This window comes from Oncorhynchus kisutch, linkage group LG24, assembly GCF_002021735.2.
Source record: "Oncorhynchus kisutch isolate 150728-3 linkage group LG24, Okis_V2, whole genome shotgun sequence".
Classification (NCBI taxonomy): Eukaryota; Metazoa; Chordata; class Actinopteri; order Salmoniformes; family Salmonidae; genus Oncorhynchus; species Oncorhynchus kisutch.
The window spans coordinates 7,559,421-7,631,509 of NC_034197.2; the positions used below are offsets into that span (position 1 = coordinate 7,559,421).

The 72,089-nt window shown below is 43.3% G+C and overlaps 1 protein-coding gene across 1 annotated transcript; it reads right to left on the bottom strand.

Moving 5' to 3' along the window:
• Positions 1-2,569: 2,569 nt before the first annotated feature.
• On the bottom strand, positions 2,570-34,340 carry LOC109869687 (putative fidgetin-like protein 2). Its single transcript, XM_020459956.2, has 3 exons — positions 34,223-34,340; positions 29,523-29,682; positions 2,570-8,493 (listed from the first exon to the last, which is right to left on the bottom strand). Exons 2-3 carry the CDS (start codon positions 29,545-29,547, stop codon positions 6,353-6,355), a joined length of 2,166 nt encoding a protein of 721 aa, XP_020315545.1. The 5' UTR covers positions 29,548-29,682; positions 34,223-34,340; the 3' UTR covers positions 2,570-6,352.
• Between the last annotated feature and the right edge of the window lie 37,749 nt (positions 34,341-72,089).

Consider the following 72,089-nt stretch of genomic DNA (forward strand, 5'->3'; position numbering starts at 1 on the left):
CACAGGTGCATGCACACACATACCACCACCACCACCATGACCACCACCGCCGCCACACGCTACTCTACAGGGACTCACACTGACTTTATAGCTCAGTTAAGATGTTGACATTTATGCTATCCCTAACCCTAGCCCTAGCCTTAACCACAACCCGAACCCTAGCTTTAACCACAACCACAACCCTAGCCTCAACCACAACCCTAACCCTGAACCACAGCCCTAAACCTAACCCTCAACCACAACTCTAACCCTCAAACACAACCCTTTACCATCAACCACATCTAGTAACTGACTAATTTCAGAGTTAGCGCTTGATTCAATCCGTTCAGTGCTATAGCGCGATTGAAATTTAAAGGCAATGTTCCCAGGTTCTCACACTATAGCTCTGAACTTCAACAAAACGGATTGAATCGAGCCCTTATACTATTATTGTTACTGATTGTTCCTCTATGGAAATTCTTACCATTTAATTTGGATTGCAGGTTCTTGAGAGAAGGCTACCAGTTGCTTTAATTCACTTTTTCAGAGTTAACTGTAGTTGTCACTGACCGTCCCTATACATAATTTGTCATATATTCACATTCAGTCTGTGTTTTCTGAAAGATGTCAAGGAAGCCCAGAAATAGCAAAGTTGAGACAGTATGGGGCACGGTGTTGTTTACATGGTATGACAGGGATGGAGGAGCTCAGTGCTCTGGTGCTGCTGCTCTGGGTCCTCTTGGGTACTGTGTAATTATTCAGCTGTCTCTGGCCTGGGTCAGCTACTGCCACTGCTGCTGCTGGATCTTTGCACTAGAGGAGGTGAAAAATATCCACCAGCTCTTTGGAGAACAGTGGAGGAAACTAAGGTTTATTTGAACAATAAATCATTATTTTTTAAACAAACTTCCATTGACAGTTGCTGGATAGTTTTTTAAAATGTTTATGCAGCTTGGTTTGAAAGCAGTATTCTTTTTTTCCTTCTTTGCTGCCTCTGAACCCCGAGAGCACTGAGGATGACCACATTCCCAAAACACAAGCACCAATACAAAAAACAACCACCAAGACAATATACTTTATTTGAATCTACACTTGGTTCTGTGTACATCATTCATGTGTAGGCTAATCTATTTCACCAGAGATGCCTGTGTGTGTCAGTTAAGGCTGCTGAGGGGAGGACGGCTCATAGTAATGGCTGGAACCAAGCTAATGGAATGGCATCAAACACATGTGTTTGGTACCATTCCACCTATTCCCCTCCAGCCATTACCATAATAACGTTCTCCCCTCAGCAGCCTGTGGTGTGAATATATAGCACAGCGGCAATATAGCCTAACTATGCTGAACAAAAATATAAACGCAACATACAACAATTTCAAAGATTTTACGGAGTTACAGTTCATACGAGGAAATCAGTCAACTGGAATAAATTAATTAAGCCCTAGTCTATGGATTCGCATGACTGGGAATACAGATATGCATCTGTTGGTCACAGATACCTTGAAAAAAAATGGGCCTCGCCATGGGCCTCAGGATTTCATCACGGTATTTCTGTGCATTCACATGGCCATCGATAAAATGAAATTGTGTTCGTTGTCCATAGCTTATGCCTGCCAATACCATAACCCCAATGCCACCATGGGGCACTCTGTTCACAATGCTGACATCAGCAAACTGCTCGCCCACACAACGCCATGGTCTGCGGTTGTGAGACTGGTTGGACCTCCTGCCAAATTCTCTGAAACAGCATTGGAGGCAGCTTATGGTAGAGAAATTAACTAATTAAATTAAATTAATTTAACAGCTCTGGTGGACATTCCTGCAGTCAGATTGCCAATTGCATGTTCCCTCAAAACTAGAGACACTTGCGGCATTGTGTTGTGTGACAAAACTGCACATTTTAGAGTGACCTTTTATTGTCCCCAGCACAAGGTGCAGCTGTGTAATGATCATGCTATTTAATCAGCTTCTTGATATGCCACACCTGTCAGGTAGATGGATTATCTTGGCAAAGGGGAAATGCTCACTAATAGGGATGTAAACAAATTTTTCACAAAATTTTAGCAAAGTTATATTTTTGTGCGTATGGAAAATTCTGGGGATCATTTATTTCAGCTCATAAAACATGGTACCAACACTTTTATATTTTTGTTCAGTATATAAAGCCACGTTACTGCTAGCGCAAAAAAATCATTAGCATTTTGATTAATTAAATGATTTGTTAATCAATTGAAGTGACTTAACTGACCTTAACATTGGGGTCAGTCCAGGATATGGATGTAGAGTGAGGTAAGATGAAACCATGTTGTCATTCCAGCACTCTCTGGAATTGGATTTTTTTAACAACCCAATTGGAATCCGAAATCAGAACTCCTCAACCAAAACCTTGAGGTTGATCAAAAGCTGTGGTTGAGTGGCAAGACTTCTGGCACATACATCAAGCTCCCCACCGTAAACTGGGGTTCAATCCCCACATCCATTCTTCCCACCTATCTATATCCTCTTCTCATTGTAGACCTGGCAAAATACTCACACAAAAAAATCATACACTCTGATATCATTAAAAAAAAGAATGACAGGGCCAACAGTCCAATATTGACATATTTCTGTTTAATATTGTGTAATAATCTTCTCTTAAAATACAGTCTTTTCTGAGGTAGACCATGATTACAGTTCAAGAACATTATTATCAGTTTGAAAACAGACATAAAAAAAGACATGAAATGAATACTTTCATGTACAACATGTTGCCAAATGAGGTAGAAACGGTTACAGAAGATATACAAGAAGCAAGAACAAAGTTACTGTAATATTAGATTCAAAACAGCTAACAAAAGCCTATTTTGTTGAACAAACTGTTGTATTTTTTTTGTTTCCTCATTGGCTTCAAGAAGACACAACACTGGTTAAACAAAGGTGTATTGTCGACATGATATCAAGGACATGCGTGAGTCAAACATTGTGAGGTTATTTGACTTTCCTTTAGGAAGTACTACCTCACCCAATCATCAATGCCTCTAATGATAAGACCTATTCCCACTCATTATCTCTGATTAATACATGAAGCAGTAACATATGTAGAGTGAGGTAATGCATTAATGAAAAACAAAAACAACTGACAGAAGAATGAACAAAATGATTGTTTTTCTGAAATCTACGTTTGACAAAACACGGACGATTTTGTGAATCTGAGCTCTGGGAAATAGCGAAAAGATTTTTAATTCAGCAAATTAACTAATGATAGTATTGATATCGGCTGCCTTTCATGAACTAAACTCCCATGACTTCTGTTATAAACTACGACAATTTGCCTCAAGCCCCAGCCCCTGCCTGATATGTAACACCACTATCTGAAAACAAAATATAACTGCCTCTAATGATCCTTATAAATTATGTATCTTAACGTTATTACACATACCTTATTACATATGTAAACCCATCTCTCAGAGGCTCCCTAAGGCTTATTTCTCCTGCTAAGTTTGAAGATGTATTTTCAGTTTCTTAGACCTACGATGTGTCCCAAATGGCACCCTATTCCCTTTATAGTGCACTACTTTTACAAAATGTGTATCAACCCTGGGGTCAGTGTGTTTGACCCGGCTCTATGGCATGACTGAAGCCACCAGCTGTACAGGGGAGACTGGAGAGAGGCCAGGGTTGTGATATTAGGTTCCCGGACATCAATCAGAGCAATGCCACTCCAAAAGGAGGAGGGAAAGAGGGGGTAGGAGGAGGGGAGGGATGGATGGAGGAGGGAGAGGGCAGAGGGGGGCCAGCCACATGGTCACTGGGGCCAGCAGCTAGGGCTATAGGGACGACCCTACCTCTATAATAACTGCATTGGGTACAGAGAAAGGGAGATAACGAGAAGAGAGAGAGATGGGGAGAGATAAAGAGAGACAGGAGAAGGAGAAGAAGCAGAAGACGATTACATCATCCTCCAGTGTATCTCCGGTCTGCATACCATGGTAACGGTCCAATAATCATGACCTCACCTCGGTACCTGCAGCTCAACTGAATGACAAGATATTTCCAGGCTGTTGTTAAACAGAGTAGTAGCGATAGCACAACCCTGTGTGTATGCTTTTCTCTGGATTGGTCATGTTATATCTAGGATTGTATTGTACATAATGCATAATACTGATTAACAATATATGGTTATTGTTAGACATGATTAGCTGCCGACTGCATATAGCTGATTCATCTTTAGGTCCTTGCTCATTTTCTATTTTCTTTCTGCTGTATATGACACTTAAATGTATATGAGAATTAAATGTATATGACACTTAAATGTATATGAGAATTAAATGTATATGACACTGGTTTTACTGCTTCTTGTCTGTGTCCAGGCTTGGGAAATAAATGTGCACCTTTTATTCATAGATTTCGATAAAGAGTTGCATCTATTACAATAAAACATGTATTTAACAGTAATGCATGAATATGACATGTTAACCCACAATGCCTTGGGTTGATTTGTAAAACAGTTTGTCCAGCAAAAAAGGGATATTTTCTGTGTTCTACATAACACTTCATAAAGACAAACATTATTCCACCAAAAACATCTACATTAAAAATAAAAGGATACGATTTTTTTTGTATTTATATATTCATATATAATAATAAAAACATGGATTTTATGGGATCAAATATCCTTTGAAATACCTGAATTACATTCAATGTTACTCTTTGTATCATTTTCAAGTTTCTCCCTCGAGGCATATGCACAGACAGCTGCAGTGTGTATACAACAGGACTGTGTGAGGTCTTTTCTCCTTTTGCTCGTCAGCTCTTCCTCCCCTCTTTTACTCTCTTCACTAAGACTGAAGACTACATACATTCTTTATTTCTTTTTTGAGGTAAAGAAATTCTTCCTGAGCATTTCAAACAAGACTACATACATACATACTAAGAAAACAAGCAGATAGGTGAAAGAGACAAACAGACATCAAAGATACCGCCCATCTTGCCTTTGCTGTGCTTGTCTGTGTTATAGGGCTGTATTAAAGCAGCATTCTCAGGGAAAACTGCACTGAATGAGGAATGTGTGATAAACCACAGTTCAAATATACTGTATGTGTGGATGTTATACTCATGGCTTTGAATGATAGTGTTGTATATTCAACCACAACCTAGTCTCATGACCTTTATGTTCTATTTCAACGTTTTTGTAAAGTTGCATATTAACGTTTTTATTTTTTGTACGTAGAGTACCATTCAGGATGTACACAATTGATGAGTTATTGTAGTGGTTTCGTCTCCAAAACAGCTGTGAATGATGTGATACTGTACTATAGGGGAAAGAGGGACTATTGATCCAAAGTGTCCACGATAAGACCAGATCAAATGATGATGATGCTTTTTGTTGAATTATTTCAGCACAATGACATGACTTTGGTGAGAAGCTAAAAGCTGTGTTTTAAGTTAATAACCCATAATGCTAAGAGACAATGAGGTATTGTTGATCATTTTTTGGTGGAAAAAAAACCCCACTATAGTTGTTCAAATGGATTCTAAGCTGTTTTCACACACCAAATGACCAATGAAAACTAAAACACCACAGGAGTGGACTGGTAATAGATAGGGTCCTGAGAGTAGCAGTCAGACAACAGAGAGATCTCTCAAAAAATCCCTGGGGCATGTTCATTAGGAAACAAATGTTTTTAAATGTTTTGCAACGAAAATTGCTTTTATTGAACGAGTCCAGGTAGTCCTGCCCCTTTTCAATCTGTTTTGCAACGGAAAGCAAGAAAAAAAGTGTTTCTTATTGGACAAGTCCAGGTTGTTCCTAAAGACCCTGGTGATCCATCACCTTGGACTACGTCACCTTGACAACACATCACTGACTTATGTCCTGTAGTACAAAAAAAGATGGATCTTTGGGTGGAATCCTAACTGTCTAGAGATGCACGTTGCACTCAACTCGGCTTTTGCGTGATTCATGCACTGATGTCGAGATTTGAGAGACAAGTTATGCACATAGATCTCAAGTTAGGATTTGAACCTTTGAGAAGTAATCTCCAATGATGCAGTTATCCCACCATATAGGTTCAACTACTACTGTAATACACTGCCCTGTCCACAAAGGCATCATCTATCTTTTTCTTTGGGAAAAATAAAGTATATGTATATTTAATAGAAACATCAGCATGCTAACCAGAGAAACCTATGTTAAATCTGCTTCTCATCTCTCCCAAACCTTCGATCTTGACAATCTAACACCTTTGGTTGCATAATAATAAGTAATTGCAAAAAAACTAAACAGTAAAACATTCCCAAGACTTGTCATCATGTCAAAAGTGAAGACAGGGTTTACATTCAGTCTCCTACATTATATTACATACAGTGGCTGTCTCCCTGCCTTCCTGCCTTCTCAGTGGCTGTACACCTTGCTCCACTCCATACAAGTGTCCAGTTCTTTCGGGGTGGCGTTCGACTGCGGACGCACCTTGCAGAAGGCGTTCTCAAAGTCTTTGAGGGCTGGGGGCCCCGTAGCCTGTCCTGAAAGGCTGTGTAAGGGCCCCTGAGGGCCCGAGGTGGATGCTGAGGATAGGGCCTGCTGGCAGAGCTGCAGCAGCTCCCACACAGAGAACCCCTCTGACCGCTGCAGTACAGCCCCCAGCTCCCTGTCACTGAGAGAACATCCCTGGGGCACTAGCGCCTGCAGCAGCACCTGTCTCCGCATCCCCGCATCTGGCAGACCCACGTGGTAGTGCTTGGCGAAGCTCCGATGCACCGTATCCTGGAGCAGGTCTGGCCTGCCAGTGGTACACACTACGATCACCAGCCCAGGGGCTCCCCCCGCCGACCCTAACCCCATCTGGGCCTTCTCCAGGGCGGATAGCAGCACCTGCCTCAGCCCCTCCTCATCCTCCAGAGCCTCCACTTCACTGAGCAGCACAACAGAAGGCTGTCTCGCCCCCGCCACCTGCAGCGTGGCCCCCAGGATCCCCTCGGCATCCACCTTGCCTTTAGAAGCTAACATGGCCCCGCTGAGCCTATAGAAGGAGGCCCCCAACTGGGCGGCCATGGAGCGGGCCAGAGTGGTCTTCCCGCTTCCCCGGGGGCCGAACAGCAGCACGGTGGCTGGGGGTAGGATGGCAGGGCTGGGCCTTAGACAGGGCCACAACAGCTCCTCCTCCAGGGCAGCCTTGACGTGGGTCAGCCCAGCCAGCTCCCCCCATAGCAGGGCCGGGCTGCAATCCAGCACTTCCCCGTTGACTAGATCCAGAACCATGGGGTCTGGACTCTTCATGCTGGCTGTCTCCCCTGGTCCAGACCCAGGATGGCCCTGGCCGTGGAGGGAGGGGCGTTTCTGGTTGTGAGCCTGGGAGGAGCGGTGCTGCTGTTGCTGCTGGGAGTGGGAGAAGACCTGGTTTTCTGACCCCCCTCCTCCTCCGTTCTCTCCAGTCATCCCTGCTGCCGGGCTGTTCTCACCTGCCACAGCCACCATATAGGGAGGGGACACCAGGGGCTGGGAGGAGGGCTTACTGGGCTTAAATGCCAGGGGATCTGTGCTGCCTGTGGTGAATCTGATGTTTCCTTTATCCCCCATGCTGTAGGGAGAGAGAGAGTCCCCTCCTCCGGACTTCATTGGGTCGTAGCCTGAATACCTCCTGTATCGAGAACCTTCTCCCTCCTCTTCCAATGACATGTCAAATGCCTTCCTCTTCACCCCACTTCCAGACTCCTGGTAGCTGTAGCTACCCCCGACTACGGTGGGCCGGGAGGGGAGAGGAGTAGGGGCGGCCAGCCCGGAGTGTAAGTACCCTGCAGAGGGGTGGCTGTAAGCGGGGGCCAGGCTGGGCTGGTGGGGGTAGCTGGTTGGCGGGTAGTTGTAAACTTGGGTGGAGGGTGAGTAGCTGGGCACCAGGGTGGGCGTGGGCTGGAGGGGGTGGTGGAGGGAGGCGGGGGGAAGTGCTGAGCCAGGCAGGGGCCCGGGGCAGTACCCAGACGAGAGGTAGGTACCGTTGTAGCTGGGGGGGTTGTAGTCACCGGAGTGAGACCCAGAGCAGGAGCTGCTACCACTATATCCAGAGTCTGAGAGGTTACTGTTGACCACTGACACACTGCTGGCACCTGGGGGCCCTGCTGATGTGGCCCCAGCCTTGGGGCCTGACAGACCATCCAGGGACACGGGGTAGGGCCCCTCCGCACTGTGGCTCAGGGGCCAGGGCTCCAGCTCAGTCTTGAGGCCATTGAGGCCCCCAAAGGCCCCTGGCTCTGGGTAGGCCCCTACAGCGGGCCCCGGTGGACGGTTGTAGGGCGAGTCTAGAACACCAGAGTACTTCTCTGCATAGCTCTTCAGCAGATTGGAGGCGGTTAGGGCACCAATGTCGTCATTGGCCCAGGCGTAGCCGTGGGTGGAGCCTCCTCGGCCGTGGGTGCGGCCAGCGGCGTACAGCTCGGACTTGTGGGCCGGCGAGGAGGTGGTGGAGGACACATCCAGGTGCTGCTCAGGCCACTGGCTGAGAGACTGGGCATGCTCCGGGTTCCAGTGCATCTTATACAGGCCTGGAGGAGAAGAAACAGAGAGAGAGAGACACCAGGTTGTCAGGTGCTGTTTAGGACAGTGGTTCCAGTGCATTTTTTACAAGCCTGGAGGAGACAGAGGCATAACTCAGGAAATATATACGAGACATCACAGAACAATAAATGTGTTGAAACCAGTGGAGGTCGGTGCCGTTTAAGATGAAGGGAGGACAATATAATTTTTTCATGAGCATGGCCTATTAAAGCATATTGGACGACTGTCAATCATATTCCATTCACCCATTTTAATGTAGCAGAGATGCTATGTTAGCTCGCTATGTTAGGCTACTACATGATACTCAAATTTTTCCTTTACCCATCATGAGGTTGCTACAACCTCAACTATGAAAAGTTTGTGAACAGAAGCTTCGGAATGAATATACCCCTAATCACACATGAACACAGTTCACTTTCATAGCAGCCACGATGTATTCCTTCTCGCATCTTTGCAATCTCCTCCGCTTACCTTTTCCCGTCGCTTGTGGACTTCAATGCACAACACATCAGCTGTATGTGACCAGGCGAAAAAACCTTTCCAAGCCAAACCTCATAATAACAGCTACACACATTCTACATCGGTGTCACCATATTAGCTAAAGTAACGTTGTAGTCAACATATTTAATAGAACTAACACATTATTAAACCCCCTGCAATCATGCAGTAATGTTACGGTGTACAGTCAGTAAGCAGTTTAGCACTTACACCAGCGGGCCCTGGTGGAAATAAATTAGTAAAACCCAAAGCTTACCTTGACCTGGAAGAGTTCCAGTGTTTTTAAACTTTGTTTCCATTGAACATGCCATACAAATAAAGGCATTTTAATTAATTATATGAAGAGTGCCTTCTTTTTGATGACCAATTTAACCCTTTTACCAAAGAGCACCTTCCGTCTACCAAAATCTGCTATTGTGTACCTTAGTAGTGTTTCCCTTCCTTCTTTTGTTCCAGTGTTGTGTTGAATAGTCATAGCCAGCGAGCTAACATAGCATCCCTCTGTTTGAGCAGGGTGTTTGAGTAGGCTAGACTACCTATCTGCATTTGCTAGTTAAGTAAATATGTCTCTAACTCCCTCTTGCTTCTCCTTCCTTTTGAAAAAAATGTATTTTCTCTCTCTTTGAGTCTTACACATTTTATGCACTGCAGCGCTAGCTAGCTGTAGTTTATGCTTTCAGTACTAGATTCCTTATCTGATCCTTTGATTGGGTGGACAACATGTCAGTTCATGCTGCAAGAGCTCTGATAGGTTGGAAGACATTCTCTGGAAGTTGCCATAATTACTGTGTAAGTCTATGGAAGGGGGTGAGAACCATGAGCCTCCCAGGTTTTTTATGGAAGTCAGTGTCCCCAGAGGAGGATGGAAGCTAGCTGTCCCCCGGCTACACCATGGTGCTGACCTACAGAGTGCTGGTGAGGCTACTATAGACCTTCATTGCAAACAATGTGTTTCAATCAAACATTTGGTGACGTGAGTATATTGAGTATAGTTTTGTCTAAAAAGGATCTCCCCCCCTTCCTCCTCTGAGGAGCCTCCACTAGTTGAAACACTATAAAAGCCTATTGTTTTTGTGTGCAACCTATTATCTTCATCTCACATATATTATTATTGGAAAACGTCCCTCAACCTCACTTGTCTTTTAACATTGTTTTTAACACAGGCCTTTCAACGCTCCTTTAATCAACACTCTCTTTTTCCTCAGCCTGTTTTCCTCTTTGCCACTACTGTGTCCACAGTGACACATGGCCAGAACACCTCTTATCAGAGAGGCTGTTCGTGGGAATGACTTTCTCCTGTTTCTCCTGCTGGTAGTGGATTGTGTTTTAGTGTTACCCTCATGCATGGCAACAGAAGGAGCTCATATTACCCAGAGAGAGAGGGGGGGGGGGGGGGTGGAGAGAGGGAAAGGGAGAGAGAGAGAGACTGGGGAGAGGAGGAGAAAAAAGACAGAGGGAGGGAGAAAGAAAGTGAGAGAGAGATAAAGAGAGAGCGCGAGAGAGCGGGGAGAGAGAGAGAGAGAGGTAAGGGGCCAGGAGGAATTGGATGGAGCTGTTTCCCAGGTTGTGTTAGTAGTGTGGTGGTGATAGTATTGATAAGGTTATCCTACTTCTCCCTGCACCAGCAGCACTCCCAGATGACCTATTGTTATCTCCCTGCTGCATGCTGTCACCCCCTTCCCCTCCCCCCTCCCACCCCGAACCAACCCCTTTGCGCACACCATCGCTTCAAAACAGACCACTGGCCGTCTCGACAGAGAGAGGGGGAGGTGAATGCTGGACAGTGGTTTGGAGAGAGGGGGAAGAGGGATGGAGGGAAGGGGAGAATGGACACTGGACAGTGTTGTGGAGAGAGGAGAAAGGAGGAGGGGGTTGGGTGGGTTTGGAATAACAGAATAGTGTGCTATTCATCTGCAGCCTCCCATGGAACATTGGGAGAGTGGAATGCCTGTTCCTGTCTGTTACTCTGTACTTTGGCTGACTAGCTGGCGCTGTTCCTCTATATGTGTGTGTGTGTGCTTTTGTTGGTGCACGTTTGTGTGTAGTACAACGCAGGGAGCCTCTGATTGATCATGCCTGTTCAATACACTGAGAAGACCAGCAGAAAAGGGAGAAGGGGAGCATATGGAAGAATGCAAACGGGAAAAAACAACTGATGTTAGTAGGATCAGCCGCTTCATATAGACTCACACAGTCAGGCTGCTTCTTGCTGAGGCCTTAGCTTGACATTCCAGGAATAGTTTGGCATTATTGAACTGTCACGATTTGGCCTGGGGAGTGGAGGACTAGAACTATTGCCAGGCAGAACAGGCAGAGGAGAGGAGGAGTGGAGGACTTGAACTATAGCCAGGCAGAACAGGCAGAGGAGAGGAGGAGTGGAGGACTTGAACTATAGCCATGCAGAACAGGCAGAGGAGAGGAGGAGTGGAGGACTTGAACTATAGCCAGGCAGAACAGGCAGAGGAGAGGAGGAGTGGAGGACTAGAACTATTGCCAGGCAGAACAGGCAGAGGAGAGGAGGAGTGGAGGACTTGAACTATAGCCAGGCAGAGAGAGTGAAGAGGAGAGGAGGGGTAAAGTAAAGGAATAAAGAACAAGAAGCTGTCATTATTACTTGCCTGGCCTCTTCTAGTCTGCGCCCCAGATGGCACCCTCCCCATTCCCTTTCAAGCACACTACTTCTGGACCCATAGGACCCATAAGAGTAGTGCACTTCGTAAGCTGCCATTTGGGATGCACCCTAAGTATTCCCTTCAGCAATAGAGAGAGGCCTAGCTGCTTGATGATCCATGAGTCATTCCTCTGTCTGTATGACTGTGAGGCTGGAGCCTGGACTCTTATTGCCATTTAAATCAAACCGCTAATATCCACCAACCGGCAACTGCCAATCTCTCTCTCTCTCTCTCTCTCTCTCTCTCAAACCTCAACATCATCCACCAACCGCTGTGCCTTTCCTCACTCTTTCCTTTGCTTGTCTCACTCTGACTGTGCTGCTTTCCTCGACTACTAAACTTTGGCCTCCATCGCTTTCTCTCCGCCCAGTGGGAACCTCCAACCTCCAGCCCTCTCCATGTTTTTGTCTTCAAACGGCATCTTTTAAATCAAATCAACCTCAATATCCACCAACCGCGGTGGCTTTTTCACTCGGACTTGTGCTGCTTTCCTCAACCTAAACGTTGACCTTTTTCTCTCTCTCTTCCCTCCTGGAAACCTCCAACCTCTCTTCAGCTTCTCCGTGTGTTTTCTTCAGATTACAGCCTCCCTATTAATTCAGTCCCATCAGATCAGAGCAGCAGAGCAGATGGCTGTTGGATTATGAAGTCCTTCATATTCAAATCCGCAGACTGCCTTAACTTCCCAACGTCCAAACCAGTTAAATTAATCAGTCCCCTAAGCCTGCCACACACTGCGGTCCTTCCAGAAACATTGACAACCTGTACTAGGACACCACAGTCTTTTTTAGGAAACATGCTTAAAGACATTTGGACATTCTCCACTCCACACATATATTTCTGTGGTCTGACTTAGAAGTCGTTGTCCGGCAGATTGGAGAGAGAAACGGAGAGAGAGAGCGAGAGAGAGAAAGAGAGAGAGAGAGAGAGAGAGAGAGAGAGAGAGAGAGAGAGAAAGAGAGGGTAGAGTAACTCCATGTCCAAGAGACAAAGAGAGAGAGAAACAGAGAGACAGAGCGAGAGAGAGAGAGAGTGTGTTGCTACACAGAGACTTAGCTCCATGTCCTGCAGGCCAGTCCGTTCCCATCTGCGGCAGCAGGCAGTTTGTGAGCAGCGTAAAGCCCAATAACGGAGCCAGTGTGGGACAGAGACAGATGGAAGCCCAGGGGATCTCATAAAACCTGCAGCGGACAGAGGGAGGAAGGGGAAGGTGGAGAGGAGTGGGGGAGGGAGGGAGGGACTGGACAGCAGGCGTGTGGACTCAAAGAGGATGGAGGAGGGCGAACGTTAGGACATTAGGATGTTAGAGGACTCATTGAGAAATCCAGGGGGGTCTAACTGCTGGCCACTCCATCATCAGAGCAGCATGCCAAGAGCTATACAGACGGATCCTGTTCCAGGGAGACCTGGGGCATATGGTACAGGTTGGGTGAAAAAAAATTGGTACAGGTTGGGTGAATTCTTTTTTCTCATATTAGAAAAAACCTCACTCCCTCTTTTCTTAATGATGCGATCACTGGCGTAACGCAGTTTCTCTGGACCCCCAATAAGGTCGGAGTCCCCTGACATTTAAAAAATAAATACATTGAATGCGTCACCCAGACAGCCACTCACAAAGTATAGACTACCGATCGCTGTCCATGGTGCTGAAATTGAGACGTCTATTGGGGGTGCTTATCTAATCGATGATAGGCATTCTATGGTGCCTGTGCATGTAGCCAATATCTTTGCTTTCGCTAATGGATAAATGTTTATTGGTAGGCCTATTTCGTCGTAATTTTCTCATGTTAAGCCTAACAATTCAGAAAGCTATACATGGTGTTGCAAGACTGCTATTAATGCAATTACTTGTTCAGTAATTAAAGTTGGAAATTCAAATTTTTTCAGCAGCATACTAATCAGCAGATTTTTACAAAAAGATACAACTGTCCTGTATAGTCCTATCTGAACCTGCATGACCTGAGCCGTCCTCACACTCTCTCCCAGCTGGGATAGAAAGTTGTTGTAGGCAAAACCAGTCTATTTATGTCAAATAATACAGTCAGCACCCTCAAAACATTTAGAATTCAAGACACACTTAACCAGCATTGCTACCACAGCATTCTGCAGCAATACACCATCCCATCTGGTTTGTGCTTAGTGGGGCTATTATTTGTTTTTCAACAGGACAATGACCCAACACACCTCCAGGCTGTGTGAGGGCTATTTGAGACCAAGAAGGACAGTGATGGAGTGCTGCATCAGATGACCTGGCCTCCACAATCACCCGACCTCAATCCAATTGAGATGGTTTGGGATGAGTTGGACCGCAGAATGAAGGAAAAGCAGCCAACAATTTCTCAGCATATGTGGGAACTCCTTCAAGACTGTTGGAAAAACATTCCAGGTGAAGCTGGTTAAGAGAATGCCAAGAGTGTGCAAAGCTGTCATCAAGGCAAAGGGTGGCCACTTTGAAGAATCTAAAATCTAAAATATATTTTGATTTGTTTAACACTTTTTTGTTTCCTACATGATTCCATATGTGTTATTTCATAGTTTCGATATCTTCTCTGTTATTCTACAATGTCAAATAATACATTGGTACTGTAGAATAATACATTGATACTGTATTTGTTTCTTAGAATTCAAGAATGTGACTGATCAAACTGCCTCAAAGTACCTCAGGCCTTGAGAAATAAATGATTGAACTGATGAAAGTAAGGGGATATCGGTGAACAAATGCTGTGGTCAAGGCTACAACGACGCCACTGTAATGAGTGGAGCTTCCTCGGGTGTTCAAAAGGGCATATGAGAACGAGAGCCTTGTGCTTCGTTCTTAGGTAGTTCTTCATTCGTTTTATTTTAGAAAATGATCTCTCCGCAGAAACGACAGTTACAGGGATGGTTAAAAACAGCGTGATTGCCGTAGCAACATCACGGAAACTGTGCAGAATGATGAGGTGCTTTAAATACTGCAACATCTTTATTTGAGCATCTCACATTCTCCTTAATTGCAACTCAATGTTAGGAAGGTGTCTTTAATGTTTTGTACACTCAGTGTGTAATGCACAATGTCTCAGGAAAGACTGTCTGGGTTGTCAATACTCTGTATAGAGAGCAGTCAAGCCCTGAAACTGGAACTAGAGGCCACGGTGAAAACATGTGTACACGAAAGTGCAAGGTGACGCAGTCGCATACTGTAGCTACTATAGGCCTCTGCATGAAAAAAAGAGAGACAAGCACAGACATAGAGGTAGGTTTTTCTAAGAAAAATAAAGAATAAAAGAGACACAGAGAGAGAATCAACAAGGAAGACATCAGGAGACAAGTTGGACATACTTTAATCTACCTTGATTGCAGCCCATTTGCGTAGGCTATTAGCCAGACAAAACCTGCTGAGTTCAGCAATAAATAGTTGCAAAATGTATCCTCATGCCGACGACTTTTTCCCTCATTGTTTGGCTACTTTATGTATAATTTCTTTAAAGTGTATAAATAGCTGCTGAATAGCAACTATATAGTGTGTACAGCTATACTGTAGTGATCGCCAACCTTTTCAGTCCAAAAGCAAGCCGAGATCTATCGCTCAGATCTTTTTTATTAAAAGCATGACTTAAAAAACACAAGCCTATGCAACATTAAAAACAGTTTTGTAGCATGGAGGTTTGTACAGTAGGCTAATGGCTCATTACATTATCACTGCATATTGGCTATGCTTGAAATGCCTTACTTCAAAATTGTAGGTATATGAGCCCACTGGTAATAGATCATTTGTTGTATTACTTGTTTTGGCACAGCTGAGTGAACATAGTGATCCGTTTTTTTATTTTATTGGACTAATGGCCTGCATCTGATTGTCAGTCAGTCTGTTGGGAGAGAGGGAGGGATGGAGGGAGGTAGTAGAGGTGAGGCTGGGTCTCACCAAACTCACCATCCCTCCGCTGAGAAAAGGTGAAACAGTCTTCTCTCCAGCTTAGAGCTCTTCTACCCAACCCAAGCCCGACGGGCCCCGACGTTATACATAGGGTTAGGACCAGGTTGGGCCTGTTTTTTCATCAATAACTAGGGTACTGGTAGGGCTCGGGTATCACTAATTTGATCACAAAAATGTTGAAGCTGAGTCGTATGCTCGTGGTCTGCTGATTATCATAACAATGTCGGATGTGCTTCAACCTCATCAAATATAAGAGGAGAGATGATTAAAAATATATATAATGTTCCATGAGTTTTGTTAAAGTTTAGAGTGATGAAACTAACTACTAACTACTCTCTTATATCTCTTCATTACTTGAGCAGAGGGAGCCAGAGATACTTTTGAGGAGATGGGAGACTCCATCGGAGTTGTGTTAACGCCCTTTTTGTACGTTGCCAATGCTACGTCAATGGGCCGTGCGGTGCATTCTGGGCGATTCTGGGACAAGTAGAGCTCTCCTTGAGAGTCAGTTGAGAGTCAGTTGGGCTCAAAAACCCAACATTAGCATGAATTTCATCAACAAGAAGTACAACATTAGAAAACTTTTCTGAGACGTGAGATAATTAACTTGCTAACGATTAACTGTAATATTGTATAGCTTTGGAATCGTGACATTACGTACTTTGAGTGATGATTAGCTTAGCAACCGCGTGACACAGCATGGCAATGTGAACGTGATTGGTCGACATTCTGCTTGGTGGGGCATTATGCGTTCCACCATTGATTTCCCAATGGGATTCCTATCTCCTCCTTTCTCGAATATATCTGTCAGACCAACCCAACTGAAGCCATTGGTATGGATACACAGTGCCGCCATGAGCAGAGCGCATGCAGAGGGAGCTGCGTGCAGAGAGAGATCAAGTGACAGAGAGGACAGAGACACCAGCAAAACACCCCCACACCATTACACCTCCTCCTCCATGCTTCACGGTGGAAACCACACATGCGGAGATCATCCGTACACCTACTCTGCGTCTCACAAAGAAATGGCGGTTGGAAATTTTGACACATCCGACAGATTTCCACCGGTCTAATGGCCATTGCTTGTGTATCTTGCCCAAGCAAGTCTCTTCTTCTTATCGGTGTCCTTTAGTAGTGGTTTCTTTGCAGCAATTCGACCATGAAGGCCTGATTCATGCAGTCTCCTCTGAACAGTTGATGTTGAGCTGTGTCTGTTACATTTATTTGCGCTGCAATTTCTGAGGCTGGTAACTCTAATGAACTTATCCTCTGCAGCAGAGGTAACTCTGGGTCTTCCTTTCCTGTGGCGGTCCTCATGAGAGCCAGTTTCATCATAGCACTTGATGGTTTTTGCGACTGCACTTGAAGAAACTTTCAAAGTTCTTGAAATGTTCCGCATTGACTGACCTTCATGTCTTAAAGTAATGATGGACTGTCGTTTCTCTTTGCTTATTTGAGCTGTTCTTGCCATAATATGGACTTGGTCGTTTACCAAATAGGGCTATCTTCTGTATACCAACCCTACCTTGTCACAACACAACTGATTGGCTCAAACGCTTTAAGAAGGAAAGAAATTACACAAATTTACTTTTTACAAAGCACACCTGTTAATTGAAGTGCATCACCTCATGAAGATCGTTGAGAGAATGCCAAGAGTGTTCAAAGCTGTCATCAAGGCAAAGGGTGGCTACTTGGAAGAATCTCAAATATAAAATATATTTTGATTTGTTTAACACTTTTCTGGTTACTACATGATTCCATATGTGTTATTTCATAGTATTGATGTCTTCACTATTATTCTACAATGTAGAAAACAGTAAAAATAAAGTAAAACCCTTGAATAAGTAGGTGTCCAAACTTTAGACTGGTACTGTACTTAGCTTCCTAGTACATATGGACATTAAAAAGGTTTATGAATGACTTTTCGGGAAGGTTACTGTCAAAATAATTTTTTTATCCAAATTTAATTACATAAATGACAGGTGCATGGACCCCAGAGCTTGTGGACCCCCCTGCCCTGTGGGTGCTGTAGGGGTGTCCGGTGCGCCAGTGGAGGGAATGTGTTCTCAAAAGCTTGATAACACATGATAATAATTTGCTATGTGCACCATAGAGTTCACACGTAGTGCACATAGCGGTGTTGTTCATCCACAGTTGAAAACTATGGCAACGTTGCTCTCTAGTTGCTCTTTCAGATCCTGTAATTCTATCTAGTTCTGTGGGATTATGTGGTTTATAAAGCCACATCTCTATGGGGAATTTTGTACTGTAGGCACAGAGTCATATGTTCAGTCAAATGTTCATGATCACAAAGGATTATATGGGTAAAAACCCACATTTAGAAAGGTCATTGGCAGTATTTAATATGATGAAACTCTCTTAGTTTCACTTGTTTTTCACTTACTCAATGAAAAGATCTGCTTTACTCTGTAAATGGGAGAGTATTTAAAGACTTCATATGGCCAACTCCGTGCTCTGTAATGTCCAGTTTAACTCTCCAGAACTGCACATCAAATATGCATTGATTGTCGACTTGTAAAGCTAATATAACATATGCACAAAGAAATTCAGGGACTTTATTCAGTATCTCTTCCACATGCACACCCGATAAGCAACTTATTTGTATTTGCGCTTTTGCCTATGTCCACGTGTGTGAATACGCATGTGTGTCCTCTCAGCCCCTGAGAAAAAGAGAGAGTGACAGATGTTCCCTACTGACCGTTCTAGTCCTACTGTCTCAGAGTCTCTTCCGTCATTGTGAGAGCTACTCGTCCACCGAACATCCTCTCTGGCCCCTCAGCCAGCTTGTGTGTTTGTGTGTTATCGGACCATTCCGTTGGCTCTGAGACAAAGCCTAGAGGATCCTATTGTCAGCCGCCTGCCTGAGGCCTAATTATGGAAATCGTATTAATCTATGCAGCAGCAGCTAGCCCTCTGACAGCCTTTGTCCCTACCAGGGATTTATTGAGGGACCTGTGTGTGTGTGTGTGTGTGTGTGTGTGTGTTTGTGTGTGTTTGTGTGTGTGTGTGTGTTTGTGTGTGTGTGTGTTGGCTCCTGCATCCTTTTGTAGAGGAAAAGAGAGCGTGATGGTGGCAGAGCGCTCTTTAATATGACTTTTGGTAGGCCACTGAGGAGGAGAGGGTTTAGGAGCAGTGCTAGGGTAGTTTGGAAGCTTTGAGCCGCTCAGTGGTATTACTCACTTGGCTATGGCACTTGAGGAGAGAAGAGGAGAGGGGGAGGGTTTTAACTTAAGAGCTGAGGAACAGTGTTTGCTAGACATTTGGTTTTGGCTTCGAATCGTTCCCTCACTTCCTCAGTTTCCAATGGCACAATTGCTTTTCGGGTTGACTGAGTGAATCTGGGAATTTAGATCCGTTATGGTGGACTGGAGCTGAACTGTCAGTCAGTGTGTTGTGGTTTTCTATGAGGCAGAGGTTGAAACATGAGCCTGGCAGGCAGCCTAGTACTGGATGGGCCAAGGCCCCGGTGCTGTTTCACTGCTCCCCTGGGGGTCTCCCCCCTCTTCTCCCTCCTCACCAGCTCCGCCTATCATCTCCCCTGGCCGCACTCATGTTTTTCTGCCCTGAGGAACAAAACTGACATGGATGCAACAAGCCTTCTGGGATGGAGTACCTATTAAAGCAGACAGATAAATGAGAAAGGATGGAGAGAAGGGGAGGGGAGAGGAGGAGACAGATTCTCCCTCTCTGGATAAATCCAATCAGCCTGTATTCAGGGAGAGCGAGCCACACAGTCCACCTCCAACCCCACCTAACCCAGCAAAACCTGTAAACTAGCTACATACTCCACCCCCTGTACCCAGGGCCGGAGAAACAAGACCCAACATAAAACGTCAGCAGCATCTATAAAAGCCATTCATTGCTGCTCCTAATCAAATGTTTGCAGACTGCATGAAGCCTCTCTCCCTACAAACTCAGTTGTGGGTTGAAGTGCTGTTTATTAAATGGACAGCATCTTTCTTTGATGTACTAGCTACTTCCTCAGTATGCCGTAGTGGAATTGATTCCTAAACATGCTTATGTATGTTCTCACAAATGATGTACACGTGTATTCATGTTTACCTAACAATCTCAACGTATTATATTGGCTGCCTAAACATGATTACTCTCCTTGACAACCCTAAGCCTCAAAACACACAAACATGGTTGATAGATCCCTTCTCAGACGTGAATTGAAAACGCAGTGCATGTTTGCAGTAATAAAGCACATTCTAGGTTAACTAAATGCCTCCACCTTCTATCATTGACCTCAAACCTCTGTCTGTCTGTCTGTCTGTCTGTCTGTCTGTCTGTCTGTCTGTCTGTCTGTCTGTCTGTCTGTCTGTCTGTCTGTCTGTCTGTCTGTCTGTCTGTCTGTCCTGTCTGTCTGTCTGTCTGTCTGTCTGTCTGTCTGTCTGTCTGTCTGTCTGTCTGTCTGTCTGTCTGTCTGTCTGTCTGTCTGTCTGTCTGTCTGTCTGTCTGTCTGTCTGTCTGTCTGTCTGTCTGTCAAGCAGAAGACACAGACATCCCCTGAGAGTGTTCACAGCTCATACAGGTTTTGAGACGGTCTGAAGGATCCTAAAAGGTTTCAGTGCTATAGCCTGTCCCCCACAGCCCAACACAGACAACTGCAGAGGGAGAAGAGTCCAGAAACAGTTCATTGAGATTCTAACGCACGGAGGAAGTATGTGTGGAATTCTGTTTCAGAAACAGTCACGTTAAAAACCTTTGAAGCCCGGTGCTCTGAGCTCAAACTGAGTGCTGGAAATATAAATCACTTGGACAGAGATGAGATGAGACGAGACGAGATGAGAGCGAGAGGGTAGAGTAGTAGCTCCACGTCCGAGAGAAAGAGAGATAGAAACAAAGAGAGAGAGAGAGACAGTGTGGGACAGAGGCTGTATTTGCACTGATAAATCACAAACGTGCGGCTGAGATAAAGCAGGTTAGCCATCCAGTCTGTTGCTCTACTGTTATGTATTCAGTCAACAACAGGTAATCAATGCCCAGCAGGATGCAGCTCCAGCATGCTATAGCCTCAGCTAATTGTTTATAGAGTGGTTATCTGCAGGGCTAGTCTCTCTACTGGAATGTTAAACAATGTTCCTCTCATTAACACCGTTCTGGTTCACCTGTATTATAAAAGACTCGTACTAATTCACATACAAGGAACAACCAAATAAGGATGTAAACAAGAAAATAAGAATCGAGCTCTCAGAGAATTGAGAATCTGAGACTAGTCCTAGACAACAACAAAAATGTGTTCGATGGAGATTCAGCTTCTTAGTCCAGGAAACCACCCTGTGAATGTGTTAATCAGACATACCCCTCAATACCCGTGGTACCTTTCATCTCCTCCCTCTCCTGTGTTTGATTTATGATGCTAATATCCAGCATGCTTATCGGGTTGAGGTGGTTCTTCTCCTGTATACTGGGGCTCTACCCTAAAAACACCAATCTACCCACAGCCATGTTTCACCGGACGACAGTGTCACGGAGAGAGTCAGTCGGACCGCATGAAATCACTGATCTACCAATAACTTTGCATCCCTATTAACCACTCTCTTGCTCCTCTGTAGTTTGTCAGACAGTAACAGAAAACCTTCAACCTATTGGTAAGAGCTACTCTCTCTCTCTCTCTCTCTCTCTCTCTTCTCTCTCTCTCTCTCTCTCCTTTATTCCCCAAACATCCATCAGAGGAAGATATATATGTGTTACCATTCAAGACGAAGTGAATAAACATCATAAAAAGGAAAGTTGACATGATGAGATCAGATCTTAATGTATGTTCAGTAATGGTCCATCTGATGATATTGTGTGTGCAGCAGCAGCAGCAGCAGCAGCAGCAGCAGCAGCAGCAGCAGCAGCAGCAGCAGCAGCAGCAGCAGCAGCAGCAGCAGCAGCAGCAGCAGCAGCAGCAGCAGCAAAAGCAGCAAAAGCAAATCCCATTTAAAGTCTACAGTCTTTATTATACAGCCTCATGTACTGCACTCTCAAAAAATCGGGAACCCCTCTGAAATACTCTATATGGACAGGGAGATTGTAGGAGCGGACACACAGAGGTTTTAGATAGCCACCATGTCGATTCTCTCTCAGGCAACTGACACACCAACACACCCACCTTCTATCTCTCTCTCTCTCTCTCTCTCCCTCTCGCTTGTCATTTTAGAAAACAACCCTTCCCATCCCCCGTGCTTGCTACCCTGCTACCCTGCCTCACACATGTCCACAAATGGTAGAGCCCACAGCCGCTTCTCCCCAACCCCATTTAAGAAAAACAGGGTCCGTATACAGTGCCTATACAGTGCCTTCAAACCTCTTGACTTTTTCCACATTTTGTTGTGTTACAGCCTGATTGTAATTTAGATTTTAATAGTCACTGGCCTACACATAATTTTAAAGTGGAATTGTGTTTTTCGATTTAAAAAAATGAATGAATTAATACTGAATAGTTGAAATGTTTTGAGTTAATAAGTGTTATACCCCTTTTTATGGCAAGTTTAAATAAGTTTAGTCCAAAAAATGTGCTTAACAAGTCACATGATAAGTTGCGTGGACTCACTCTGCGTGCAATAATAGTGTTTAACATGATTATTTTTTTTTTGACTACCTCATCTCTGTACCCCACACATACAATTATCTGTAAGGTCCCTCAGTCAAGCAGTGAAATTCAAACACAGATTGAACCACAAAGACCAGGGAGGTTTTCCAATGCCTTGCAAAGAAGGGCACCTATTGGTAGATGGGTAAAAAAAATGGCAGACATTGAATATACTTTGTGCCTGGTGTAGTTATTAATTACACTTTGGATGTGTATCAACACACCCAGTCACTACAAAGATAGTTGACAGAGAGGAAATGAGCAAAGAATTCACTTTTTGTCCTGAATACAAAATGTTATGTTTGAGGAAAATCCAATACAACTCATTGCTCAGTATCAGTCTCCATATTTTCAAGCACAATAGAGGCTGCATCATGTTATGGGTATGCTAGTATTCATTACGGACTGGGGAGTTTTTCAGGATAAAAAAATGAACAGAATGGAGCTAAGCCCAGGCAAAATCCTAGTGGAAAACTGCTTTCTCCCAGATACTGGGAGAGGAATTCACCTTTCAGCAGGACAATAACCTAAAACACAACGCCAAATATGATAATGGTTGTCTAGCAATGCTCAACAACCAATTTGAAAGAGCTTGAAGAATTCTGAAAAGAATAATGGGTAAACGTTCAACAATGCAGGTGTGAAAAGTTCTTAGAGACTTACCCAGAAAGACTCACAGCTGTAATCGTTGCCAAAAGGGCTTCTATAAATACTTATGTAAATGAGATATTTCTGTATTTCATTTTCAAGAAAATGGCTAAAATGTCTGTATTGTGTGTAGATGGGTGAGATATATATATATTTTTAATCAATGTTGAATTCAGTCGGTAACACAACAAGATGTAGAATAGGTCAAGGAGTATGAATACTCTCTGAAGGCACTGTATGTGCAGGGCCGAACCTTGCCTTTTGGGACCCCTAAGCTACATTTTCATGCAATTCTACTCATTTTGCCATGGAGCGAAGAGAAAAACGTACAATTTTACAGCTAATTTCCTACAATTATACACATTTTGATATATAGTTAAGAGACATTTTTGCCGTTTTAAAGCTCATTTCCTGCAATTCTATGATAGTGGGGGGCTCCTGGAGGTCAGGGCAGTAATTTGACCATGATTACATCTAGTTTAGATAGCTGGCTAGACTAATTTACAATGTAAAAAATATTTGCTGACATGGGCTTGTTGAGTGACTGTCAGGCTCTGACATAGCAAGAGAAAAACTGATGTTGCACAACCAAATTTCACCTTGTTTATTCTAATTCTTAACAGACTGAGTTCCTTTTTTTGGGGGGGGGGCCCTAATGGCTGGGGGCCCTAACCGACCGCTTCTGTCACTTGTGGCCAGAGCCGGCCGTGTGTGTGTGTGGCTGCAGGCAGGAGGAGGCTTCAGGGTGTGTGTTCTCCACTAATAAATCAAAGAACAGCAGGTCCAAAGGCTCTGTGATGACCAATCACCACCTCCATCTGTCTCCCTCCTTGGCCTCCTCCCTCCTCCTCCTCCTCCTCCTCCTCCTTTATATCTCCTTTCTCCCGCTATTCATTCTATCTCTCTCACTCACTCTCCCACTCTCTCTCTCTCTCTCTCTCTCTCTCTCTCTCTCTCTCTCTCTCTCTCCCCTCTCCCTCTCCCTCTCCCTCTCCCTCTCTCTCTCTCCCTCTCTCCATCTCTCTCCCTCTCTCTCTCCCTCCCTCTCTCTCTCTCTCTCTGTCCTCTCTTCTCTCTCTCCCTCTCTCTCTCCTCTCTCTCTCCTCTTCCTCTCTCCTCCTCTCTCTCCTCTCTCTCTCTCTCTCTCTCCTCTCTCTCTCTCTCTCTTCTCTCCTCTCTCTCTCTCTCTCTCCTCTCTCTCTCTCTCTCCTCTCTCTCTCTCTCTCTCTCCTCTCTCTCCTCCTCTCTCCCTCTCCCTCTCCCTCTTCTCTCTCTCCTCTCCTCTCCCCTCTCCCTCTCTCCATCTCTCTCTCTCCCTCTCCCCTCTCCCTCTCCCTCTCCTCTCCCTCTCCCCTCTCCCTCTCCCTCTCCCTCTCCCTCTCCTCTCCCTCTCTCCCTTCCCTCTCTCCCCTCTCTCCTCTCTCCCTCTCTTCCCTCTCCCCTCTCCCCTCTTACCCTCTCTCCCTCTTCCTCTCCCTCTCCCCTCTCTCCTCTCCCTCTCCCTCTCTCTCTCCTCTCTCTCCTCTCTCGCTCTCTCTCCGCTCCTCTCTCTCTCTCTCTCCTCTCTCCTCTCTCTCTCTCTCTCTCTCTCTCTCTCTCCCACTCTCTCTCCATCTCTCTCCCTCTCTCCCTCCCTCTCTCCCCTTTCCCTCTCCCTGTCTCCCTCTCCCTCTCTCCCTCTCTCTCTTTCTCTCTCCCTGCCCTCTGCTTTGACCACATGGACAACAGCTATGAGATTTGTTAGCACACACACTCACAACACTAAATATGTAAAAGCTCACAATGAAATACTGTTATGTAAACTGAAAAAAAATGTTAATACAATGCTACTTACACAGTTGTTGGAGCAACTCAATGATGTCGTGGTGTGTTTTACGATACGTATGCTGTATATTACTAATGGATTGCTAACGATGAAGGTAGTTTGTGTTATTTCTCACGTAAGGTCATTTGCTAATTCGCCACCATGGTGTGAACTGTGAAAGACGGTGAGTGTCATTGTTCAGGTTGAATTCTGCTGCCTCAGAACCCTTGTGAAGTGTGTGTGTGTGTGTGTGTGTGTGGGTGTGAGTGCATGAGTGTGTGTGTGGGTGCCTCTTAATTGGGCACTTAATGGTAGCGAAGGTCTCCATAATGAGCTGGTGAACCCAGGGAGAGATTGACGCCTGGTTGTGCTAAACTGGGCTAGGGACCCCAACCCTCTACCCCATCTCTGGACATACACACACTTGTATGCATGCAAGAACACAATGTAAACACATATGCACGTAAGCACTCATGTAAGACTGAGCGCACACACACACACACACACACACACACACACACACACACACACACACACACACACACACACACACACACACACACACACACACACACACACACTGTGCTGGGGGCTAATTAGAGCCCATTCACACCCCTCACTAATGATCCCAGCCTCTCATTCACACAGAAACTTCAGCGGGCTCTGTGTTTATTCAAGGGTGTCCTGGGGCCCTTCACTGCACCATCCAATACACCACCCATAACACTACTCTCTATGCTGGTCCAACCTGGACTAGAACAGATATATGCTGGAGCCATGCTCCATTCTTGGTCCTCTCACTATACTGGATGCCAGTAGAAACGTGTGCTTTTCCTGTGCATTCCATTTTCAAAACATGTGCTTTTCTTTCAAACTTATAATGTCGCTTAGACCAGATTGACTCGCTTTAAAGAGTGACCGACCTGGGGAGCAATGAGTAAGAGGGGTGGTAGGCAGATACACGTGGGAGCCATGCTCCAAACTGGTCCTTCGGGGGGGGGGGGGGGCATGCCTCTCCTTATTTCAAACAGCTCCATGACTCAAGTCAGTCCGGCTTTCATGGGTCAAGTTGTTCTTAGAGAGGGAGAGAAAACAAGAGAGGAGTGTATGCGAGGGAGAGAGAGAGAGAACGAGAGAACAAAATGAGAAAACGAGAAAAGAGAGAGTGGGGTCACAGAAAGGAGAGCTATAAAATCTGCCGGATCTGAGTAGCTGCTCTAATCTACTCCGAGTCAGGCCAGGCAGGCATATGTGCGTCGGTGGGTTGAAAAGAAAAGGTATCCCTTCACCAACAGCAGTGGGGGCTCCAAGCAACAAGAGTTAGGGCACTCCTGGGTTGCCGGCCTGGGACTGATTTAGGAGCCTGTTTGAAGTGCAGATTACAGATTCTTTACACCAAATCCCTCCAGGAGTATTTATGGCCCCTGGAATCTCTCTCAGGTTTCCTTCAGGTCCGGCCCTAGCTGCCACGCCCAGCTTGGGGTCTCCTGGACAGGGGAGAGAGTGCCACGAGCCAGGGGTTAGGGACTAAGGCCAGACGGACTAACACAGAGGCGATGTGAGGGAAAAGAGAAGGTGAATAAAATATCTATTCTCTATCTGGAAAGAGTGCATTTGTGCAGTGTGTGTGTGTGTGTGTGTGTGTGTATGTGTGTGTGTGTGTGTGTGTGTGTGTGTGCCATGCATGTGTGTTTATCTAGATCTAAGAACGCTCTCTATGGGCACATAGAGTAGCACAGAGTGTGTGAATACTATGCTAAACAGACTGGGCTGAAATGCCAGTGCTTAGGAGTCAGAAGTAACGTAGGAATGTTCCTTCTGTCTTCTCCACCAAGAAAATTCCGACATATAGGCGAGATTGTTCACATGTACGCAACATACATTAAGCCTCCTCTTCACATGATCTGTGTCCTGAAGAATCATGAAGAAACTGTCAATAAAATAATAGAGAGGGAATGGGGAGGGAGGGAGAGAGAGAAACCCCACACAACCACAGCACAACAGAGCTTCTCTTCTAATGAATGGCCTGAAGCTTTACAGTCACACTACAAGAAAACCTGTATTATGTGTGCAGAGGCAGAGCCAGCCGAGACCATTTAAGACAAACGGCCAATATTTGGTGTGTTGAATGAGTCCAGTGAAAGAAAGCAGTGTCCCGTAGTCAAGAGGAATTCGAAGGCATTCAAAATACTCCACCAGTAGTTTGTGACATTCTTGGATCTACATGTTCTGAGGGGAGCAGAGGAGAGCGTTGATTGGTCAGTCAGTGTGGTCTGCCTGGTTACAAGGACCGGATGGAACTCAGTTAATAACAGTTCTGACATCAGTAAGAACATGATCTACCAACTGAACTACCACATGTCGTAAAATAAGATTACACATAAGATATTCTATTAAGTCAGTTAGGGGCAGCAACTGCAAAACATTTCTTTTTTCATATAACAATAAGGTCAGACCTTTATTAGTGATCTGGCAACATTTCTGACTTCTGGTAACGTCAGGACATTACCAGAAGTCTCAGCCACAGTCTGTCACCAAGGGAGTACCCCAAGGCTCGATCCTAGACCCCACGCTCTTCTCCATTTACATCAACAACATAGCTCAGGCAGTAGTAAGCTCTCTTATCCATTTATATGCAGATGATAGTCTTATACTCAGCTGGTCCCTCCCAAGATTTCGTGTTAAATGCTTTACAGCAAAGTATTCTTAGTGTCCAACAAGCTTTCTCTGCCCTTATCACTGTTCTGAACACCTCCAAAACAAAAGTCATGTGGTTCGGTAAGAAAAATGCCCCTCTCCCCACTGGTGTGATTACTATCTCTGAGGGTTTAGAGCTTGAGGTAGTCACCTCATACAAGTACCTGGGAGTATGGCTAGATGGTACACTGTCCTTCTCTCAGCACATATCCAAGCTGCAGGCTAAGTTAAATCTAGACTTCCTCTATCTTAATCACTCCTCTTTCACCCCAACTGCCAAACTAACCTTGATTCAGATGACCATCCTACCCATGCTAGATTTCAGAGACGTAATATATAGATCGGCAGATAAGGGTGCCTCTTGAGTGGCTAGACGTTCTTTACCATTCGGCCATCAGATTTGCCACCAGTTTTCCTTATAGGACACATCACTGCACTCTATACTCCTCTGTAAACTGGTCATCTCTGTATACCCAGCGCAAGACCCACTGGTTGATGCTTATTTATAAAAACCTTTTAGGCCTCTCTCCCCCCTAACTGAGATATCTACTGCAACCCTCATCCTCCACATTCAACACCCTTTCTGCCAGTCACATTCTGTTAAATAGCTAGCAGACAATTACATTTAAAGAAAGATCAAGAAACTGAATTTCACAACAAATACTTTAGTTTCTCTAATTGCAAAGTTTGTCCAGGTTAAATTCCTATCAGCACACTCCCACAAACACCACAATAAATACTACCGCTCCTCAACATACTCCAGATTGCTAGAAAAAGGATTTATTCAAAGCTATTATGAAGTAATACTTTTTAAATTGGCCATTTTGTTCGATTTCGACCTCTTTTCTTGTAACTGTCATGCCAATAAAGCTCCTTTGAGTCGAGTTAAAGAGCAGGGAGAAAAGGAGCTCTTGAAATGCAGAGAGAAGCAGCAGCCCCATGCTGGCAGCCAAACAATGCTTTTGTGGAGAGACAGAGGCAGAGAGGCGAGAGAGGGAGAGCGGTAGAGAGGAGGAGAGGAGGAGAGGCAGAGAGGCGGAAGAGTAGAGAGGGAGAGAGAGAGAGAGAGAGAGGGAGAGCGGTAGAGAGGAGGAGAGAGAGAGGCAGAGAGGCGGAAGAGTAGAGAGGGAGAGAGAGAGGGAGAGCGGTAGAGAGGAGTAGAGGCAGAGAGGCAGAGAGGCAGAAGAGTAGAGAGGGAGAGAGAGAGGGAGAGCGGTAGAGAGGAGGAGAGACAGAGAGGCAGAGAGGTGGAAGAGTAGAGAGGGAGAGCGGTAGAGAGGAGTAGAGGCAGAGAGGCAGAGAGGCAGAAGAGTAGAGAGGGAGAGAGAGAGGGTGAGCGGTAGAGGAGGAGAGACAGAGAGGCAGAGCGGCGGAAGAGTAGAGAGGGAGAGAGAGAGGGAGAGCGGTAGAGAGGAGGAGAGGCAGAGAGGAAGAGAAAGAGAGAGAGACTATTTGCACATCGTTATAACACTGTACATGGCCATAATATGACATTTGAAACGCCTCTATCTATACATATTCAGTGAGCATAGCTTTGCTATTGAGAGAGGCCGCAGTAGGCAGACCTGGCTCTCGAGAGAAGACAGGTTATGCGCCCACTGCCCACAAAATGAGGTGGAAACTGAGCTGCACTTTCCTGACCTCCTGCCAAATGGACACGTCAGTCATCAGGTCAGCGTTAAAGGGAAAGAGAGGGAAGGGGAAGAGAGAGGGAGAGGGGGAGGCAGCAGTGACCACTGTGGTAGCCTAAACTCCGAACCAGAGGAGGACTGACTGAGGTTTGTGAAATGACACTGTCAGAACCACAGGGTTTCTGCTGCTCAAGCCATCCCCACTGCAACCTCTTCTCTCTCTTCCTCTTTCATTTCCTTATTTTCCTCCTTGTGATGGAGCGTTAAGACAGGGCCAATGTTCGACCGTGGCCAGGAAAACACTGAGTGCATTCAGAGTGCACTAGAAGGTACAGGCAGCTGCTGGAGCCAACAAACTCAAACCCTTTCATAACTAGCTTCCTCTTCTGTTTACAATTACTGTACAGAGTGAAAACCATACCCTTAGATTGTTTGAGAACACCTGAGAATTCTAAATCTGCTCAGGTGGCAATGTAGTGTACTTACTACTGATATGTATCACGAAAAGCAGTGTACTTACTACAATATAGGGGATAAGTGTAGGGTACTTACTATAGGGGACAATAGGACTCAGCATTCTGTGGAGCTGGTCTCAGTTAGGAGGAGAGTGGGACTGTGAGAGAATAGCAGGAGCCAGGTCGAGGTTAGCGTCTGTCCGCCTGTAGTCCATCACTGGGGTTGGCTGCTGGTACTGACACTACTACACCCAGCCCTGGAGAAGGAGAGGAGAGACAGCTACAGACCAGTTACAGCTGCACAATGTCTCTGTACGAACATGCACACACATGCACAAATGTACGCGAGCAAGCACGAGACCAATTAAAAAGCTAAACACACAACATAAGTTGAAAAATTCCTTCACAAGCAAAAGAAAAAACTAGCAGCCTACAAGTCGAAGAAAAACCCAAACACGCACGTGCACACTCCCACAGGCTGTCTCCCAAATTGAGGCACACACACGCACGCACGCATGCAAACACAGACACACACACACACACACACACACACACACACACACACACACACACACACACACACACACACACACACACACACACACACACACACACACACACACACACACACACAAGGTATTCATTAGACAGAGACAGGCAGGAAGGGAAACAGAGCATTAAGCTGATTGTGAGGCTGTGGCCATAGCTTTAAAGAGGGATTTCTTAATCTGACTGCCTCACAGAAAGACCCAGAATACCATTCCTCTCTGTGCATTAGCTGAGACCAGTTGAGGCTGAGATGCACACAACTGCTCTGTTGCTCTGTAGGTTAGCTAGGGCTGTAAAGATTGCATTTCTAATGAGCCTAAACACATTTATGGCAGTAGAATTAGTCCAAATGATGAGGAGAAACAATGGTTCCTACAACAACGTTTGACTGACAGCACATGTTCGATTTTAACTGACTTGTTTTACAGATGTTTGGATATACTTTTGATACAAAATGAAAGACAACTCACAATGCTGCTATGTTCTAAGAGTACTCAAAAATACAATCCCCCAAATGTATAAAACACATAAAACATTTGAAGACAGACATTTAAATTTGTTGCTCTTTTTTTTTTAAACCCTTTTTTTTTTAACCTTTTTTTAACCAAATATTTCATTTTTGAAGGTTGGAGATAATAAATGTCAAGCATTTCTAGGGAAGTAATGTAACCAGAAGAATTGTATTTTAATAAAACTGTAATTTCTATCTTTATTTTTCCAATATGACTTTAGCTTCTCTAACAGCCCCAGGACAATATCAGGTCACAGAGAATGAAACAGATAATACAATGCCTTCAGAAAGTATTCACACCACTTTACTTTTGACACTTTTTGTTGTCTTACAGCCTGAATATAAAATGGATTAAATGTAGGTTTTGTGTCACTAATCTACACACAATACCCCATAATGTCAAAGAGGAATTTTGTTTGTAATTATTTTTGGAAATTAATAAAAAATAAAAAAGCTGAAATGTCTTCAGTCAATAAGTATTCAACCCCGTTGCTATGGCAAGCCTAAATAAGTTCAGGGGTAAAAATGCGCTTAACAAATCACATAATAAGTTGCTTAATAGTGGTTAACATGATTTCACTATTAAGTTGCTTAATAGTGGTTAACATGATTTCTGAATGACTACACATCTCTGTACCCCACACACACAAAGTAAGGTCCCTCAATTGAGTCGTTAACTTCAAGCACAGATTCAACCACAAAGACCAGGGAGGTTTTTCAATGCCTCACAAAGAAGAACACTTATTGGTAGATGTGTAAGAATTCGAAAAGCAGTCGCTGAATAACCCTTTGAGGATGGTGCAGTTATTAATTAGGCTGTGGAGGATCAATCAATACACCCAGTCACTACAAAGATGCAGGCATCCTTCCTAACTCAGTTGCCAGAGAGGAAGGATACTGCTCAGGGATTTCACCATGAGGACATTGGTGATTTTATAACGTGACGTTTTGATAACCATGTAAATCTCTCTCGGACAAGGTGACTTTTATCAATATATTAGGCTCTATTTACTCTCAGATTATAAAATGCTAATTGGAATCAAAGTAGACATCATGCAAGTCTACAAATCCCTGCAAGCTCCTGCATGCCATCTCTAGCTGACACCTTTACTAACAGGTATTGTGTCAATTTAAAACTTGCACAAGGACAGTTCACAGAATTGCCAATTTATGAATTACTACATTTAGCTAACATTAGATAGCTAACCCAGAGGTTCTTACCGTTGTCTCGATTCGGCAGTCTTGTCCAGATCATCATGGCATTTGTAGTTCTTTATGACAGCCACATTAGCAACTAATTATTGTTTCATTTTGCAGGGGGGTAAATACAGGCGAACATCTTGATAAGAGTAATCTTGTCCTAGAGAGATTTACACTGTTATCAAAACGTCACGCCATGGTAAGCCTGCACGAAACACAGACCTTATTTTAAGTGTTTCTATAATCCCCCATGGGAAAAATGAATGGTGGAAAAACTATTGGAACCATTTCCTTGTTTGACCACAAGGTTTTACAGGTATTTTGACTCATACTATGGTACTCTATGATCAACAGCCAACTTTTTTAATTCTTTTTTTAAAACTAGGCAAGTCAGTTAAGAACAAATTCTTATTTTCAATGACTGCCTAGGAACAGTGGGTTAACTGCCTGTTCAGGGGCAGAATGACAGATTTGTACCTTGTCAGCTCGGGGATTTGAACTTGCAACCTTCCAGTTACTAGTCCAAAGCTCTAACCACTAGGCTATCCTGCCGCCCCAACTTGACAGAGCTTGAAGAATTTTAAAAATAATAAAGGGAAAATATTGTACAATCCAGGGTGCAAAACTCTCAAAGACTTACACAAAATTCTGTAATTGATTGCCAAAGGTGTTTCGAACATGTATTGTCTCCGGGGGTGAATAGCCTTCTAATCAAGATATATTAATGGTTTATTTTTCATATTTTTTTTAATGAATGTTTCTTCCACTTTACATTCAGAGTAATTTTGTGTGGATATCGGGAAAAAAAAGACAATTCAATCCCACTTTGTAACACAACAAAATGCGAAAAAGTCGGGGAGTGTGAATACATTCTGAAGGCCCTGTACATAACCACGCCAAACACACTATGTCAGGTCTCAGACATTGTACATAACCACACCAAACACACTATGTCAGGTCTCAGACATTGTACATAACCATGCCGAACACACTATGTCAGGTCTCAGACATTGTACATAACCACGCCAAACACACTATGTCAGGTCTCAGACATTGTACATAACCACGCCAAACACACTATGTCAGGTCTCAGACATTGTACATAACCACGCCAAACACACTATGTCAGGTCTCAGACATTGTACATAACCACGCCAAACACACTATGTCAGGTCTCAGACATTGTACATAACCACGCCAAACACACTATGTCAGGTCTCAGACATTGTACATAATCACGCCAAACACACTATGTCAGGTCTCAGACATTGTACATAATCACGCCAAACACACTATGTCAGGTCTCAGACATTGTACATAACCACGCCAAACACACTATGTCAGGTCTCAGACATTGTACATAACCACGCCAAACACACTATGTCAGGTCTCAGACATTGTACATAATCACGCCAAACACACTATGTCAGGTCTCAGACATTGTACATAATCACGCCAAACACACTATGTCAGGTCTCAGACATTGTACATAACCACGCCAAACACACTATGTCAGGTCTCAGACATTGTACATAATCACGCCAAACACACTATGTCAGGTCTCAGACATTGTACATAACCACGCCAAACACACTATGTCAGGTCTCAGACATTGTACATAACCACGCCAAACACACTATGTCAGGTCTCAGACATTGTACATAATCACGCCAAACACACTATGTCAGGTCTCAGACATTGCACATATTTGAAGGACTTGGATCTCAAAACCTAATGCACACATTCCACAGACTATTTCAAAGCAGCTAGAAGATACTAGGCTAAATATAGAAAAATGTCTGTTGACAGTCAGAATGAACATACGCAATTTTCTATTACAGTCATGACCAAATAAAAAAAATGCTAAACCAATTTTTTAACAACTTAACAATACAACATTCCATGACTATCCAAAATCTGTACAAATGTGGATTTCAGCATGTTTCATGAATCCAATGAAGAGCATGAAACTTTACGCACAACAGTAAAACAATTACCATCCAATCATATGGAAGTTAATATTATGCAATAACCACAATATGGCACAACTATCCCTAACCTACAGGCTACACAAGAGTTCTGCCTTAAGTGGGTTGAACTGATTTCACTTCTCCTGACACACACATCTCTAAATTAGCTCCCCCCCCCCCCCCCCCCCACATAGACTAATTTCTAAAAGCAGACAATTGCTTTGCACGGTTCTGTAAATAGTATTCGAATCTATAAAGGCAATGACAAAGAATTATAGAAAGAGATATAGAGAGGTAAGAAAGAGGGCAGAGAAACACACAGGGGCTAAGCAGACGGACAGATAGACAGAAGACCAGGAGGTGTTGAGGTTGGGGGATGTACATAGTGGCCAGTGGCCAAAGACAAGTCAACACTTCCTTCACTTCACTCATTTACAACTCTAGAGATAGGGCCAAGTCAAACACACAGACAGCAGCCGCCACCTACCACACTACAGTATAAACACAACACAGTGCAGCCACGACACTACAACACACTGAGACAGAGGAGAGAGAAGCTGTTCTTACCTATTCATGCCAGCATGTACTCTTTCTAGCAGATCTTAATCAGCAGTTAGATAATCCTGTGGAGCAGAGAGCAGAGAGCAGAGTGTGTGTTCACTGCTAGGCTTTTTTTCCACAACTCAACTCAACTCTCTCTCTCTCTCGCTCTCGCCCTCGCTCTCACTCTCTCTCTCTCTCTCTCTCTCTCTCCCTCTCTCTCTCTCTCTCTCTCTCTCTGCCAGTGACAACAGAGTGCACACACAATTCCCCTCCCCCATTGTTCCCATCCCCCTCTCCCCCCCCTCCCTCCCTCCCTCCCTCCCTCCCTCTCTCTCTCTCTCTCTCTCTCTCTCTCTTTATGTTAAAAGTATTTAAGCAGGGCAAGAGAGAATGAGAGGGGGCAGAAGGGAAAGGGGAGTTGACCAATCATGCTTGAGAGAGAGGGCTTGTATTCTATAGCCTTTATCCCATATAGAGAATGAGAGTGAGAGAGGGAAGGATAGAAGAAGAGAAGAGGAGATGAATGAGGATTGGAGGGAAATGACCAGATTGAGTTTGGCCCCATGAGAATTAGTTAGGGGTACACTCTTAGAAAAAAAGGTGCTATCTAGAACCTAAAAGGGTTCTTCGGCTGTCAACATAGGAGAACCCTTTGAATAACCCTTTTTGGTTCCAGGTAGAACCCTTTTGGTTCTGGGTAGAACCCTTTTGATTCCAGGTAGAACCTTTTTGGGTTTAAGGTAGGATCTCTTCTACATGGAACAAAAAGGGTTCTCCCTGGAATCAAAAAGGGTTCTCCTATGGGGATAGCCGAAGAACCCCTTTGGAACCCTTTCTTTCTAAGTGTAGGGGGGTAAGGGGGTATGGATAGGGGTTGAGAGGGCAAGAGGATTTAGGTGGAAACACTCTCATTTGCAAATTTGTTTTACTGTAGTACCCACACTATATTCCAACTAAGCTCAACAGTTGTCGCTATATGTAGAGGACATAATGGACAGAATGTTAAATGGATGTGATGTTGATGACGTAAGCTGTTCCTGTGTTCTGGGTTCCATCCCCATGGTCACTGGTCAGGTGATGCTGTCCCAGTTTATTGCTGCTCTTACTGGCAGTGAAGTACAAGAAACACCAGCACATTGGTATTCTCTCTCTCTCTCTCTCTCTCTCTCTCTCTCTCTCTCTCTCTCTCTCTCTCTCTCTCTCTCTCACTCTCTCTCTCGCTCACTCTACCCCTGTTCCCTTTCTCTCCTCACTCTCTCCTTTCCCTCTCTTCCTCCTGTCTCTGTCTCTCCCCCTCTCCCTCTCTCTCTTAGAGCACCAGCTGTGTGTCTGTTTTTAGTCACACCAAGGGCCACACGGCCAGCAGGACTCCTCCTGTTACACACAGAGACTGAACTCCTCTCCTCTCAAACACATCCATCCATCCACACCATGTTACTGCACAATGTATCTCCTGCCTTAAGCCTTGCCTTACCACATGACACACACCGACACTGACACCGGCATACTGACACAGACACCGACACACACACTGACCCCGACACACACACACTGACACACAACGATGCACACACCATGCATACCTACACCAACAAACATATAGTGTGATAGAAGGGGATACAGTAATCTCATGCTTCATCATGCCTTTAACATGGACAGTACTGCGTTATTGTGAAATGGCATTCATCACATGACATTGTGACATTGTGTGTTCATCATAGGACATTATAACATTGTGTGTTCATCACATGACATTGGTCCCCCTGGCCTCATTATACAGGCCAATTTGTGTTTGACTCCCAACATGAACCTTGTAGCCGGTTAAAAGTAGGCTTCCCCTTCAAAGACGTGACCTGAGTTCTATTGAGAGCAGCTGGAGTAGTCAGTTAGCACAGCTCAAATTGGAATGTAGGCCAAGAAAGTCCCAATTCATTTTCTGTTTGAAACAAAGTAACCTCACAAAACAACCTACTTACCAAAGCTGTACCATAACATTAGGCAGACAATGCATTCAAATGTCCATAGCATACCATTTAGTATGAAGCAATGTATTCTAAGTGGTATGCCAGTGTGGATATTGGAACATAACCTTCTGTTTCTCCACTGGCTGAGATTCCACCTCTATAGTGCTAAAAGTCGTGGTTTGGTGGATTGGTGAGGATGTTGAAAACAGAGCATTGCCTCTCTCCTCTCCTCCTCTATCACTCTATCCCCACTCTCTCTCTCTCTCTCTCTCTCTCTCTCTCTCTCTCTCTCTCTCTCTCTCTCTCTCTCTCCCCTTCTATCACTCTATACTCTCCTCTATCCTTCCATTCTATTGCCTTCACAGTGCTGAGGCTGCAGTCTGGACACAGGCAGCATGCTGAGCCCAGCAATACTGGGGCACAAAGGAGAGCTATAGGCTACTTCACAACAGAGACAAGAGAGAGAGAGAGAGATGAGAGATGGAGAGAGAGAGACGCCAGTGCAGACAAGCCGGTGTGTGGTTTGAAAAAGGGAGTTTGACAGATGACAGTCCCAAAAAGTCCTCACCTCACAAGTCAGCACGTAACACAATAGTATGAGACTGCTCTGAATTCCCCAGAGTCGGAAAGCGCTGCTTAATAGTCAAGCCATTATGAAAGGGCAGGGTTAACTTACTGTTACTGTCGTGGAAAATTCGAATCAAGTGAGAGAGACATTGTAATTTCTTCAAACAATCAATCTTTATTATCAATTAAGAATTGCAATAATGGAGCTGGCCAACGAACCACCTGTAGGTGATTCATAGAGAGCCCAACCTTACAGAGGAACCATGGGTCTTATATAGGCTGGTTCCACCCCTCCCCGGCAGATCAGGGCATCCTACCTTGTTTTCTTCTTGTGGCTATGTGTATCGGGCCATAGTGCACAAACAAGTGATAAGGTTCCTTTCTGCTGATAGAATTGCTAACAGTGCTCAAGCCAACCTCTGTTCACCTCATATCTCCACAGCTGTGCCGTTGAAAGATTATGAGAAGAACAGGATGGACCGAAGAACTGTGGTCACTCTCAGAGGCTCTCAGAGGCTCAGAGGCTTGTGTGCCGCGTGGCCAAGTTACTCGGAGACAGAAGATGACTTTGTAACAATACAGATCTATATTGTTCCTCAAGTTTATCTCTGTCCCATGCCGCCCCATGTGTCCTTGGCCATACATCTCAACCAGCTGCAGGGAGCTAGAATGGAAACATCCCTTTACAGAAACACAGCATTAGTAGAACAGAAATGTCTTAAGCATATAATTCTCAACAAACTAAGTTTCTTTCATACAAATTTAAGGGTACAATTATTACAAAATATAACTTCCCTTTTTTCTCCACTTCCTGTCTGAATGACTTGCCCAAAGTAAACTGCCTGTAGCTTAGGCCCTGAAGGCAGGATATGCATATTATTGGTACCATTGGAAAGAAAACACTTTGAAGTTTGTAGAAATGTAAAAATAATGTAGGTGAATATAAATTAATAGATATGGTAGTAGAAAATCCAAAGAAAAACCAACCAGATTTGTTTTTGAGAGACCATCCTCTTAGAAATACAAGAGAATGGTCATATTGAAAATTTGCTCCCTGGGTGTAATTCCTATGGCTTCCGCAGGGTGTCAGCAGTCTATGTTCAAGGCTTGTAACTTCAAACACGAATAAGAAATATCAGTTTTATCAGTTTTAGTAGAAGGAGTCTTGGAAATTCGTGTTTGCATGCACCATGAAGACATTACGCACCTGTTAAAATTGGTTTCCTATTGAACATACTTCTTTCCATAAGAAATATTGTAGTTTGATTACATTTTAGGGTATCTGAGGAGCAAATCAAAACGTGGTTTGACTTGTTGAAACAAAGTTTTGGGGTAGATTTTCGGATTCCTTTCTCTGCATGTTGAACGAGTGGATTACTTAAATGAATATTTAATCGTTATTTGTGAATGTATAAAACCTGTGCCGGTGGAAAAATATTTTGTTGAGGGGCGCCGTCCTCAAACAAAAGCAATGGCATGTTTTCTCTGTAATAGCTACTGTAACTCGGACAGTGCAGTTAGATTAACAATCATTTAAGCTTTCAGCCGACATAAATTGCGTGCCCTCCAGTTTCACCGGAAGTTGTCCCGCTAGCGGGACCCCTAGCCCTAGTTAAACAAACAAAATACATCCTTCTGGTGCCTGACATTTCATCCATGGTAAACAACCTTCCTTTGGGTTGCTGAGTTTAATACCTTCTTTATCAAAACACAGACAATCTGGATAATAATAAAAACCCATAAAATGAACATCACACACAATCTTCATTACAGCAAATGGGACAATCATCCTGCTGACAATGAGCGCAGATGTAGGGGTCAGCGTGGTGGAAATGTCCATCTCGTTTAGAACCCTTCCTACACCAGTGACAGAGACCCCTCTTTGGGCACTTTGTACACAGTGTGGAACATTAGCTCTACATCTGGGTCCTTATACTCAGGATTGTGGTCCTCATCATCAGAGATGTAGTCAGGAATAGGTCAGGGAAATCATTCAGTTTCCAAATCATAATTAAAACCCAATTAATTATCCAACCCAAATTTAGAATGACATTGCTCAGTGATTCACATTGGTTCTATCACTCAAAGTTAAAACTCTCAACTTAGCACACATCGGTACAAGCAGAATGTACATTAACATTAGCATACAGTATAAATATCCATAATTCTAGCATTAATTTCTTTCTTATCAAGGTGATAATTACAGATCAGTATCTCAATGCATTCTTAGTCTAAATTACTATACATTTCAGTGTGTAGACCTCTACAATCAACTTGATACCCCAATACAGGCACAGTTGATCAACCCCCCACAACCCCTCCGGCATTCAATCTTCTGGCGTCTCTTAATTTTCTTCTTCAGATAGCTTTACAGTTCGTCTTCCCAATGGCTCACATGTTCAAAGTGGATGGCTCTTGATAATGTCTCTCACCTGAGCTGCCACTGTCCTTTACAGTCCATTGTGTCTTGTCCATTTGCCAACCAGTACACCAGCAACATGAGAGACGTTTGGAACAGACTCACTCCACGTGGACGCCTGTCACACTCCTGAGAGAGAAGGCATGAGAGAACAGGCAGTTGATAGCATCGACTGGATACTGTGTCCAGGTTGCTGGCTCGGACTCAGGTCTCATGATATAGGTGGTGAAGGACCATACTGAATGCCATTAGAGCCATTAGAGCCGGTTAGAGTTCACACTGTTCACAGTCAAATTTTAGATACCATCTGTGGTCACCAGATCCTCTGGGGTGAGTCTGGCCACTACCGAGTCATGGACAAACCTGGCGTGGTGTTGCGTCGAGGCGATGTGCAGGAACCGGGCACTTTGGCCAGGCACAGGTACAGATAAAAGATGTCAAAAGAAGTTTGCTTATTATAGCCAATAGTCAGTAAGGTAAATTGTTAATATTCATCTATGCATGAGATGTCATCTAGTAACATCCCTATGATATTGATGTGTACAAGTCCATACCATACTCCTTTCCTACCTCTATCCTTCATAGAGGGATAACCTCAAGCATAACCTCAAGAGAGGACAGATCAGAACAACAGTTTAGTTTAGGGCATTTCTGATCCAAGAAATCCATACAAATGATTTACTGTATGACAAATTATTACTTTAAAATGTCTAAGACACATGTCAAAGAGAATAACAACACATAGTTGAAATCGTTTTAATTTTTTAATTGGTTTATATACTCCTCCATCATATCGACAACCTCACTGCAGAGTTACAGGGCCAGCAGACCCAATCTAGTGAGATTTATATTAAAGCAATACAAAACCAGAACAAACAGCCATACACTTCTGAATATATCCTTTGATACCCTTCTTCCTTTTACAGGCAGGCATGTGAACAAAACAATCTGCATATTTAACCAACAAGCCTCTGGGGACTGGTAATTCCCCCCGTTGACACATGACTCACATTGTGATTAATGTGTAAAAAAACAAAACAAGACTGGTGGTTAAATAAAAATAATAAAAAAATATGTATCCCAATAAGGTAATAGTAAAATAGACTAGAGATAGAGGGGACTGTTGATAAAAGAAACTCAGCAAAAAAAGAAACATCCTTTTTCAGGACCCTGTCTTTCAAATATAATTCGTAAAAATCCAAATAACTTCACAGATCTTCATTGCAAAAGGATTAAACACTGTTTCCCATGCTTGTTCAATGAACCATAAAAAAATAATGAACATGCACCTGTGGAATGGTCGTTAAGACACTAACAGCTTACAGACGGTAGGCAATTAAGGTCAGAGTTATAAAAACTTAGGACACTAACGAGGCCTTTCTACTGACTCTGAAAAACACAAAAAGAAAGATGCTCAGGGTCCTGCTTGAAAGTGCCTTAGGCATGCTGCAAGGAGGCATGAGGACTGCAGATATGGTCAGGGCAATAAATTGTAATGTCTGTACTGTGAGACGCCTAAGAAAGCGCTACAGGGAGACAGGACGGACAGTGGCAGACCACGTGTAACAACACCTGCACAGGATCGGTACATCCGAACATCACACCTGCGGGACAGGTACAGGATGGCAAGAACAACTGCCCAAGTTACACCAGGAATGCACAATCTCTCCATCAGTGCTCAGACTGTCCGCAATAGGCTGAGAGAGACTGGACTGAGGGCTTGTAGGCCTGTTGTAAGGCAGGTCCTCACCAGACATCACCGGCAACAACGTCACCACAAACCCACTGTCGCTGAACCAGATAGGACTGGCAAAAAGTGCTATTTTCTGATGAGTTTTGTCTAATCAGGGGTGATGGTCGGATTCATGTTTATCATCGAAGGAATGAGCGTTACACCGAGGCCTGTACTCTGGAGCCGGATCGATTTGGAGGTGGACGGTCCGTCATGGTCTGGAGGTGGTGTGTCACAGCATCATCAGACTGAGCTTGTCTCAACACTGTTCATTACAGGGAAGGCATCCTCTTCCATGTGGTACCCTTCGTGCAGGCTCATTCTGACATGATCCTCCAGCATGACATACTGCTCGTTCTGTGTGTGATTTCCTGCAAGACATGAATATCAGTGTTCTGCCATGGCCAGCGAAGAGCCCGGGTCTCAATCCAATTGAGCACGTCTGGGACCTGTTGGATCGGAGGGTGAGGGCCAGGGCCATTCCCCCCAGAAATGTCTGGGAACTTGCAGGTGCCTTGGTGGAAGAGTGGGGTAACATCTCACAGCAAGAACTGGAAAATCCATAAGGAGGGGATGCACTGCAGTACTTAATGCAGCTGGTGGCCACACCAGATACTGACTGTTAATTTTGATTTTGACCCCCCCCCCCTTTGTTCAGGGACACATTATTCAATTTCTGTTAGTCACGTCTGTGAAACGTGTTCAGTTTATGTCTCAATTGTTGAATCTTGTTATGTTCATATAAATATTTACACATGTTAAGTTTTCTGAAAATAAATGCAGTTAACAGTGAGAGGACGTTTCTTTTTTTGCTGAGTTTATAAAGTTCTTCCTAATCATTAGTGTTTACATATTACATTTCACATCTCACCCAATTTGTCTAGGCTCTCTAGTGAGGGTGATCAGGCTCCACTAGAAAGTCAGAACCAAGGTCAGAGGTTAGACCCCATTAAGTGTGTGTTTCTCTCCCCTTTCTCGCCCTCCGACTCAAACTCATTATTTGAAAAAAATTCTAACAATTCATGCATTTTTTATACCAGGTTTACATAGTTTTTTTCCCGTACATCTCTTATCAAAATAAATCACGTGTTTAATTAAAACTCAGAAAATAAAAACTTCCAGAAATTGAATTTGTGTTCCCCTTAAGGTACATCCTCTCTAACCTGTGAAAACCCCACTAAAACCAAATGAAAAGACCCAACACAATACATCAAACACCGTATTAACACTATTAAGAAATATTCATAACAGGTGGGTTGTGTGTGTGTGTGTGTGTGTGTGTGTGTGCTGGTGTGTGTGTGGTAAAACAAACAACTGGCCTTTACGGACAGATCTGGGTACCTTTATACTGAATAGAACTACATAATTGCACCAACTGCTCTCCCAAGGCAACAGCCTCGGGAAACATTTCAAAGGGAGAGATAAGAACACTCCATCCTCTCCCAAAGGAGAAAATACAAATTTTGTTCAATCTTTAAAAAATTTGAATTCTTACTTTCCGTTTTACTTTCCAATTAACTTCCCATTTCCTTTCTTTCCCAATTTCTTTGTTACTTTAACTAACTACATAAGTTTACAAGTTTACTTAGGTTGGAGTCATTAAAACACATTTTTCAGAATTTTGGATGACTGAGGTGTCGAAAGTAAACTGCCTGTTACTCAGGCCCAGAAGCTAGGATATGAATATGCATGGTAGTATTGCATGCAAGACACCCTACAGTTTCTGCAACTGTTAAAATTATGTCTGTGAGTATAACAGAACTGATTTGGCAGGCAAAAACCCGAGGACCATTTTTTTTCTTGTTGACCTGCCAGCCAATTCCAAGCTTAAGCTATTGGAACCAAAGACTTCCGCCTCCCAACTTGCAGTTCCTATTGCTTCCACTAGATGTCAACAGTTTTTATACATGGTTTCAGGCTTGTATTCTGAAAAACCAACGAGGAATAGTAATTTATCCTCAGGAAGTCCCATGGCAAAAGTAGTCTAATTGAGCGCGTGACCGAGGCAGCGAGCTGCGTTCTTTTCCTTTCCTATTGAAAATTGTTAGCTCCGTATGAAATATTATCATTTATTTAGATATTAGAATACCTAATAATGGATTAGAAACGTTGTTTGATTTGTTTGGATAAACTTTACTGGTAACTTTTGGAACTTCTATGTCTCCATTCTGAACGGGTGGATTACTGAACTCAATGACACCTACTAAACAGACTATTTGGGATATAAATAAGGAATTTATTGAACAAAACGACCATTCATTGTGTTCCTGGGACTATTGTGATTGCGATCAAAGGAAGATCTTCAAAGGTAAGTCACTTATTTTATTGCTATTTGGGATTTTGTGACGCCTGTGCTTGTTTGGATAATATGCTGTTGTGGGGGCGCTGACCTCAGATAATGGAATGCTGTGCTTTCGCCATAAAGCCTATTTGAAATCCGACGATGCGGTTAGATTTCCAAGATTCTAAGCTAAAGAATCATGTATGACACTTGTATTATCATGAAGGTTTAATATTACGTTTTCTGTATTTTGAATTTGGCGCTCTGCAATTTCACCGGATGTTGTCGAGGTGGGTCGCTAGCGGGACCCCTGCGCCAGAAAGGTTAACAAACGGTAGTTTCGGTAAGTTGGTTAGGACATCTACTTAGTGCATGACACAAGTAATTTTCCAACAATTGTTTACAGACAAATGATTTCACTTATAATTCACTGCATCACAATTCCAGTGGGTCAGAAGTTTACATACACTAAGTTGACTGTGCCTTTAAACAGCTTGGAAAATTCCAGACAATGATGTCATGGCTTTAGAAGCTTCTGATAGGCTAATTGACATCATTTGGGTCAATTGAAGGCATACCTGTGGATGTATTTCAAGGCCTACCTTCAAACTCAGTACCTCTTTGCTTGACATCATGGGGAAATCAAAAGAAATCAGCCAAGACCTCAGAAAAACAATTCTAGACCTCCACAAGTCTGGTTCATCCTTTGGAGTAATTTCCAAATGCCTGAAGGTACCACGTTCATCTGTATAAACAATAGTCTGCATGTATAAACATCATGGGATCACGCAGCCGTCATACTGCTCAGGAAGGATGAGGTCTCCTAGAGATGAACGTACTTTGGTGCAAAAAGTGCAAATCAATCCCAGAACAACAGCAAAGGACCTTGTGAAGATGATGGAAGAAACAGGTACAAAAGTATATATCTACAGTAAAACAAGTCCTATATCGACATAACCTGAAAGGCCGCACAGCAAGGAAGAAGCCACTGCTCCAAAACCGCCATAAAAAAAGACAGATTACGGTTTGCAACTGCACATGGGGACAAAGATTGTGCTTTTTGGAGAAATGTCCTCTGGTCTGATGAAACAAAAATGTAACTGTTTGGCCATAATGACCATCGTTATGTTTTCAGGAAAAAGGGGGAGGCTTGCAAGCCGAAGAACACCATCCCAACCATAGCACTGCGGTGGCAGCATCATGTTGTGTGGGTGCTTTGCTGCAGGAGGGACTTCACAAAATAGATGGCATCACGAGGAAGGAAAATGATGTGGATATATTGAAGCAACATCTCAAGACATCAGTCAGGAACTTAAAGCTTGGTTGCAAATGGGTCTTCCAAATGGACAATGACCCCAAGCATACTTCCCAAGGTGTTGCAAAATGGCTTAAGGACAACAAAGTCAAGGTTTTGGAGTGACCATCACAAAGCCCTCACCTCAAGCCTATTTAAAATTTGTGGGCAGAAATGAAAAGCCTGTGCGATCAAGGAAGCCTACAAACATCACTCAGTTACACCAGCTCTGTTAGGAGGAATGGGCCAAAATTCACCCAACTTATTGTGGGAAGCTTTTGGAAGGCCACCCGAAATGTTTGACCCAAGTGAAACAATTTAAAGGCAATGCTACTAAATACTAATTGAGTGTATGCAAACTTTTGACACACTGGGAATGTGATAAAATAAAGAAAAGCTGAAACAAATCATTCTTTCTACTATTATTCTGAGATAATAGAGAAAACATTTCAGTCTCTCGATGTGCAAAACTGATAGAGACATACCTCAAGCGGCTTACAGCTGCTACAAAGTAGTAACTTAAGGGGGCTGAATAATTTTGCACGCCCAATTTTTCAGTTTTTGATTTGTTAAAAAAGTTTGAAATATCCAATAAATGTCGTTCCACTTCATGATTGTGTCCCACTTGTTGTTGATTCTTCACAAAAAAATACAGTTTTATATATTTATGTTTGAAGCCTGAAATGTGGCAAAAGGTCGCAAAGTTCAAGGGGGCCGAATACTTTCGCAAGGCATTGTACACTGTGCACTGTATTGTTGAAGTGACTATGCATATATAGTCACGTCTACGTTTTGGTGTGCAAGATTATATGTTATTATTATTTCCATTATTACTTCATTATTACTTCTCCAGTAATCGATTATACCCATATACCATAAAAAAAACAAAAACATATCTTCACAGAATCCATATATAACGTTCTAAATCTGAGGTGCTCATGTCAACACCACTCCATGTGCATTGCAACGACTCTCCGCTGCTACAAAGCCGCCTTGCAACCACACTACCCCCCGGAACCCAAAGACTTTGGTTTCCCGGATGCTCCCGGCTGGTCATCGGAATAATGTGCCACGTGATATTACTGTGATGGGCAGTGATGGGCGGAGTCCCTAGATAAGTATTATACATAGAAACATATTCTCCAAATTTCAATCCGTTTATTATGCAAATACAAATCTCTTATTATCCAAATGTCAAATTCTCTCAAAGCACATTCACATAGTACTGTTCCCAAAACACACTAATAAATTAGTTGTTTTCTACAATATATTTTTTTATAACCTGCAGGAATATTTTCTCATTTCTCTCTCAGTGTTAGTTTCTGGGATACCGAAACTCATACATTTACATCTTACAATACTAACCCATGGCACAACCTCATTTCTATTAAACTCTTACTGATCAGTTCCACAGGCTCACCAAGTTGAGAATGTTCCTCAGAACTTCACACGCTAGTCTTGTTTCCCCGGTCACCAGGCTCACCTAATTGAGAGTGCTCCTCAGAGCCTCCCACTAGTCTTGTCGCCTAGAACCAACAGGCTCACCTAATTGAGAGTGCTCCTCAGTCTTGTTACCTAAGGCCCACCACTTGCTACTGGCTTCTCGCGGGAAATAATTTATTTCAAGAAAGACTACAGAGGTGAGATTGGTTTATGTTTCGAATGCTGTATACACCTGCCAACGCGTCCTTCTTGGATCTTAGGCAGGTTCCATCTGCTCACTCTTGGAGTGTAGTCTGCCCTGAGTACCCAATGAGGGTTACTCCTGTGCACAGTTTACCCAGGTCCTTAGGAGCGGTCAGCATCCCATCCTCTTCCACGACATTCTGGGCGAAAAGTGAGAGAGACTTTATCATTTCTTCAAACAATCAGCCTTTATTGTCGATTAAGAATTGCAATATTGGAGCTGGTCAACGAACCATTCGTTGAGAGCTCAACCTTGCAGAGGAATCATGGGTCTTATATAGCTGACACTAAAAATGCTTAGTCATGGCTGTTTCCCCCACTTCCCCCGGCAGATCAGGGCATTATAAGCTACCTTGTTTTCTTCTCTTGGCTATGTATATCGGGTCATAATGCACAAACAAGGGATAACGTTCCTTTCTGCTGATAGAATTGTTAATAGTGCTTGACTGTATGTCTAAACCAGCTGCAGGGAGCTCGAGTGGAACCATCCCTTTGCAGAAACACAGCATTAGTAGAACAGAAATGTCTTACTATTGTTAAGCATATACTTGTTAACTATTAATATTAAAGAAATCAGGTACACACTTAATTTTTCTCTCACATTACTGTTAACGCTCAGAGGCCTGCTTCGGAGTGTTTGGCTTAATGGCGATAGAGATATGAAGCCAAACTAAAGCACTGTGTCAGGCTGAAAATGACTCCTGAATAGACTAGAGGGTACAGGTCAACATTCTTATGTTATGGTCTCTTACTGCAGTTTATGTCAACTCAACACCTCTACAGCAGGTTGGCTGAATTCTCTCTGAACTGTGTTAGCAGGTCAGTGTGTGTGTGTACTGTGTGTGTGTGTGTGTGTACTGTATTTACGTGTGCGTGCGTGTGTGTTTGAACTGTGTAAGCAGGTTAGCTGGCTTAATCACCCGGGATCTGATGAATAATGGTATATTTAATTTGGTTAGGTGGAAACCTGCAAGACAAGCACTGCACACCATGTACTTCCATTGGCTGATTAGCCTATCTGGGCATAACAATATGTCTATGGTGTGGTTTCTCATTTGACATAACTGGACAAAGAGCTCCTAGTTGTGGATGACTGGAATTGTAGACCTAGCTGGTTTAAAGTGTGGTTTCTAATCTAAGATGGCTGTGTAATATAGGGAAAGATCTCCAACTTGTGATATTGGCCTGGTAAAATAAAAAATAGTAGTCTTTTTGGCTACAGACAACAGCTGAGCACCAGAGGGGGATGCCGGTGGCTGGAATAATGTCCTGCTTTCTTCCAGGACTGTCCCAAAATAAAAGTCACCTATTATTAGAGCTGTGTGGTCGGGAACTAACAGAGAATGACCTCTGAGTCTGACCAATCCCCCCACTGATTGTAACTGACCATGCTTAGAACCCTTTAATGCCTAGCAACTAAACATCCCTACTGGCCATGCCTCAAACTGGTCATGCTTCAAACTATTATAGCTAAAGACTATGCACTGTGTGATCAACTCAATTATGTTTATTCAAAACAACACGTTTTGAAAATATACAAGGTGTGAAACCATAACGTATGTATTGCATTTAACTTGAAGCAAACGGTGTGTGTGTGCATGCATATGTGTGTGTGTATGTGGGGGGGGTGATAATCAGTTCCAGGCTGCTAGGGTTGGGTGATATTATTTCAATAGAGCTATGCAGGCGATTGCTGGGGCTTTACCAGAGTTTAGGGTGGGGTGGGGGGGTGAAACCCTATCCCAACCCCGGTTGCCCTGCCCAGGGCTGGGTAGTTAAGGGGGGTGGGGGTGGAGGGGAGACACACACACCACATGCACACACACACACCCTGTAACACACACACACGCATGCACGCACACACAGGAGGAGGAGAAGGAGGAGGATGAGGAGGAGGGGTGGGTCATTGGGATTATTGCTGGGAGGTTCAGCTGTTTATTATTCCAATTCTATCTCTAACAGCTGAAAATGGGAGAATGAGCACTGTGCCCGGAGCATGCCTGGGATCAATGCAGTGAGGTTAAACCCTGTGGTGCAGCTCAACAGAGCACAGAGAGACGACTTCAGATACTGACGCAGCACTACGCACTGTGTGTGTCTCTGTTTGTGTGTGTGTGTGTGTGTGTGCGTGCGTGCCCCAGGCTCAGAAGAGACACACATTAGGGGTCACTAACACAACTTAACAGACACATCAGATTTACTGCTGCCTAAAGTGATAAGGGTGGTTCACAGATTGATGCCCATAGCTTAGCTTTACACTTCTAATAGATGACAAGCATATAAAGAGGTGGTTAGCTTAGTTGGTTACCATAGCTTTATTTGAGGTTTTGTGAGGCGCTTGCTTTCTTTTCTCAATGAAAACATAGGCTGTAAAGTTTATGGGCAGTGGCGAAGTTTCAGGCGATATGTTGGTAGCATTTCATGAAACGTTATAGACAAGCTATGGAGAGAAGAAAGGTTTCTATGGTTTCTTGCTTTTCTTTTTTTATCTCGCTGGCAACCGTGATGTTTAAAATGGCAGAGAGAGAATGATTATCCATGGTTACAACGTAGGTGACTATCTGTCAAGGAAATATATAATTCCATAATATTCAATTCAATTAGCAGCACAATAATGCCCATTGCCTTGCTGCATCCACACAATGACTATCTCTATATTATTTGTTAGTTTGAAGATGCCAATGGCGTTCCAGCTTTGGGATATTTTTAAGATGTCCATGCACGTTGTTAATGTGTAGAGGGACATATGGGTCATGTGACACAGAAGACAGGGAAATCTGAACGATCCATGTCATGCAGGCATGCAGTTTGGGGCCTGTGTATGTGTGTGCGTGTGTGTGTTTGTCATACAGGCATGCAGCTCTGGGGTGTATGTGTGTGTGTGTGTGTCATACAGGCATGCAGCTCTGGGGCCTGTGTGTGTGTGTGTGTGTGTGTGTGTGTGTGTGTGTGTGTGTGTGTGTGTGTGTGTGTGTGTGTGTGTGTGTGTGTGTGTGTGTGTGTGTGTGTGTGTGTGTGTGTGTGTGTGTGTGTCATACAGGCATGCAGCTCTGGGGCCAAATAAGGTCCACACCTACAAAGGTTACCCATGTTAGATTTAGATTTAATGGCCCTCTGTTTCAGGAGACAGGAGAATTCTGTCATGGGTTTGGCAATGGCAAAATGCTATTGGAGGAGTTTTCTAAAGCTGAGGCCAGTGGTATAAAGAAAATCCCTGGTCATTCCTACTGCCTCTGATCTGGCGGACTAAGTAAATACAAATGCTTTGTTTGTAAATGATTGCCTAAGTGTTGGAGTGTGCCCCTGGTGATCCGTAAATTGGAAAAACAAGAAAGTTGTGCCGTCTGCTTTGCTTAATATAAGGAATGTGAAATTATTTATACTTTTACTTTTGATACATAAGTACATTTGAGCAATGACATTTTCTTTTGATGCTTAAGTATATTTAAAACCAAATACCTTTAGATTTTACTCAAGTAATATTTTACTGGGTGACTTTCACTTTTACTTGAGTCATTTTCTATTAAGGTAACTTGACCTTTACTCAAGTATGACAATGTGGTACTTTTTCGACCACTGGCTGTAGCTGATATCAACAATTCAGTTTGTGTTTGTGCAAAAAGTTAAAGACTAATCTAATCTAATCCACTAGCTACTGTGAAGACTTACCTTTACACTCCCTCTGAGTGCCTCCACTCAGCCTCGACACTCAATTAATTGAGTTGTATTAAGTATTTCCCGAATCCTACAAATAATGAAAATAAAGGATGATCAAACATTAGAACTGATGCAAAATAGGACCTTGCTTACCGAGGGGACTTGTAACTTGACACCACATCATTTACAAAAACGCCTACTAAATTAATATCATTTCCTGGAATAATATCATGCATGTCATGTGGTCAGCTACAAATTGCATGAATTTATTCATGATTTCTGACAGACATCTTTCTATGGATTCACTCTCATGACCCAAAGGCTGAACAATGACTTTCAGAACTTAGCTAACTCATTTTAGCCAGCTCAGCCTACTGAGAACTTTCTGCCAGCTATCGCTTACAATGCCGCATGATGTCAGGAATAATATCATGGGGAATGCATTCACAAGGTGTTTGGTAAGTCAGATAGAGATAGACAGACAGGCAGACAGAACAAAGTGTGTTCAAGCAAAACGCAACCAGCATCGGTCGGTTTTCATTACTCCACAGTATTTGTCACTATAGAACTAGCACATACTAGCTACAATTGTTGCTTGCTTATATTCTTCACACGGAATAGGGGTTGGCAATGGGATTTTGTATTCTATTAGAAACAATTACAAACATCCCAGCAAAACGGGAACATTTCCAGGACATTAACTATGATTCTCATAAAGTTCTACTTAAGGTTTAAGGTGATAAAATCTGCTGATTTAAATCTATTTGTTTTTCTTAACATTCACCAAAAACTGTAACAACTACCCAGTGGTGTGAAGTACTTAAGTACAAATACTTTAAAGTAGTACTTAAGTCGTTTTGGGGGGTATCTGTACTTTACTTTAATATTTATATTGTTGACAAATTTTACTTCACTACATTCCTAAAGAAAATAATGTACTTTTTACTCCATACATTTCCCTGACACCTAAAAGTACTTATTGCATTTAGAATGCTCAACCAGGACAGAATTAGGGCACCTATCAATATAACACTTTGTCAACCCTACTGCCTCTGATCTGGCGAACTTGGAGTGTGCCCCTGTCTGTCCATAATTAAAAATAACACGAAAATATTACATTTGCTTACTATAAGGAATTTGATATATAGCAATTACTTTTACTTTGTACTTCTACTCAAGTATGACGATTGAGTACTTTTTCTACCATTGTACTTAAGTACATTTAAAACCATATACTTTTAGACTTTTATTCAAGTAGTATTTTACTGGGTAACTTTCACTTTTACTTGAGACATCTTCTGTTAAGGTATCTTTACTTTTTCTACAGTATGACATTTGAGTATTTTTTCCATCACTGCAACTACCACAGAACATTCCCCAAAAGTTTGTATGTTTGTATAAAACATTTGCATGATGCTGCAAGAACCTTCCGTTAACACATTTAATATGTTCTTTAAAGGTTCCCAGGATGTTTCATTAGGTTGTGGGAACATTCTGGTGGGAACACAATGTTCCCGCAACCTAATGAAACATTCTGTGAACATTTAAAGAACAGACTAAATGTGTTCTGGGAACATTCTAGTAACATCAGGATGAATGTTTTTTTGCACCCTAAAATAAACATTGTAGAATCATCCAAACAAATGGACAGTTTTTTGTTTTGGGAACATATCTTTTGTGATGTCCCCACATTGTTCTCACCAGACTCTTCCCACAACCTAATGAAACATTCTGGGAACCTTTTAAAGAACTGATTAAATGTATTCTAGGAACGTTCTTGCAACATCAGGCAAATGTTTTATACAAACGTTCTATAATTAATCACCATGACTGGACAGTTTTTGTGTTATGAGAACATTTGTTGTGACCCAACGAATGTTCTGGGAACCTTCAGAAACAATGTTGGTTTGCTGTGATGTTGAACAGAAAAATAAGAAAAAAAAGACCAATCGTCCCATCTGAATGTGTTGGAGTAGACCTACATACTACAGAATATATATATTTTTTTAGGAATTGTATTTTTAAGAATTAAATCAATTTCTGATCAATTTCCCAGAAGTCTTCTCTGGCCTGGAACCATCAGTCATGGTGATGTATGCATCCCAAATGGCACCATATTCCCTATACAGGGCACTACTTTCTACCAGGACCCATGGGACTCTGGTCAAAAGTAGTGCAGTATGTAGGGAATAGGGTGCCATTTGGAACGCAGCCATCACCATGACTGATGGTTCCAGGCCAGAGAGGACTTCTGGGAAATTGATCAGAAATTGATTTTATTCTTAAAAAAACAATTCATATCTACGCAATCTAACAGATCAATAGATCCCTCTGCTCCGCATGGGAAATCAATGTGGGTCAAGAGAAGGAACGCAGGCAACCAGTGAAAAGCAATATCCAGGGATATGGTAGTATCTTACACACACGCACACACAGATGCACACACGCGCACGAGAGAGAGAGAGAGAGAGAGAGAGAGAGAGAGAGAGATGAAGAAATGAGCCTGCAGGTGTAATAAAGGAAGAGGCCAGACCACACTGAGCCAATTGAAGCCATGATGGGAGAGCCAACACAGCGTCAGGGTGGAGAGAGAGGTAGAGTAAAATCAAGAGACAGACATCACTATATATGACAGATAATGGGGTGGGTGTGGGTTGCAGCATCCACAATATTGGAAGGACTGGGACAGTGGGGTAGATACAGGTAACTTGAGTAAATGATGGATACAAAGTATATTGAAAGCAGGTGCTGGTTCCTCAGTTAATTAAGCAATTAACATCCCATAATGCTTAGGGTCATGTATATAATATACATCTAACCATTCAAATGAATACAATCTGAACAGCATTATAGAATATTGCAACATATCAATGAAACATAAATAACATTTTGCAAAACTGCAGCATCCCACAAATTGAAATAAATGTAAAAAAGAAGGATGCTAGTACACATGTGCATTTAAAGTATAACTTTTTAAATGTATATAAACAAAGTGCAAACAATTATCAACCACTATCACTAACAGGCCCGCTAGTTTCTCGAAGCTCCGGTACAGCTAGCTTTACAGTTGGGTGCACAGTTCGCATATGCCGTTGTAGCTTGTGCGTTTTGGCAAATTCTACACTGTGATCTGACATTGTCTACATTATTAAAATGCATCCAAATGCTATTGTGCTTCCGACTCATTTTCCAGCTGTTGTTTTCACAGCTGTCCTTCCTCTCTCTCCTCGGCTGCTAAGTGTGTGACTGTGAGTGAGTTGGCTCGGCCCTCCCTCACGCATCTTGGTGTCTGATGGTGTCTGCGTGTCTGATTGACAGGAACAACAGGTGAGGCTGTTAGTCTAATCAGACAATCAGACCGAATGTGTGCGCGCTTGAGCATTTAGGCCTATATTATTTTATACATTTTTTCTTTCTTTGAATTAGTTCATTCTATTCATTTAAATATTTTGATTATTCATATCTTAAAAAAAAGAAAATTGTATAAATATATTCGGCTCTTCTGACGTTCACCTACAAGAGCTCTTAGAGCCGACTCGTTCGCGAATGACCCATCACTAATGGGAGATTCTGGAGTGGCGCCTGAGACAGAGTTTTCCACCACCATCAACAAAACATCAAATTATATAATTTTTCATTGAAGAATGGTGTCGCATCCCTCTGATAGAGTTCCAGTCACTTGTAAAATCTATGCTAAGGTGCATTGAGGCTGTTCTGGCCCAACGACCTACTAAGACACTTTATGTTTGTGTTTCCTTTATTTTGGTAGTTACCTGTAGCTATTAGCTAACTCCAGCCACTTCATGCAAATCATTAAGCATTCCATTGCAGTACATATCTCATTGTGCTCTAATCCCTTGTTAGAGCACTACTCGTCCACTCTGAAATGGGAATGGTAGTTCTTAATTTCCCTATAGATTGTCACAGCAGCCAACTGCTCTTATTTAGTCCCTCCACTACATCCATCAACAGAAGTGGGAGCTATGGTTGATGATTGTGTCATGGAGGTGGTTTGATGAGGCTTTAGCTCAGCAGTCTAACACAGTCAGTTGTAGAACCTAGGGCATTTGCGGTGACCATATTACCGCTAGGTAGTCAAATTCCACATGACCGTTTAGTCATGGTAATTAGGCTTCTCCAAGCTCTGATGCTGCTGATGGACATTAGTAGCCTACCAAACTTGCTAACTGTCCCTCTAATCACTCTGACATCAATGCAAATGTGTTTGAAAATCTAATCAAACACTTCATGAGAGCCCATGAGCTCATGTTGGGCAACATTTCTATAGTCTATGCAATTGAATGAGAAAACAGAGTGATGGCCTCTACTAAAAAGAGGAGAGATCCATCAGATTTCTATAGGCTAGGCCTACCATATTTATTTCTCAACTTTCCTAATTTTAAGCACATTGTTTATCTTTTTCAACAGGAGTATAGCCTACCTGGCTGGCATGAAAATGAACCACGGGAAAAGGGTCCTCCATTCGCTATTTAAGTAAATAGATCACATGTATTTTTTCCCGCTACCCCTGTTTCATGACAGGTGCATGATAATGGTCCATTCTAAATCAAAACAAATTTCACACATAATATTATTTAGAATATGTAAAGACAAGATTAAATCAGGAATAGTCTGATGGGTGACAATATTAGCCTATCACATGTGAATTAGATATTATCACTTGTGAATGATGCCCATTATAAGAAACAGCTTTTTTTGCAACTTTTTCTAATTATACTCGCACACCTCATGTAGCCTGGCCCAGAGGTCTATATATTTTGATAATCAATCAATCAATCAATCAATCAAATATATTTATAAAGACCTTCTTACATCAGCTGATGTCACAAAGTGCTGTACAGAAACCTTTGTAGAAGAACCTGCATTGTTTGGGTTTGGATCACAACTAAAGTGACCAAATACATTCTTAAAATTGAGCACATTAGGCTGCTTTACAAGGGGTTTTATAACGACACAGGGCGAGACCCAGATGCAGAAACAGGAGGCAGATGGTTCGAGTCTCTGATATTTATTCAAATACAAGGGGCAGGCAATAGGGGCAGGCAATATGCAGGCCGAGGACAAGCAGAAGTTCATTAACATGGTCAGAGTCGGAAAGGTACAGGGCGGTAGGCAGGCTCGAGGTCAGGGCAGGCTGTATGATCAGGCAGGCGGGCTCAGTGTCAAAAGGCAGGCAAAAAGGTCAGAACCAAGAGGGCTAGAAAACAGAGACTAGGAAAAAAACGGAGCACGGAAAAACATGCAAGTGGGCTTGACGAGTCAAGATGAACTGGCAACAAACAAACAGAGAACACAGGTATAAATACACTGGGGATAATGGGGATGATTGGCGACACCTGGAGGGGGGTGGAGACAAGCACAAAGACAGGTGAAACAGATCAGGGCGTGACAGCTTTAGAGGCCAACTGGCATACATAAGCAGCGTGTGAGTTTCAAGTTTGGGGAAGATAATCACCATAAAAATGCACCTTTAAAATAAAACCATCACGTGCATAATCGCAGTTGTGGTCACTTTTGATGTGTTTTCCCACTAATGTAACATTTGCGCTTATAGCCTACTGCCATGTGCGCATTGCTGCACTTATAATGTGAAGAAAGAGCCAAATAGTTTATCAACATTTTAAGCTAAATGTTCTGATCAGTTGCATCAGAACATTGCGTAAAAACAGGTTAGTGGTTGTATTAATTTGGGATATATTGCATGCCACAACTGTCCCAGACTATGTTTGGAATATTTATTTCTTGCACAGAATAGAATAGGTTGACTTTTGTACTATAGGGGATAGCACATTGGCTAGTGCTTTGGCTGTTCATTTGGCTGTCCATTTGGTCTGCTCATCTTGTCGTCTGACGAAAAGTAAATGTGGACAGTTCTTCCTATATCTTCAATATGAACCTCAGAATTGGATAAGGACGTGTGCAGTTGCGTCCCCGATGTCTCGTTCTTCACTTGTAGCCTGTGAGAAAGAACCCGATCGCGTGATGGAGAGCCATGTGACTTGAGAGGTGCTTAGGAGCGCCCAGCACCCCGGGCCAACGGCCACTGGCCGCAAAATACATGGATTTTTTAGGGGGCATTACAGCCATAAAGGGGATGCCGACACGAAATTTGAGACATTATCAACTGCTTGTCAAATTGTGAATGAGAGACTAATGTGTACAGCCTGCACACACAAAAAAACAAAGCAGAGCTCATGCCTTTCAAGCAACTTTTTCAAATCATCCTTAGAGTCGCATCATGCAGCCTTACAATGTATTAAACATCAAAACATATAGCCCAACATTTGTCGAACAACTAAAGTTACATTAATAACTTAAATTAATCATATAGGCGTACCTGTCTTTGTTAACCGCTCAACACAGAATAGCCGCATATGCACACTCCCTCAAATCGTTTGGAGAAAATATCCTTTCTATTTTATTCAGCTTTGTTCAATTCTATTTTTCATACAGTAAAATAATATGAAATAATGCCATGGAATTCTAAACAAATCTTGTATGCTAAATGTAGCCCACAGCCATTTGGCATAGCCAGATCAGGACCTAACATAAGGAGAACTCAGAGCATGCTACTCTGATCTTCTGAAATACACTACATTTTCTTCATATCATGCTTCTTTAGACCTGTCTAAAATAAATCATGGATTTATTGTGAAGGTGTAGCCTATATTACATGGACTTATTAGACTTTTTAAAATGTAGATGTTCCACAGGTCTGCACCAGTGGCTTGTAAGCTATGTGTGGAAGCCAGGAAATGCTAAATGTGTTTATATTAATTAACGGTCAATTACCGTGAGACCGACAGTTATTTGCTTGACAATCACCGGCTGACAAAATTTTGTGACCGCCACAGCCTTAACCCCTAACCCCACAGCCCTAACCCAGGTCGCAATTGTAAATGAGAACTTGTTCTCAACTTGCCTACCTGGTGGTTAAATAAAGGTAAAATAAATAAATAAATAAAACCCCTAGATAGGTCTAGAACCCCTAGACAGTTGTAGAACATTTGTACAGTTCTAGAAACTCTGGACAGATCTAGAATCCCTGGACAACTATAGAACCCTTGGACAGCTTTAGAACCCCTGGCTGGACAAAGCAGAAACCCCAGTGAAAGCTGCCTCTTGTTCAACTAATCCCATCTATGTCTCTGTCTCCAATAACAAAGTAAGCACAAACAATGGCCTCTTTCAAGAGCTGCATGGTCTGCTTACCAATAAAGTCATATATCGGTATGTGACTTTTTTCTAACATTTGAGTCCAACGGTAAAAATCTGTTGGCACATAACGGAATCAGAGATGTTTGTCCCATATTAATAAATACAATAAACTGTAGCTGCGCATAGACAAAAGTACAAAACACAGACATAGACAGAGTCAAAGGATTTTTCTTCTTTCTGGTTCAGTTGTATTTGTTTCTTTCCCTGTACCTCCTCTTTGAGCACTTTGCTGACCAACAGAAAGGAGAAGATGAACGCTTCAGCTCCATCTCCTCCTCCTTCAACACACATCTCACATTCAACTTGTAATAGCCTTCTACCCTGGAAGGCATGATTCCAATTCAAGGGTCCATGTCATATGAATGAGATTGGAAGAAATGCCAATATTTATGCACATACATTTCCCTTCTGTCCGTCTCTCACACCATGGTGCCTATTTCAGTTCAGGGGGAAGAGCAGCTGCCTCTGATAAATCAAATTACACTGATAATATAGGAAAAAGGAAAAACACACACAATACACGTGCACACGCAAACACAGGCACGCACACACACACACACACACACACACACACACGCACGCAAGCACAGACACACACCACACACAAGAACGCACACAGGCATGCACACATTGCACACAAATAAAATAATGCAATAGCAGAGATTCTGTTTCACTCTAATGAAATGACATTTGTGTGTCATAGAAAATACAGCCTATATCTTATTATGCAGTGATATATATTGAAATGATCTATTTTAGATGTTGTGGGGAATAGCTGCAGTAGAGCAGCGCTCTACACACATGCACGCACGCACGCACGCACGCACGCACGCACGCACGCACGCACACACACACACACACACACACACACACACACACACACACACACACACTCTCTTTCTCTCTTTCTCAGTTAAAAAACAAAGGTCATAGCCTATACAAAGGGCTGAACTAGGCCTGTGTACATTCAGGGTCCCCAGGAGGTCTCAGAGAGAGAGGTGGAGAGGTGTCTCTGAAGGACACTTTCCCTCCTTCTCCTCGACCTTAATTCAATCTATCTGACTGTCTCTCAGTGGCCCAATGGCCAAGTCTCTGCTGCTCTGCTCGGCTCCCTTAGCCTAGTCCAACCTCATTCCCAGTAACCTCCACTTAATTGAGTTCCCAATCAGCCATCCATCAATAATTAATCTGTTCCACCAGGGGAGACTAGGAGACATACTACATACATATACTGTATAATGGGCTGGGATCAGAGACAGAGAGCCACATATACTGATCAGAGCCAGAGCAGAGACATAATGCAGACATATACTGGTCTGAGGTGGGAAACATAGGAGCCTGGAGCCTGCAGTCTGATGGAAGACTTCCTTTATGGCTTCCTGTATCTCAAACTAAAGCACTCTCGGGGTGTGTCCCATAGTACCCTATAGTGCATTACTACTCATAGGACTCTGGTCAACAGTAGTGCACCTGTATATAAGGAATAGGGTGCCTTTTGGGACGCTACCACACTGCTTCCTCTGAGCAGGCCTATCCCTCCCCTGGCCCAGCTGTAGTTGTAACATGGATCGTACATGTGATTCAGTATGATGGTTGAGGGATGCGGTGCACACAGTTTGCTATTGTTGTATACTATTGTTGTTTAGTAGTAATGACAATCAATAGAAGCATGGAAAATGAAACAAGGTTTGTAAAATAAGCAATTTCCGCACTTTCTGTCGTATTGTAAACTGTCAAAAGCTCACACACAAACACACCCAAACTCCTGCACACACACCTCCCAACACCCACCCACACAAGCCCATTCTCTTTTCAATTGCTGCTGCATGCCAAGCCATCAATTAGCACTAAGACCATGTTTCTCCAAGGTTAAACTGTACGGCTGCCTCAATGATTTTCAATTATACAGCCAGGAAGACCCCGACACCCAGCACAGCCAGCTCTCTGGCTCACACACACGCACACACACACACACAACACACACACACACTCTCACACACACACACACACACACACACACACACACACACACACACACACACACACACACACACACACACACACACACACACACACACACACACACACACACACACACACACACACTGGCTGGATGGCTTTACAGGGTCAACTATAATACCTAACACCTCCATGGATAATTGTATTTTACCACCTTCCTTCCTCCCTCTGCCTTCTATAGCTCCGTTCTGCCTTTGCAAAGTGATTTTATCTCTATTTTCAATTTACGATCTCAGTCAGTTGCACCTGGGGTGGAATCTCCCTCCCCTCCGTTCCAATCTGCTCCGTGTCGTCCTTTGCCATATTTGCTGAATGAAAAGTGTATTTTCAGACAATTGCAGAAGAGGATAAAATGTTGAGACTGTGAAAGCAAAGTATATTTGTCTAATGTAATATATAAACATAAGTGGTTTTTACTTGCATGTAAATATAGTTCTGTTTCCACTGTCTATCATTTTAAATCTAGATATGTGTGGTTTAATTCATCGTTTTCAATGTCTTAGGGGATAGATATACTATGTGGTTTAGCCCAGAAGAGAGCCCCCCCCCCCCCCAAAAGGAATTTCAACAGCTAAAGGCATGCATTTGGTGCACTTTGAGATATTTTTCAGGTAACTTGAACCTTCCCACTGCAGACCCTACCAGTACCCCAATTTGTCACACCCTGATCTCTTTCACCTCTCTTTGTGATTGTCTACACCCACCTCCAGGTGTCGCCCATCTTCCCCATTATCCCCTGTGTATTTATACCTGTGATCTCTTTTTGTCTGTTGCGAGTTAGTCTTGTTTGTCAAGTCAACCAGCGTTTTTGTTCTCAGCTCCTGCTTTTCCCCAGTATCTCTTTTTCTTGCCCTCCCAGTTTTGACCCTTGCCTGTCCCGACTCTGAGCCTGCTTGCCTGACCACTCTGCCTACACTGATCCTGAGTCTGTTTGCTGTCCGGTTACCGTTGCCCCACCTCTGGTTTACCAACCCCTGCCCGCCTTGAGCTACTCTGGAACACACACGTCTCAAATCAAATTTGAATTGTCGCATGCTTCATAAACAACAGGTATAGATGATGAGTGAATTTCCTTCCCAAGAATTAAGAATACGATACAAAAAATAAAATAATTATAGAACAAATAAATAGTAACAATGGCTATATCAAATGTTATTGGTCACATACACATATTTAGCAGATGTACATTGACAAAATACAGAGGAATAGAATGCAGGATATACACATGAGATGAGTAAAGCAGTATGTAAACATTATTAAAGTAGCCTCTAAGGTGCAGGGTTGAGAAGCCGGATGATAGCCGGCCAGTTGATGGCTATTTAACAGTCTGATGGCCTTGAGATAGAAGCTGTTTTTCAGCCTCTCGGTCCCAGCTTTGATGCACCTGTACTGCGCTCGTCTTCTGGATGTTAGCAGGCCGTGGACCATTTCAGATTGTTAGTAATGTATACACCGAGGAACTTGAAGCTTTCCACCTTCCCAACTGTGGTCCCGTCGATGCAGATAGGTGTTTGCTCCCTCTGCTGTTTCCTGATGTCCACGATCAGCTCCTTTTGTTGACTTCGAGGGAGAGGTTATTTTCCTGGCACCACTCCGCCAGGGCCCTCACCTCCTCCCTGTAGGCTGTATCGTCATTGTTGGTAATCAGGCCTACTACTGTTGTGTCATCTACAAACTTGATAATTGAGTTGGAGGCGTGTGTGGCTACGCAGTCATGGGTGGACAGGAGGGGGCTGAGCACGCACCCTTGTGGGCCCCTGTGTTGAGGATCAGCGAAGTGGAGGTGTTGTTTCCTACCTTCACCACCTGAAAAATTGGGCGTGCAAAATGATTCAGCCCCTTTACTTTCAGTGCAGCAAACTCTCTCCAGAAGTTCAGTGAGGATCTCTGAATGATCCAATGTTGACCTAAATGACTAATGATGATAAATACAATCCACCTGTGTGTAATCAAGTCTCCGTATAAATGCACCTGCACTGTGATAGTTTCAGAGGTCCGTTAAAAGCGCAGAGAGCATCATGAAGAACAAGGAACACACCAGGCAGGTCCGAGATACTGTTGTGAAGAAGTTTAAAGCCAGATTTGGATACAAAAAAATTTCCCAAGCTTTAAACATCCCAAGGAGCACTGTGCAAGCGATAATATTGAAATGGAAGGAGTATCAGACCACTGCAAATCTACCAAGACCTGGCCGTCCCTCTAAACTTTCAGCTCATACAAGGAGAAGACTGATCAGAGATGCAGCCAAGAGGCCCATGATCACTCTGGATGAACTGCAGAGATCTAAAGCTGAGGTGGGAGACTCTGTCCATAGGACAACAATCAGTCGTATATTGCACAAATCTGGCCTTTATGGAAGAGTGGCAAGAAGAAAGCCATTTCTTAAAGATATCCATAAAAAGTGTTGTTTAAAGTTTGCCACAAGCCACCTGGGAGACACACCAAACATGTGGAAGAAGGTGCTCTGGTCAGATGAAACCAAAATTGAACTTTTTGGCAACAATGCAAAACGTTATGTTTGGCGTAAAAGCAACACAGCTCATCACCCTGAACACACCATCCCCACTGTCAAACATGGTGGTGGCAGCATCATGGTTTGGGCCTGCTTTTCTTCAGCAGGGACAGGGAAGATGGTTAAAATTGATGGGAAGATGGATGGAGCCAAATACAGGACCATTCTGGAAGAAAACCTGATGGAGTCTGCAAAAGACCTGAGACTGGGACGGAGATTTGTCTTCCAACAAGACAATGATCCAAAACATAAAGCAAAATCTACAATGGAATGGTTCAAAAATAAACATATCCAGGTTTTATAATGGCCAAGTCAAAGTCCAGACCTGAATCCAATCCAGAATCTGTGGAAAGAACTGAAAACTGCTGTTCACAAATGCTCTCCATCCAACCTCACTGAGCTCGAGCTGTTTTGCAAGGAGGAATGGGAAAAAATGTCAGTCTCTCGATGTGCAAAATTGATAGAGACATACCCCAAGCGACTTACAGCTGTAATCGCAGCAAAAGGTGGCGCTACAAAGTATTAACTTAAGGGGGCTGAATAATTTTGCACGCCCAATTTTTCAGTTTTTGATTTGTTAAAAAAGTTTGAAATATCCAATAAATGTCGTTCCACTTCATGATTGTGTCCCACTTGTTGTTGATTCTTCACAAAAAAATACAGGTTTTATATCTTTATGTTTGAAGCCTGAAATGTGGCAAAAGGTCGCAAAGTTCAAGGGGGCTGAATACTTTCGCAAGGCACTGTACATACATAGGGTACCAGTACCGAGTCGTTGTGCAGGGGTACGAGGAAATTGAGGTAAATATGTACATATAGGTAGGGGTAAAGTGATTAGGCAACAGGATAGACAATAGACAGTAGCAGCAGCGTATGTGATGAGTGTGAAAGTGTGTAAGTGTCTGTGTGGCGAATTTGTGCCTGTGTGTACGTGTTGTGTGTGTGGATGTGTTGGAATGTTAGTGTACGTATGTGTGAGTGTATGGGTAGAGTCCAGTATGTGTGCATAATCAAAAAGAGATAGTCCTGGTAGCTGTTTGGTTAACTATTTAGCAGTCTTTTGGCGTGAGGGTAAAAGCTGTTCCGGTTCCTGTTGGTTCCAGACTTGGTGCCTGGGTACTGTTTGCCATGCGGTAGCAGAGAGTACAGTCTATGACTTGGGTGGCTGGAGTCTCTGACAATTTTCTTCCTCTGTAGGGAGTTCGACTCCAGTGATGTACTGGACGGTATGCACTACCCTCTGTAGCACCTTGCGGTCAGATGCCGAGCAGTTACCTGTTCTTCTGGTGTCCTGTTCTTCTGGTGACCCTCTCCATCATATCCTATTCTTGTGTTGCTGTCTCTGTGTCTTGTCTGGTGTGTCTCGAAGTTTTGCAATTCAAAATGGTCAAGGGGATACTGTGGTAGCTTAACTTGTTTAGGGCCTGTGTCTAGCTCACCTACAGCATCCTCTTCCCTCCTCTTACCAGTTTCCCTTGGCTGCTGCTGTTCTAAGTGCTCTACTGACCTGCTGTTCTCATCTGTCCTCCTGCAAGATAGCAAGATGCAACATGTCATTAGTTTTAAAGTTACTTTATACTGACAAGACCAGGGCAACTCAACTGTAAATAATAATTCAAGTGTCCGCATAACAGAGCAACACAACTCCAAACATTATCAGGTATGAAGGTAAGACCCAGATGCAGACAACGTCTAATTAACAATGGTTTAATAATCCAACAGAGGCAGCCAATAGACAGGTCAAGGCAGGCAGGGGTCAGTAAACCAAAGCTGGAGCAACGGTACCGGATGGCAGGCAGGCTCGGGGTCAGGGTAGCCAGAGGTCAATAATCCAGAGGTGAGGCATAGGTACAGGTCGGCAGGCAGGGTCAGGGGCAGGCAGAGTGGTCAGGCAGGCGGGCTCAGAGTCAGGACAGGCAAGGGTCAAAACCAGTGGGGCGAGAAAAACAGAGACTGGCAAAATCAGGAGCTGAGACAAAAGTGCTGGTTGACTTGACAAACAAGACGAACTGGCAACAGACAAACAGAGAACACAGGTAGAGGGGATAATGGGTAAGATGGGCAACACCTGGAGGGGGGTGGAGACAATCACAAATACAGGTGAAACCGATCACGGTGTGACAAACATGACAGATAGGAAGCTACATACAATAGCCCCTAGGATATACAAATATACATTGTCATGAGCCCAACAAATTACCTGTAGAATGGAATAAGTATAATTAATTTCAGTTTCATCAGTTCTTTTTTAAATTTTTTTAATTTTTTAATGTTCCGTTTCAAATATTTTTTTATTAAACACACACAAGAATGGTGTATAGGTATACACGACAGGTATACAATTCTTATCTAAACATAAAAGAACATACAGGAACAACAAGACCCAGAGTTCTGGGTGCAGAACAAATAATACAAAACACGACATACAAAACAAGGACACGTAGAAAGAAAGAGGGAAGATGTCCCCCCTATCCCCCCCCCCCCCCCCCCCCCCGCTTATTCCCCCAACCCCCCCCCCCCCCCCCCCGTCCCAACTGCTCGGGTGGCAGGGCCAGCACATGCTGACCAAAGGTAGATTCAAATATTACAATTGAGAGTGCGTTAAAAAGTACAAATTCACAGCGCCGACTCGTCCAAGTAGGAAGGAAAGGCTGCCAGATTTGATCAAATGTTGATAATTTATTGTTCAGAATATATCTAATTCTTTCTAAGTGTACAGTGTTTGCCAATTCACTAAGCCATAATTTGGTAGAGGGCGCTTCCCTCCTTTTCCAAAACAACAAGATGAGTTTTTTTGCCGAGATGAGACCGTACGAGATTAGTTGTTTTTGGGGGTTGGTTAATCCGTTTAGGGACTCAGATACTCCCAGGATTATCAGAAGCGGATCTGGATCTATTGAAGTCTCCAAAACTTCTGAGAGGATCCCAAAAATTCCACACCAATAACCATGCAAGCTAGAGCATAGGGCAAAGCAGTGGAGTAGTGTACCCTGCGTAGCCTGACATTTATCACATGTAGGGGATGTGTCAGGAAATATCCTATGCAGTTTAGTTTTGGAATAGTGTAATCTGTGTAATATCTTGAATTGTATGAGACGATGTCTGGAATTAATGGAGCATGTGTGGATATACTCCAAGCTCTCTTCCCAGTCTGCCACCGAGATGTCAGTCCCTAGTTCTTCCTCCCATTTTGCCTTGATGGCATCAGTAGAAGGTGTGCTAACAGATTGAAAAGCATCATATAGACGCGATATCAGTTTATCTGAGGTGGGGCATATTTTTATGCATCCGTCAAACATGGAATGTTTAGCATTCTCAAATGTTGGGAGGTGTTTTCTAACGTAGTCTCTAATTTGTAGGTATCTGAAAAAATTACTTCTGGGAAGATTATAAGTTTCCCTCAGCAACTCAAAGGAAGCAAAGGTCCCTTCTATGTATAAATCCCCTATGGTACTTATCCCCAACTCTCCCCATCGCTCAAAGGTGTTATCAAGGTTAGAAGGGGCAAAGGAGGGATTCCTGGCGACAAGGGAGCATGAATGACATTGGTCTAAGCTCAAAGTGGACTTTAATTTGCTTCCAGATTCGGACTGTGCTATGTATAATAGGATTGTTACAATAAAGTGACATCTCCAGATTGACAGGCGACAAAATCACAGCGCCAATAGAGAAGGGGTGACACTCCTCACGCTCCATACTAAGCCAGCTGGATGCCGGAAGTACGTCATCCAACAGAAACGTAACAACACGGAGGTTAGCGGCCCAGTAATAAAATATAAAATTTGGGAGACAATCCTCCTTCCATCTTGGATTTACAGAGGTGTTTTTTACCTATCCTGTGTGTTTTATAATCCCAGATGAAAGGTTTGATAATTGAGTCCAGTTGTTTATGAAAGGATTTAGGTATGAATACTGGGATGTTCTGATATAGGTAGAGCAGTTGTGGGAGGAAGACCATTTTAATGGCATTAATTCTTCCGAGCAAAGAAATTGGGAGAGTTCTCCAAAATAGTATGTTTGCTTTGAGTTTTTGTATCAGAGAGGGGAAATTCTCTTTAAATAGTAAGGAGTATTGTTTGGTAACTACAATTCCTAGGTAGGTACATTTTTCGGAAGACTTAAATGGGAGATGTTCTAGCCAGGAGGTATTTTGCGACCATATGGGCATTAATTCACTCTTGTTCCAATTTATTCTGTATCCCGAGGAGGTACCAAACAAATTGATCACATCAAGAATAGCTGGGATACTAGCCTGGGGTTGTGTTACATAGAGGAGGATGTCATCTGCGTATAGGGAGATCTTATTTAGAGTGTCTTTAGTATTATAGCCATGTATTGCTGCATGAGATCTGATCGTCTGAGCGAGCGGTTCGATAATTAGGGCGAAGAGCATAGGCGACAGCGCACAACCCTGCCTTGTCCCCTTGTTGAGGTTAAATCGGGGCGACAATGATTGGTTAGTGAGTATTCTGGCACAGGGGTTCCTATATAAAAGCTGGATCCAATTTATGAACCTATCTCCAATATTAAATTTCTGTAGGACCTTGAATAGATAGGGCCACTCAACTTGGTCAAAGGCCTTTTCGGCGTCAAGAGATATGACGGCAAGGTCCACGTTGGGTAACCTCTGAGAATACATAATATTGAAGAGGCGCCTGAGATTGAAGAATGAGTTTCTGTTAGGGATAAAGCCGGTCTGATCCGAATGGACCAATTTGCCAATTAAAGTGCTAAGCCTGTTAGCCAGAGTTTTTGCTAAAATCTTTTGGTCTGTATTAAGGAGAGATATTGGTCTGTATGACCCTACCTCTTCTGGATCTTTACCCTTCTTATGTATAACTGTAAGGAACGCTTCGTCCAAAGTAGAAGGGAGAGCTCCATCCTCATTGGCCTGAACCAACATTTTGTGCAGGTAGGGAGAGAGCATGTTGCTGAATGTTTTATAGAATTCACCAGGGTATCCATCTGGGCCCGGGGTCTTGCCACTCTTTAGAGATTTAATTGTTTCTCGAATTTCATCAAGAGATATTTCCTTATTCAGGAAGTTAGAATCTTCCTGGTTCAGGGCAGGAAGATTACAGTCCTCCAAAAATGTTTGCATAATTAAGGGGTTAGGATCCGCTTTAGAAGTATATAGAGTCTCATAAAACTGCCGGAATCTGTCATTGATGTCTTTGGGGGAAGAGAGTAATTCCCCAGATGCAGATTTAACCCTGTGAATCATTCGGTCACTCACATTTTTTCGAAGTTGTCTGGCGAGTAATTTGTGTGGTTTGTCACCAAACTCAAAATATTTTTGCTTGGCATAGAGAAAGGATTTAGCAATTTTAGCTGAGAGAATCTGATTATATTCAAATTTTAAAGAGGTAATTTGTTTATGTTTCTCCATAGATGGGTGGCTAGCATTCTCCCTATCCAGTAAGTGAATTTGTCCCTCCAGTTCTTCCAGTTTTCCTCTGTTTTGCCTACTCCTGGCAGCCTGAAAGGAGATGATACAGCCTCTCAGATAAGCCTTCAGTGTTTCCCACAATAATGCTGGGGAGGTCTCTGTGTTGTCGTTGGTATCAAAGAAAAATGTAATTTGGTCTTTAAGATATTCACAGAATGTTGGTTCTGTGAGGAGCTGAGGATTCAACCTCCAGACCCTCTCGTTTGGTACAATGTCACCCAATCTCAGGGAGAAGGTGAGTGGACTGTGGTCCGAGATTATAATATCATGATACCTCACATTACAGGTATAGGGGAGTAGTCTAGCATCCAACAAAAAGTAGTCAATTCGAGTGTAAACCTTGTGAACATGAGAGTAAAAGGAGTATTCCCTACTCGTAGGGTTATCGATCCTCCATATATCAAATAAGTTCGAATTTTTTATGTAGGTATTCAAGAATTCGCTTGAATTGGAGGTAGGGGTTCCCCCGGGTAGAGGATCTATCCAAATATTGGTCTAGCACACAGTTAAGGTCCCCTCCAATGACCAGGTTAGTATGAGAGATATCTGGAATCAGGGCAAGGACTCTTTTGAAAAAAGAGGGGTTGTCAATGTTTGGCCCATAGATATTTAGTAGAGTTACTGAGGTAGAGTGGATTTCTCCTATTGCGATCACATACCGACCTTCTTTATCCGCAATAGTGGTTTTATGTAGAAAGGGAATTCCTTTCCGTACCAGAATCGCTGTGCCTCTCGTCTTGGCAGAGAAGTTAGAGTGATACACTTGCCCCACCCACCTACACTTAAGTCTGCTATGAGAGTTATTCTTCAGATGGGTTTCTTGCAAAAATATAATATCAGACGAGAGTGCTTTCAAGTGGGCTAGGACCTTGCCCCTCTTAATTGGTTCGTTTAAACCCTTGACATTCCAGGAAGTGAATGTAAGCCCCGCCCTCCTCTCGTTTGTAGTTCCTATGGTGGCCTGCATACCATGTAACTTGATAAAAAGGTAAGAAAGCGCACCAAACCATCACGATCAGCATATGTAGCACCCACACCCGAGCAGTATCCAACCCACCGCTCCCCCCCTGCAAGCACCTTTACTTCCCACCCTGTTCCCCTAATTTCCCCAACACTTACCCCCCCCATCAACCCACATTTAACAGGCATGTACAAACAGGAGAGAAAAAAAAGGAAAAATAAAAATAATAAACACATTGTCTGGCCGATGCCAAAGAAGCACGGCACGACCTCGAACAAGAGGTAAAACAAAAATAAAATCCCAACTATACGTTCACCTCTCACTATCCTGGAACTTCTAACATATGAACTGAGGAGGCTCCCGCGAGTTAAGTGTTCAGTTAGCATCTAATAAACCTAAACCGAATAAGTTGCAACTTAAACATATTGCGCATTTAAGCGTCATCCTGGGTCAATCCCAGAGATAAGCAAGATATAGCCTCAAGATTATATTGCTAAGCACTGCCGGTCAAAAAATAAACCATCCGCAACCGACATAGTCAGCCGTACCTTTACATACTGTGGGTCAGGAGATCGGAACAAGGATTTGTTCAATTAAACGTTCCCCCCATAAAAAAACATGTTTAATAAAAATAAAATAAAAATATATACATATACATACACACACATATACACATACGCACACACATACACACATACATACATACATATATACACATACACACATATACATACACATACCTATATATACATATACATACATACATACATACATACATACATACATACATACATACATACATACATACATACATACATACATACATACATACATACATACATACATACATACATACATACATACATACCCATACATACACATACCTATATATACATATACATACATACATACATACATACATACATACATACATACATACATACATACATACATACATACATACACACACATATGTGTACATACCCACAAAAAAAAATCATATATAAAAATATATATTTAAAGAATATGTATATACATCCATATGCACACCTACACATACAAACATTCATACCCCAGAATAACAACCTACACTGATTTAAAATATACACATACATAATACTAAAATGCTAAGAGAAAATAGTAATAAAGTACAAATAGTAATTATATGTACGCACACCTACACAGCCATAAGCACTACAGAGGGCTGGTGGGACTCTAGTCGGGAGAGAGGCTCACGGCCAGACAAAGGCAGAACCGCACAAAACATCAACCTGCTAACCAGGTGTCTGCCCCCTCCCAACCATCACCCCCAGTCCCCTGCAAGCAATAAATAAATGGTATGGTAGTAAGAATAATGTAAGGATTGTAAAATAAATAACGAAACAAAACAAAAGTGGGGGAGTATAAGTATATCCGTCCGAAGGTGTCAGTGATCAAACCTGGAAGTAAAAAATATGCATCGCTGAGCACAGCCGGGATGAAAGTGAATTTAACGTTAAATGAGAGCTCTGACCGCCCTCCATTGGTCTGCTCAGCGTCTTACATGTTCAGTAGCCCTTGTTGAGCCCGTTTAATACGTTTTCACCCAGTATGGTATAGTATGGATTCGAGTCCATGAGCAGACCCTAACACGCAATAACAAGGCACTCTAACCTGTACGGGTGATTGGTGTATATCCCCGGATAAACTTCTCTGCGTCCAAAACCGAGGAGAGACAAATCTTCTCACCGGAAGGCGGGGTAATTCTTAGTCTTGCAGGGAAGAGTAAGGCTGGGCGAAGATGGAGTTTGTAGAGTTTGGTCATGACATCTCTGTAGTCGGCGCGATGCTTTGCCACATCGGGCGCATAATCCTCATAGACACGGAATGGATGCCCTTTATGTGACAGGTTGCCCCTCATTCGAGCTTCACGCAGGATAAGATCCTTGGTCTTGAAACTGTGACAACAGATGATTACTGGGCGAGGACGTTGGCCCGGTCCAGGCACTGGGACAAGGGAGCGATGTGCGCGGTCCAGCTGGGGATCCGAATCCAAAACATCCGATCCCATTGCATCCTTCAATAGCTTGGCGAAGAAGTCGGTGGGGCGAGAGCCCGCCTCTACCCCCTCTGCCAGGCCCACAACGCGAAGGTTATTACGTCTGGATCGGCCCTCCAGGTCCACCACTTTCACTGAAAGCCTCTGCACAGTATCCTGCAATGACGTGCATAGCTTCTCTAACTCGTCGATCCTACCAGCGTTGAATTCAGAAGCTTTCTCAAGGTCCACAATACTCTGGCCATGCGAAGCGACCGTTCGAATGATGCTCTCGATTTTGGTGTCCAGTTCAGCAATAGTGGCCTTAAGATCCTCAGCTATAGCAACACGTAGCTCCCCCAAAGCCCGGGTAAGTTCTGTAAGTGTCACGTTGTTGCATGTGCCTCCCGCCATGTCTGTCTCGTTGTTTAGTGGGGAGTAGGCCTCCGCTGTGGATTTATTGTCCTTTGGTCGCTTATTACTCGGCATTTTCATATAAAAAGTTACAATCTTGTATTAGAAAGAAACGTTTGTTGTAAAAAGTGCCACAACGTAGGTTAAATTAGATTATTTCGCAAAAAAGTTGCAGGAGCCTCTCACGCACAGCCGTTCACTCCAACATGCTAGCTCCGCCCCCAGTTTCATCAGTTCTAACAGCTAATGTGAGGTTACATAACGTTGAAGACAATTTAAGGGCCTATGTATTTTCAATGTTATCCTCTATCCTTCTGGCTGCCCTCCCCCTTCGCTTCTAGGTTTAAGTTTCTTTATTTGTCATATACATGTATTTGTCATATACATTAGTGCTGACACGGGGATCAGACTGAGGATCAGACAGATATAGAGGGGGCAATCAACAAAGTGAAGGAGTCCAGGCGACTACAATGAAGCGCTGATGCGCGTAATGATGGGCAGACTGGCACTCAAGAGGGGGAGGAGGGGCAGGCGTGAGACCTCTATGATCAATTTAATTTAGTCAGTTCTACCACCTAAACATTGCCCATTTTTAACAGGGTTTAATATCTAATTGTAATAAAGTTCAGCTTCAGTCCACAGGGGGGCACTGTGTTACTGTCAGAAGATATGTGTTTCAGTCAAAAGACGTTCACTCATGTCTTCGGTCTCAGCTAGCTAGCGAGCCAGTAGCTACCAAAGCTACTCAGCAAAGCTAGCTATGGAAACAAAACCCATCAAATACACTTGCTGGAAATAAACACTTTTCCTAATATCTTCCATGACTTAGACATGCTAAGGATGTTGATATATTCACTAAATATACTGCTAAATAACTGGCTGACATCCAATAGCTTAAGGATACTGAGCGCTAACACAAGCTTATTAGCATTAGCCAACTCTTATGCTGAGGGAGACAAGCTAGTTAGTTAGCTATCACCAACCCTGCACAAACCTGTGGCTAACTCTGTTGCTGCACTTTGACTTTGACTGTTCTGCCCCCCCACCACCACCACCTCATTCACTGCTGCCTGCTCAACCTGCTTTTTTAGCCCCTATTTTAGTAAGTTCTGAATATCCACATTTGCTCTGTTCTGTGCTGCAGACTGACTGAGTGACAAGCGTTTTGCAGAGTGATGACATCTAACCAGTGCTGTATGGGTGGGGGAGTGGTCAAAGGACCTGAGTAGTCCACTTGTGAAATCTCGACCAATCACAACAAGCACCGCATCACTCCAGGGGCTTCTAGCAGTGCCTGCTACTGCTAAGCACAGTACTGTATATCGTATTGTGTATTTTTATAATGTGTCATTACCTTATTTTTTTATATATTTTTTGCATAGTGCAAGTGATGTGTGGTTATGGAAACTCATAGCCAAATTATTATTATAAAAAACATTTTACCATAAAAACGGTCAGGGGTGAACCAAAAACAACTGGGGCCAAAGCCCCCGAAGCCTTAGGCCTAATAATGTCACTTGTTGGGATGAAGGCAGGACTCTAAAACATATTCTCCCGAATAACTGGAATGGCATGTAGAGAGCGAGAGAGTGTGTGTGAGAGAGAGAGTGTGTGTCCTTCCAAATGACTGGAATGGCTCTGTTATCACATTCCCTGTGTCTCTGTCCCTTTACCCTTGAG

Coding starts and splice junctions, on each gene's coding strand:
- LOC109869687 (XM_020459956.2), bottom strand. CDS start 29,547: ATGCTGAGTCCTATTGTCCCCTATA. Junction 8,494..29,522: donor GAGTCCTATTGTCCCCTATA/GTAAGTACCCTA, acceptor CTTCTCCTCCAG/GCCTGTATAAGATGCACTGG.